This window comes from Rattus norvegicus, chromosome 16, assembly GCF_036323735.1.
Source record: "Rattus norvegicus strain BN/NHsdMcwi chromosome 16, GRCr8, whole genome shotgun sequence".
In the NCBI taxonomy this organism is placed as follows: domain Eukaryota; kingdom Metazoa; phylum Chordata; class Mammalia; order Rodentia; family Muridae; genus Rattus; species Rattus norvegicus.
Window position 1 is genome coordinate 21889051 of NC_086034.1, and position 72089 is coordinate 21961139.

Sequence of the window (72089 nt, forward strand, 5' to 3'; positions counted from 1 at the left end):
GCCCTGGTGTCTTATACAATTATTGATTGTACTAAAAATTATTTACTTGCCTTAAAATATTGTGCTTGTCTTCACTGTTAGAGAGCTGCCTTCCATGTGTGAAGCAAACTCACACTACCTCTAAAGTACATGCACAGCCTTATGTGTTCCTTAATACTTTCTAATGTTTGATGTATTTAGAAAGGGACAGAAATATTAAAAACACTTATGTTTTTGAATGAAAAGAATGTTAATGAGAAGAAATTCGTAAAAAAGCATCCATTTAGATGATGCAGCACATAAGATCATTTTCCATCCAAGCCTGATGACCCTCAATCTTGGTAGGAGGATCAAACCTACTCTAAGACATTGCAGTCTCACCTCTACATATATGCATCATCACTTACACACACACACACACACACACACACACACACACACACACATACACACATGCACATACACACACACACTCAGAGAGAGAGAGAGAGAGAGAGAGAGAGAAGTGGGGGGGGCAGTGCTTGCTCCCATGGTTTGCTGAACCTGTTTTCTTATACAATTGAGGCCCATCCACCCTGGAGTACCAACATCTAGGACCACCACCTACAATTACAGGGGACATTCTACATTAATCACAAGAAAATGACCCACAGACTTCCTTCAAGACAATGTGATGGAGAAGATACCTCTACTCTGATTCAGTCTTCCCAGATTATATGTAGATTTATGGAAAGTTCATTAAATTCAACCAGCACAACATCCTCCAAGGCTCAGGTACTGTTGTTGAAGAGGGAGTCAGAAATGATATAAGAACAAAATTTGGGGAGACGTGCTGTGAAACTAGGTCTTCTGGATGTGACAAAGTAATGACAGTCATGAATCCAATACAGGTGTTTTCCTGAAAACACCCTACACAAGAATGGGGCATCATGGGGCTGGGGATTTAGTTCAGTGATAGAGCGCTTGCCTAGCAAGCACAAGGCCCTGGGTTTGGTCCCCTGCTCTGAAAAAAAAAAAGAATGGGGCATCACCATCATCTCAGGTATTTGGAGTGGTTCATAAAGCCCCCATTAATGGCCACTTCTTGAGGGAGCAGGATAAAAGTTTTACAAAGGAAAGAAAGAAAGAAAGAAAGAAAGAAAGAAAGGGAGAGAGAGGGAGAGAGAGAGAGAGAGAGAGAGAGAGAGAGAGAGAGAGAGAGAGAGAGAGGAAGAAATTTAGGTTTCAACTGTCTTTTCTCTTTGGCAACTAATAACACATGACTTGGTAATATGAGTAGTTTTTCAGAGTAGGGTTAAAGAGAGATTGTAGGGCGCCCTCCTGTGGTGAACAACGGTACTGCGCATGCGCAGGTTTTGCACCTGGAGTCAGTTAGCCGGGACGGTACCATGCTAGTGAGGTGATTCATTCTCCGCCAATCCCTGAAGGACAATTAGCCACAGCCTGTTGTGTATATAAGGCGAGTGCTTTGCCGCTCGAGGTCCCCGTATCAGCAAAGAGGTGGTCCTGCAATAAAGGTTGTTGAGAAGAATCCGACCGTGTTGCGTCTTCCTTGCTGGCCGAGGCAGGCAAGACAATTGGTGGCCTGTGCGGTGACCCGAGGACAATCTCGTGGATTCAGAACTCTTCAGTTCAGGACGGTGACGTCAGTAAATTCCCGGATAAGGGACCATAAGGTTCTCTGGAGGTAAGCAGAGAAGATGAAAGCCTTGCTATAGAAACCGAAAGGTTTGTAAACTATGGCAATGTTGTTTCCAATGGATCCTTTGTGGATAGGGCTTGTACCTCTTTTTGTTTCCTTTTTTCTTTGTGTGGGATAGAGAAGCCACAGAGGGCAAGCTTAAGCCCTGACCAAAACCTCTTTGGCAAATGGTTCGTGCCTGCTTAGAGGATAAACGACGTGAGGAAGCCGTTAGAGCCATTAGGACAGGTCAGAGGGTCCTTGCAGAGCAACAAGAAAGTATGTCGGAGGGAGAAAAGTTCTCGAAAGAAAAAAAGAAAAGAAAAGGAGATAAAAGGAACAGAGAGAAGGTAGAGATAAAAAAAAAAGAGGATAATCAGAACCAGGAAACAAATAAGATATATTCTTCTTTAAAAGCCTTGACCTTAGAAATGTCAGATGATTCAGAGCTTAGTGAGGATGATGAGGCTGATCTCGAGGAAGAGTCTGCTCAGTGTGAGAGGGAGAGATATGATCCAGACTGGCCACACGCTAGTGCCACATGGCAACAAGGCGGACAATTAGACAAGAAAGCGGTTATACCAACAGCACCTCCGTATAACCCTCAATATAAAAGCATGGTGAAGCCTACAAAAGCTACTTCCTTTTGCCCAGAGGTGTGGAAAGAGATGGGATTAAGTTTTCCAGTGTTTCTGGATGCTAATGGGCATTGATATCATGAACGTGTTGACTTTAAGACTATAAAGAAATTGGCAGAATCGGTCAGAACCTATGGGGTGAGTGCAGCTTTTGTTGTGGCTCAAGTTGAGGCTATTGCTAGGTATTGCCTCACCTCTTGGGATTGGGGGAGTCTGGCTAAAGCCTGCCTCTCCTCAGGTCAATACTTAGATTGGAAATCTTATCTTTTTGAATATGCTAATACTCAGGCCACCATTAATCTAGCCTCAGGAGTAGACCCTCAGAGACATTGGGATGCTGACATTGCTATTGGGTCTAGGGAGATTCACTCTGCACCAGACTGGTTATCCAGAACAAGTATATAGTCAAATTAATGAAATAGCCATCAAGGCATGGAAAGCACTGCCTAATAGGGGTGCAGTCTTCGGGAACCTTACCAAGGTTCTGCAAGGACCCACAGAGCTGTTTTCAGACTTTGTAGCCTGCATGGTAGAGGCTGCTACCAAGATCTTCGGAGACCCTGATACAGCCATGCCTCTCATTAAGCAGCTAGTGTATGAGCAATGTACAAAAGAATGTAGGACTGCTATAAACCCATACTAACACAAAGGTTTAGAAATTTGGATGAAAGTCTGCAGGGAACTGGGAGGACCATTGACTAATGGTGGCCTAGCGGCAGCTGTGATACAGTTAGGAAAAACTGCCACCACGGATACCTGTTTCAAATGTGGCCATAAAGGGCATTATCGAAGACAGTGTCCTGAAAGGAATAAGGGGAGAATTAGTGATAGACCTAAGCAGCCTGGACTATGTCCACAGTGTAAGAAGGGAAGTCATTGAGCAAATGAGTGTAGATCTGTGAAGGACTTGGATGGCCGACCCCTAGCGACAGGATGTGGTGGTGCACGGCCAAAAAACAGACAACGGGGCCCACGTCCCCAGGGCCCTCAAATATATGGGGCACTGCAGGGCGACAGACAGGGACAGGACAATCAGAGGCCTTGGCCTTTCCTTCGCCACCCAAAGGACCGAGGAGAGCCACTAAAGGCTCCGCAGGACTGGACCTTCACTCCACCACCAGACTCGTACTAACCCCCCGAATGGGAGTGCAGCCTGTAGACACAGATTTTAGAGGACCCCTCCCTAAAGATACAGTTGGGCTATTGTTGGGATGCTCCTCCTCTGCCCTGAAGGGTTTACAGATTGTGCCCGGAGTAATTGACCCTGATTATTTAGGCACAGTAAAAGTCCTGGTAGCCTCCCCCTAGGGAATTACTGCAATTTCCCCTGGAGACAGAATCGCTCAAATGCTGCTTCCGCCTAGCTTGCATAAGTGCTTTCCTGCTGAAAATAGAATCAGAGGGGACAGGGGCTTAGGATCTACAGGCTCCCGATTTGCCTTTATCTCATTGGAACTGGGTGATCATCCAATGTTAACATTGACTGTAGAGAGACAATCATTCCTTGGCCTGTTGGACACTGGAGCAGATCATAGTATTATCTCTGCTCATGACTGGCCACCTAGGTGGCCTACGCAAACATCATCTCAGGCCCTACGTGGTCTAGGGTATGAAATGGCTCCTTTTATAAGCTCCAAAGAATTGACATGGGAGGATACAGAAGGGAGATCAGGAAAGATTACTCCCTGTGTTATAGACATTCCCGTGACACTGTGGGGCAGAGATGTTTTGATAAGTCTAGACATGAGACTGACTAATGCTTACTCCCTGCAAGTTAAGGATATAATGGCGAAAATGGGCTACATGCCTAGAAAAGGTCTGGGAAAAAATTACAAGGACGAGTTGACCCAGTACTGTCAAAACAAAAACAAAACAGGACGGGTCTGGGTTTTTCCTAGGGGCCATTGAGGGAGGAATACCCATTACGTGGAAAACAGAGGAGCCTGTATGTGTTCCTCAATGGCCTCTATCCTCTGAAAAATTAATTGCTGCTGCCGAATTAGTATTTGAACAATTGCAATTAGGACATATTAAACCATCCAGATCACCTTGGAATACACCCATATTTGTTATTAAGAAAAAGTCAGGAAAATGGCGATTATTGCAGGATTTAAGAGCTATCAATTCTCAGATGCAAACAACGGGTCCCATACAGAGAGGTTTGCCATTACTCTCCAGCATCCCTGCCGATTGGCCTATTATTATTATTGATATTAAAGATTGTTTTTTTCTATCCCTCTTGCTCCACAAGATAGCCTGCTATTTGCCTACTGAGTCTAGAAAAGGGCTGCTGATTCCACAGATAGGCAACAGCTTTAAAAACAGCTCCCACTCCATGTTTGGGGCCCATAATGAAGACTGAGCTACATATCTGCAGCATATGTGTGGGGGCCTAGGACTACTTCATGTATGATCTTAGGTAGGTAGTTCAGTCTCTGAGAGGTTCAGTTTACTTGATTCCTGGTATTCCTGTGTAGTTGCTATCCTCTTCTGGCCCTCAGTCATTCTGCCAAGTGTCCCATAAGAGCCTCTGAACACAATATTTGGCTGTAGGTTTCTAAATCTGCTTCAGTCAGTGCTTGGTGGAACCTATCAGAGGAAAGTTAAGCTATTCTCCTGTCTCCAAGCATAACAAATTATCGTTAATGGTGTCAGAGACTTGTACTTGCCTGTGAGATGGGTCTAAAGTTGGGCCTCTTGTTGGATGCCCATTCTCTCAGTCTCTGTTCCATCTTGTCCCTGCCTTTCTTGCAGGAAGATAAATTTGGGGTCACAAATTTGTGTCCTCTTGTGTGTTGGTGTCCTTATTCTTCTACTGGAGTTTCTACCTGACTATAGAAGGCAGCTTCTTCATCTTCCATATCCCCACTGCTATGAGTATCAGGTAATGTCACCACTGTTTGTCCTGAGAACTTTTCCACCCCAGGTGTCTGATACATCCTCAGGAGGACCTCATTCAGCAAACACACACATACACAGAGACACACACACACACAGGCACACACACACGCACACACACAGGCGCACACACAGAGACATACAAACAGATACACACAAGCATACACACAGAGACATATAAACAGATACACACACAAACACACCATGTCTGCTGTAGATTTCCATTTATTCTCTGGGCTCTGTGACCCTGTTTTATGTTTCACCTCATATGTGATACTGAATCCCTTCCCCATTCCTTTTTCTATACTTCTCTTACACAGTGCCCTCCCTCCATCTTTCTCCTATTACTCTTTTACTCCCCCTCCTTGTGAAAAGCATGCATTCTCTCTTGAGCCTTCCTTGTTGTGTAGCATCTCTGGGTCTATAGAATGCACTGAGAGTGTTTTGTATTTTATTGCTAATATCCACTTATAAATAAGTACATACACTGCATGTCTTTTTAGGTGTGGTTACCTAATTGAGGATGACATCAATTTCCATCCATTAGTTTTTCATACCTGAATAGTATTCTACTGTGTAGATATAACGCATTTTCTTTATCTATTGTTTGTTTGAGGAGCATCTGGGTTATCTCCAGTATCTGGCTATTATGAAGAAAGCTGCTATGAACATAGTTGAGCAAGTGTCTCTGTTGTGTACTAGGTTATCTTTTGGGAATGTACCCTAGGTATTTTTTTTTACTAATTATTTATTTATTTTTTTTTGGTTCTTTTTTTCGGAGCTGGGGACCGAACCCAGGGCCTTGCGCTTCCTAGGCAAGCGCTCTACCACTGAGCTAAATCCCCAGCCCCACTAATTATTTATTTTTTATCATTCCATATTTATTCACCTCTTGGTCCTCAACCTCCCAGTGTTCCATATTGCATACCTCCCTCCCCTTGCAATCACCCTCCCTTAACTTCTCCACAAGAACATTCCCATTCCATGCACTCCACCCAACCCGTAAAGTTCCTGGGAATTCTAGTCTTTGAGGATTAGGTGCATCCTCTCTGACTGAACACAGACCTGGGAGTCCTCTGCTGTATGTGTGTTGGAGGCCTCATCTCAGCTGCTGTATACTACCTGGTTGGTGATCCAGTGTCTAAGCAATCTCAGGGGGGCTAGGTAATTGAGACTGCTGGTCCTCCTCCAGGGTTACCCACCTCCTTCGCTTCCTCCAGCTTTTCTCCAATTCAACCAGAGGAGTCAGCAGCTTCTGTTCACTGGTTGGGTGCACATAACTGCATCTGACTCTTTCAGCTGCTTGTTGGGTCTTTTGAGGAGCAACCATGATACATCCCTTTTTGTGAAAGCTCCATAGCTTCAGTAATGGTTTCAGGTCTTGGTGCCTCCCCTTGAGCTGGATCTCACTTTGGGCCTTTTGCTTGACCTCCTTTTCCTCAGCTCCTCTCCATTTCCATTCCTGCATTTCCTTCAGACAGGAAGAAATATGGGTCAGAGCTTTGGCTGTGGGATAGCTACTCCATCCCTCACTTGATTCCCTGTCTTCCTGGGGAAAAGACAGGTGGACTCAAAAAGTTCAGTCTTTTCACAGTAGGGCCTTTCATCTAGGGTACCCCATTTGAGACCAGAGAGTCGTTCACTTCCCAGGTCTCTGGTATATTCTAGAGGGTCTTCTCAACCTCTGTCCTCCCAAGTTCATCTGTTTCAATGTTTTCTGCTGTACCTCAGGGCTTCAGATCATGATACCAGATCATGACCCTCCCAACCTCATTCCCTCCCAGTACCTCCCTCCCTCCCCCTTGTGATTGCTTTCTGTTCCCTCCCAAGTGGAACTGAGGCTTCCTCACTTGAGCCCTTAGTTTGTTGACCTTTTTGAGTCCTGTGGACTCTATGGGTATTCTGTACTTTTTTATTTTGGCTAATATCCACTTATTAGTGAGGACATATTGTGCATGTCCTTTTGGGTCTGAGTTACTTCACTCAGGATGACATTTTCTAGTTCCATCCACGTGCCCGAAAAATGCAGAATGTCCTCATTTTTAATAGCTGGTTAGTATTCCATTGTGTAAATGAACCACATTTTCTTTATCTATTCTTCTGTCTTGGAACATCTGCGTTGTTTCCAGGTTTCAGCCATCACAAGTGAAGCAATTATGCACATAGTGGAATATGTGTCCCTGTGGCAGGCTGGAGAATCTTGGGTATATTCCCAAGAGTAGTATTTCTGCATCTTTAGGTATGTCTATTTCCAATTTACTGAGCAACCTCCAAATTGATTTCCAGAGTGGTTGTACCAGTGTGCAATCCCACCAGGAATGGAGGAGAGTTCCTCTTTCACCACATCCTCACAAACATCTGTTGTTAATTGAGGTTTAGATCTTAGATATGCTGAGTGGTGTAAGGTGGAATCTCAGGGTCACTTTGATTTGCATTTCTCTGATCAATAATGAATTTGAACATTATTTAGGTGTTTCTCAGCCATTCGAGGTGGTACAAATTTTCCTTTTAGCACTGCTTTCATTGTGTGCCATAGGTTTGGGTATGATGTGTTCATATTTTCATTAAATTCCAGAAAGTGGTGGTTTTTTCATCCCAGACCAAATGATCATTAAGTAGAGAGTTGTTCAGTTTCCACATGTATGTGGGTTTTCTCTTGCCTTTGCTCTTATTAAAGACCAGCCTCAGGCTATTGTGGCCTGAAAGGGTGCATGGGATTATTTCAATCTTCTTGTATTGGTTAAGAACAGTTTTGTATCCAATTATATGTTCCATTTTGGAGAAGATACCATGAGGTACTGAAAAGAAGGTGTATTCTTTCTTTAGGGTGAAATGTTCTGGATATATCTGTTAAATACTTTTGGTTCATAACCTCTATTAGTTTCACTGTGTCTCTGCTTAGTTTCTCTACCAAAGACCTCTCCATTGATGAGACAGGGGTGTTGAAGTCTACCACGATTATTGTGTGGGTTTCAATGTGTCTTTTGAGCTTTACTAAAGGTTTGTTTTTTGTTTTGTTTTGTTTTGTTTTGTTTTGTTTTGTTTTGTTTTTGTAAACCCAGCAGGTTAACATTTATTTGAAACTGCTATGAGTGTTTTACATTTTCTTAGTAGTTCAACATAGTAAAGACAATGTGGAAAACAGAATACATGGTTTTGTTTGTTTGTTTGTTTGTTTGTTTTCATCTTTATTAAAATGGGTATTTTTTTATTTATATTTGGAATGTTATTCCCTTTCCCGGTTTCCATGCCAACATCACCATAACCCCTCCCCTTCCCATTCTATATGGATGTTCCCCTCCCAACCCTCCCCCAACTATACCCTTATTAGGCATATACCCAAAAGATGCTCCCACATATAACAATGACACATGCTGCACTATGTTCATAGCAGCCTTATATATAATAGCCAGAAACTGGAAAGAACCCAGATGCCCTTCAACAGAGGAATGGATACAGAAAATGTGGTACATCTACACAATGGAATATTACTCAGCTATCAAAAACAATGACTTTATGAAATTCGTAGGCAAATGGATGGAATTGGAAAATATCATCCTGAGTGAGGTAACCCAATCACAGAAAAACACACATGGTATGCACTCATTGAAAATTGGCTATTAGCCCTAATGTTTGAATTGCCCTAGATGCACAGAACACATGAAACTCAAGAGGGGTGACCAAAATGCGAATGCTTCACTCCTTCTTTAAAAGGGGAACAAGAATACCCTTGGCAGGGAATAGGGAGGCAAAGTTTAAAACAGAGGCAGAAGGAACACCCATTCAGAGCCTGCCCCACATGTGGCCCATACACATACAGCCAACCATTTAGATAAGATGGATGAAGGAAAGAAGTGCAGGCTGACAGGAACAGGATGTAGATCTTTCCTGAGAGACACAGCCAGAATACAGCAAATACATAGGCGAATGCCAGCAGCAAACCACTGAACTGAGAACAGGACCTCCATTGAAGGAATCAGAGAAAGGACTGGAAGAGCTTGAAGGGGCTCGAGACCCCATATGAGCAATAATGCCAACCAATCAGAGCTTCCAGGGAGTAAGCCACTACCCAAAGACTATACATTGACTGACCCTGGGCTCCAACCTCATAGGTAGCAATGAATATCCTAGTTAGATCACCAGTGGAAGGGGACTCCCTTGGTCCTGTCAAGACTGAACCCCCAGTGAACGTGATTCTTGGGGGGAGGGTAGTAAAGGGGGGAGGATGGGGAGGGGAACTCCCATATAGAAGAGGAGGGGGGACAGGTTATGGGTCCAGAAACCGGAAAGGGAATAACAATCAAAATGTAAATAAGAAATACTCAAGTTAGTAAAGATAAAAAGTAAAAATCAAAATTGAACAGTGGGAAAAAAACAATAAATTTATGAAAATCATAGGCAAATGGATGGAACTAGAAAATATCATCCTGAGTAAGGTTTTTATTTTTAATGGGAATGCCCTTGCATTCAGGTCATAGATATTCAGAATTCTTAATTTTCTCTTGGGGGATTTTCCCTTTAATGAAATATGAGTGTCTTTGTTCATCATACTTATAACTTTCAGTTGAAAGTCTATTTTATTGTATTTTAGGATGGCAACTCCAGGTTGTTTTTTGAACCCATTCCCTCGGTAGAACTGTTGCCATCCTTTTATTCTGAAATAGTGTCTGTCTACGTTAATGAGGTGTGCTTCTTATATGCAGCAAAATGCTTGATATTGTTTGTGTAGCCCATCACACAGCTTATGTCGTTTTATAGGTGAGTTGAGTTCATTAATATTGAGAGACATTAAAACCAGATGACTGTTGGTTCCTGTTATATTTGCTATTGTAAGTATTTTTTATGTGTTTGGGGTTTTCTCCTTTAGGCTTTGCTGTGAGATGTTTAATATGTTGTCTTTTCTTTGTTATAGGTATCTTCCTTATATTAAACTTTTCCTTACAGGATTCTCTGTTGTCCTGGATTAGTAGATAGATACTGTTTGAATTTAGTTTTCTCCTGGAATATTCTAGTTTCTCCACCTATATTGATTAAGAGTTTTGCTGGGTACAGTAGCCTGGGCTGGCATTTGTGTTCTCTTAGAGTCTGCATGACCTCTGACCAGGCTCTTCAGGCTTTCATAGTCTCTGTTGAGAAGTCTGGTGTAATTCTGACAGGTCTGCCTTTTTATGTTATGTGGCCCTTTTCCCTTGCAGCTTTTAATATTCTTTCTCTGTTCTTTGCATTTAGTGTGTTGAGGATTATGTGACAAGAAGAATTTATGTGAAGAGAGGGAGGTAAGACCGGTCGAATAAGTGTCGTCCCATCGCCGTGGGGAAGGTACAGTCTAAGGAGGCTTGTTTCATAGGAGAGATCAAGCACTCACTCAGGGAGAGAGGATTAAGAGTGAAGAAAAAGGATTTAATCAAGTTCTTTTTTTTTTTAATTAACTTGAGTATTTCTTGTATACATTTCCAGTGTTATTCCCTTTCCCGGTTTCCGGGCAAACATCCCCCTCCCACTCCCCTTCTTTATGGGCTATCCCCTCCCCATCCTCCTCCCCTTGTCGCCCTCCCGCCAACAATATAGTTCACTGGGGGTTCAGTCTTAGCAGGACCTAAGGCTTCCCCTTCCACTGGTGCTCTTACTAGGATATTTATTGCTACCTATGAGGTCAGAGTCCAGGGTCAGTCCATGTATAGTCTTTAGGTAGTGGCTTAGTCCCTGGAAGTTCTGGTTGCTTGGCATTGTTGTACATATGGGGTCTCGAGCCCCTTCAAGCTCTTCCAGTTCTTTTTCTGATTCCTTCAACGGGGGTCCTATTCTCAATTCAGTGGTTTGCTGCTGGCATGCGCCTCTGTGTTTGCTGTATTCTGGCTGTGTCTCTCACGAGAGATCTACATCTGACTCCTGTCGGCCTGCACTTCTTTACTTCATCCATCTTGTCTAACTAGATGGCTGTATATGTGTGGGCCACATGTGGGGCTGGCTCTGAATGGGTGTTCCTTTTGCCTCTGTTTTAAACTTTGCCTCTCTATTCCCTGCCAAGGACATTCTTGTTCCCCTTTTAAAGAAGGAGTGAAGCATTCACATTTTGATCATCCGTCTTGAGTTTCATTTGTTCTAGGCATCTAGGGTAATTCAAGCATTTGGTCTAATAGCCACTTATCAATGAGTGCATGCCATGTGTGTTTTTCTGTGATTGTGTTACCTCACTCAGGATGATATTTTCCAATTCCATCCATTTGCCTACGAATTTCATAAAGTCATTGTTTTTGATAGGTGAGTAATATTCCATTGTGTAGATGTACAATATTTTCTGTATCCATTCCTCTGTTGAAGGGCATCTGGGTTCTTTCCAGCTTCTGGCTATTATACATAAGGCTACGATGAACATAGTGGAGCACATGTCTTTTTTATATATTGGGGCATCTTGTGCGTATATGCCCAAGAGAGGTATAGCTGGATCCTCAGGCAGTTCAATGTCCAATTTTCTGAGGAACCTCCAAACTGATTTCCAGAATGGTTGTACCAGTCTGCAATCCCACCAACAATGGAGGAGTGTTCCCCCTCCACATCCTCGCCAGCATTTCCTGTCACCTGAGTTTTTGATATTAGCCATTCTGACTAGTGTGAGGTGAAATCTCAGGGTGGTTTTGATTTGCATTTCCCTTATGACTAAAGATGTTGAACATTTCTTTAGTTGTTTCTCAGCCATTCGGCATTCCTCAGCTGTGAATTCTTTGTTTAGCTCTGAACCCCATTTTTAATAGGGTTATTTGTCTCCCTGCGGTCTACCTTCTTGAGTTCTTTGTCTATTTTGGATATAAGGCCTCTATCTGTTGTAGGATTGGTAAAGATCTTTTCCCAATCTCTTGGTTGCCATTTTGCCCTAACCACAGTGTCCTTTGCCTTACAGAAGCTTTGCAGTTTTATGAGATCCCATTTGTCCATTCTTGATCTTAGAGCATAAGCCATTGGTGTTTTGTTCAGGAATTTTTTTCCAGTGCCCATGTGTTCCAGATGCTTCCCTAGTTTTTCTTCTATTAGTTTGAGTGTGTCTGGTTTGATGTGGAGGTCCTTGATCCACTTGGACTTAAACTCTGTACATGGTGATAAGCATGGATCGATCTGTATTCTCCTACATGTTGACCTCCAGTTGAACCACCACCATTTGCTTAAAATGCTATCTTTTTTCCATTGGATGGTTTTGGTTCCTTTGTCAAAAATCAAGTGCCCATAGGTGTGTGGGTTCATTTCTGGGTCTTCAATTCTGTTCCATTGGTCTATCTGTCTGTCTCTGTACCAATACCATGCAGTTTTTATCACTATTGCTCTGTAATACTGCTTGAGTTCAGGGATAGTGATTCCCCCTGATGTCCTTTTATTGTTGAGGATAGTTTTAGCTATCCTGGGTTTTTTGTTATTCCAGATGAATTTGTAAATTGTTCTGTCTAACTCTTTGAAGAATTGGATTGGTATTTTGATGGGGATTGCATTGAATCTGTAGACCGCTTTTGGTAAAATGGCCATTTTCACTATATTAATCCTGCCAATCCATGAGCATGGGAGATCTTTCCATCTTCTGAGGTCTTCTTCAATTTCTTTCTTCAGAGTCTTGAAGTTCTTATTGTACAAATCTTTTCCTTGCTTGGTTAAAGTCACACCGAGGTACTTTATATTATTTGGGTCTATTATGAAGGGTGTCATTTCCCTAATTTCTTTCTCGTCTTGTTTCTCTTTTGTGTAGAGGAAGGCTACTGATTTATTTGAGTTAATTTTATACCCAGCCACATTGCTGAAGTTGTTTATCAGCTTTAGTAGTTCTCTGGTGGAATTTTGGGATCACTTAAATATACTATCATATCATCTGCAAATAGTGATATTTTGACTTCTTCTTTTCCCATCTGTATCCACTTGACCTCCTTTTGTTGTCTGATTGCTCTGGCTAGAACTTCAAGAACTATATTGAATAAGTAGGGAGAGAGTGGCAGCCTTGTCTAGTCCCTGATTTTAGTGGGATTGCTTTAAATTTCTCTCCATTTAATTTAATGTTAACAACTGGTTTGCTGTATATGGCTTTTACTATTTTTAGGTATAGGCCTTGAATTCCTATTCTTTCCCAGACTTTTATCCTGAAGGGGTGTTGAATTTTGTCAAATGCTTTCTCAGCATCTAATGAAATGATCATGTTGTTTTGTTCTTTCAGTTTGTTTATATAATGGATCACATTGATGGTTTTCCGTATATTAAACCATCCCTGCATGCCTGGGATGAAGCCTACTTGATCATGGTGGATTATTGTTTTGATGTGCTCTTGGATTCCGTTTGCCAGAATTTTATTGAGTATTTTTGTGTCTATATTCATAAGGGAAATTGGTCTGAAGTTCTCTTTATTTGTTGGGTCTTTGTGTGGTTTAGGTGTAAGAGTAATTGTGGCTTCAAAGAAGGAATTTGGTAGTGCTCCATCTGTTTCAATTTTGTGGAATAGTTTGGATAATATTGGTACGAGGTCTTCTATGAAGGTCTGATAGAATTCTGGACTAAACCCATCTGGACCTGGTCTCTTTTTCGTTGGGAGACCTTTAATGACTGCTTCTAGTTTCTTAGGAGTTATGGGGTTGTTTAACTGCTTTATCTGTTCCTGATTTAACTTTGGTACCTGGTATATGTCTAGGAAATTGTCCATTTCCTGCAGATTTTCAAGTTTCGTTGAACATAGGCTTTTTTAGTAAGATCTGATGATTTTTTTGAATTTCCTCTGAATCTGTAGTTATGTCTCCCTTTTCATTTCTGATTTTGTTAATTTGGATACACTCTCTGTGTCCTCTCATTAGTCTGGCTAAGGGTTTATCTATCTTGTTGGTTTTCTGAAAGAACCAACTTCTGGTTCTGTTGATTCTTTCTATGGTCCTTTTTGTTTCTACCTGGTTGATTTCAGCTCTCAGTTTGATTATTTCCTGGCTTCTACTCCTCCTGGGTGTGTTTGCTTCTTTTTGTTCTAGACCTTTTAGGTGTGCTGTCAAGCTGCTGACATATGCTCTTTCCTGTTTCTTTCTGCAGGCACTCAGCGTTATGAGTTTTCCTCTTAGCACAGCTTTCATTGTGTCCCATAAGTTTGGGTATGTTGTACCTTCATTTTCAGTAAATTCTCAGAAGTCTTTAATTTCTTTCTTTATTTCTTCCTTTACCAGGTTATCATTGAGTAGAGCATTGTTCAATTTCCACGTATATGTGGGCATTCTTCCCTTATTGTTATTGAAGACCAGTGTTAGGCCATGGTGGTCCGATAGCACGCATGGGATTATTTCTATCTTTCTGTACCTATTGAGTCCCGTTTTTTGACCAATTGTATGGTCAATTTTGGAGAAAGTACCATGAGGAGCTGAGAAGAAGGTATATCCTTTTGCTTTAGGTTAGAATGTTCTATAAATATCTGTTAAGTCCATTTGGCTCATGACTTCTCTTAGTCTTTCTACGTCTCTGTTTAATTTCTGTTTCCATGATCTGTCCATTGATGACAGTGGGGTGTCCTACTATTATTGTGTGAGGTGCAATGTGTGTTTTGAGCTTTAGTAATGTTTCTTTTACGTATGTAGGTGCCCTGGTATTTGGGGCATAGATATTTAGGATTGAGAGTTCATCTTGGTGGATTTTTCCTTTGATGAATATGAAGTGTCCTTCCTTATCTTTTTTGATAAATTTTAGTTGAAAATTGATTTTATTTGATATTAGAATGGCTACTCCAGCTTGCTTCTTCTGACTATTTGCTTAGAAATTTGTTTTCCAGCCTTTCACTCTGAGGTAGTGTCTGTCTTTGTCTCTGAGGTGTGTTTCCTGTAGGCAGCAGAATGCAGGGTCCTCATTGCATATCCAGTTTATTAATCTATGTCTTTTTATTGGGGAGTTGAGGCCATTGATGTTGAGAGATATTAAGGAATAGTGATTATTGCTTCCTGTTATATTCATATTTGGATGTGAGGTTATGTTTGTGTGCTTTTCTTCTCTTTGTTTTGTTGCCAAGACAATTAGTTTCTTGCTTCTTCTAGGGTATAGCTTGACTCCTTATGTTGGGCTTTACCATTTATTATCCTTTGTAGTGCTGGATTTGTAGAAAGATATTGTGTAAATTTGGTTTTGTCATGGATTATCTTGGTTTCTCCATCTATGTTAATTGAGAGTTTTGCAAGATACAGTAACCTGAGCTGGCATTTGTGTTCTCTTAGGGTCTGTATGACATCTGTCCAGGATCTTCTGGCTTTCATAGTTTCTGGCGGAAAGTCTGGTGTAATTCTGATAGGTCTGCCTTTATATGTTACTTGACCTTTTTCCCTTACTGCTTTTAATATTCTTTCTTTATTTTGTGCATTTGGTGTTTTGACTATTATGTGACGGGAGGTGTTTCGTTTCTGGTCCAATCTATTTGGAGTTCTGTAGGCTTCTTGTGTGCCTATAGGTATCGCTTTCTTTAGGTTAGGGAAGTTTTTGTCTATGATTTTGTTGAAGATATTTACTGGTCCTTTGAGCTGGCAGTCTTCACTCTCTGCTACACCTATTATCCTTAGGTGTGATCTTCTCATTGAGTCCTGGATTTCCTATATGTTTTGTGACCAGTAGCTTTTTCCACTTTACATTATCTTTGACAGTTGAGTCAATGATTTCTATGGAATCATCTGCTCCTGAGATTCTCTCTTCCATCTCTTGTATTCTGTTGGTGAAGCTCGTATCTACAGCTCCTTGTCTCTTCTTTTGGTTTTCTATATCCAGGGTTGTTTCCATGTGTTCTTTCTTGATTGCTTCTATTTCCATTTTTAATTCCTTCAACTGTTTGTGTTTTCCTGGAATTCTTTCAGGGATTTTTGTGACTCCTCTCTATGGGCTTCTACTTGTTTATTTATGATTTCCTAGATTTCTTTCAGGGATTTTTGTGACTCCTCTCTATGGGCTTCTACTTGTTTATTTATGATTTCCTGGAATTCTTTCAGGGATTTTTGCGATTCCTGTCTGTAGGCTTCTACTTGTTCTCTAAGGGAGTTCTTCACGTCTTTCTTGAAGTCCTTCAGCATCCTGATCAAATATGATTTTGAAACTAGATCTTGCTTTTCTGGTGTGTTTGGATATTCCATGTTTATTTTGGTGGGAGAATTGGGCTCCGATGATGCCATGTAGTCTTGGTTTCTGTTGCTTGGGTTCCTGCGCTTGCCTCTCGCCATCAGATTATCTCTAGTGTTACTTTGTTCTGCTATTTCTGACAGTGGCTGGACTGTCCTATAAGCCTGTGTGTCAGGAGTGCTGTAGACCTGTTTTCCTGTTTTCTTTCAGCCAGTTATGGGGACAGAGTGTTCTGCTTTCAGGCGTGTAGTTTTTCCTATCTACAGGCCTTCAACTGTTCCTGTGGGCCTGTGTCTGGAGTTCACCAGGCAGGTCACTTGCAGCAGAAAAGTTGGTCTTACCTGTGGTCCCGAGGCTCAAGTTTGCTCGTGGGGTGCTGCCTACGAGCTCTCCGCGGTGGCAGCAACCAGGAAGATCTGCGCCGCCGTTTCCGGGAGCCTCAGTGCACCAGGGCTCCAGATGGCCTTTGGTGTTTTCCTCTGGCGTCAGAGATGTGTGCAGAGTGCAGTCTCTTCTGATTTCCCAGGCGTGTCTGCCTCTCTGAAGGTTTAGCTCTCCCTCCCACGGGATTTGGGTGCAGAGAACTGTTTATCCGGTCTGTCCTAAATTCTTTTGTTTTATTGATGAAAAATGTCCCTGGTTAATTTTAAACAGTGTGTGGCTGAGGGTGACAAGTGTGCAGGCCTGCTAACAAGCAAGCTGCAGGCTGTGCGTGGGCAACAGCACAGCTCAGGCCAAGTCAGCATAAGAAGAGTTTCAAGGTGAGGAAGCCAGCGCAGAAACAGGGATGTATTGGGGTAAGATGGGCTAGAAAAGGCCTCGATGATTTGGACTAGCTTGAGTAAAACTTGTAATAAAAAAGGGACAAGGTAATGGTAAATTGTTTTTATGTATGCGTTCTTTTAGAGTTATGTTTTAGTCTTTGGACCTGATTAGAGATAGTTTACACCCTAGACATGAGAGAGAATGGGTTTGGGAAAAAGAGTCCTCCCAGACTCTCCATGGATGCTTTGGAGAAAGAGAAAAACTTACAGAGCTCTCCTAGTAACAGAAGAAAGGCAGGAGATGTCCTGCCTCTCTGCTGGCTCCTATTGGAGAAATGCTTCTTTCTGGTTCTGGGTTCCATAGGTAGGATATCTGAGTCCCTTCGGTGGGACACCATCTAGTTTTTCCCCTCTATGTCTATTGTCTGGTGCACCAAGCTGTCCATGTCTGTCAGTTTATGTCTGTGGTTTTTGTTTCTTGTTGTTTAAATGTTTTATGTTTCATGTTCAAAAGAAAAAATGGTAAAAACTTTATCTGCCAGTCATTCACACCTTGATTTGGTTTTAACTCGTTTCAAAAAAAGGGAACAAATGAATAAAAAACAGTTTCAATGGTTGTACCAGTCTGCAATCCCACCAACAATGGAGGATATACTGCTTGAGTTCAGGGATAGTGATTCGCGTTGGGTGTTTCTTATGAATGATGGTCAGGGTGTAGTCATTTCTTATGAATGACTGACAGACTGTAGGCTTGTCCTTTAGAGAAGTGACAGAGTTGGTATGTGTTTCTTGGGGTTGATTCACAGGCTGTTGACATTACCTATGAATGATTTACAGGCTCTGAGACTGGGCACAGAAACAAAAGGTTAAGAATGGGACGATTTTGAGAGATAGTAGAATGTGTATTGTACTCAGTACACATCTAAGTTACATGTGGGGAGTAAATGGACTGACAGAATGAAAAACTACAGTAGGACAAGTCAGTGTATTTAAAGAAAATATTCAATAAAGAGGAAGATCTTGGAATTCTAATTCAGAATTTATTATTTATATGAAACTGTAACTTAAAGACTAAAGGCCTTTAGATCTACAAAATTATCAAGAAGCATGTGGATTATGGAATATCTACTACTGTGCTATGGTTCTCCTTCATAACCTAGTACAGCCTAACAATAGGAAATAAGGATTAGAGCCTGAGGTGTTTGGTAAAACACGTTTCCTGAAAACCTCACTGCAGATGTGGAAATAAGGGGATCCCCAAAACTTGCTTTCATGCAAGGATGAAGATCAGTGTGCTCCAAGACACTAGGATTTGAGTGAATGAACATGTCCCCAGAACTGAGGGACCAGGGGTGGAACCCATACAGAGGGATGATGGCCTGAGTTCAGTCCCTAGAACCCACAATGTGGCGGAACAGAACTGTAGAGTGGCATTGTCCTTTGACCCACACAATTACACATGTGAGTGGGGTACAGGAAATAGAGAGGAAGACAATATCAGTCTCTATCCTTCACATGTGGATCAATGCACACACAAGATGTACACAAGGTTTATACTGGGGTTCAGGGTTATAGATCCAATTCAAAATGTCTTTGTTTGACCCATCTGCAAGCACAAGTCATATTGGTGTAAATATCTCTTGGTGAAAATTTTTGCACTATACTAGAAAATTTATTGAAGTTTCATGATAAAAATTTATCTTATGGTGAAATTTACCATGTTGTATAATATTAACATACATATACATATACATACACACACACACACACATACATACACACATATGGCCTAGAGAGATGGAGACGCAGTTAAGAGTTCTAGTTTTGTTTGTAGAGCACTCAGTTTTAATTGCTAGCACATCGCTGGCCACTCAAAACCAACCATCTGTAAATCCAGTTCCAGGGGAACCAGCACTGGGTTCTATCACACATACTGCATAGAAAACGCACAGCAGTAAAAACTCCTACATATAAATCTAATCAATTTAATGATAGACAAAGAAAATAAAATGTATTAACTTCTTGACCTAAAACATGTGCCCAATAACGGGCTCTAAAGGAGACCATGGAAAAGAATTGATAAACTAACTCAATGTTTCTGTTTTCTGTACAGAAGGCCTATGAGCTGCTGTCTTCAGGTACGCAGCTCTCATATGCCTAGGAGCCTAAAGTAGGTATGCAATCCAGTGGGGCTCAGTGAAAAGGAAGCTAAGCATGACCTCTCCCCTCTCAGTAAGGAGCCTATAAAATAAAGGATGCCCAGTGCTACACTCCACAGAGCCAAGAAGACTGAACAAAAGAAGGGCACAAGAAAGGATAATTGAGAATATGGAAGGGTCATGGAAGGCATATGGATGAAGGGAAGCAGTTGGGAAAGGAGAAAGGAAGGAATAGGGTCACTGAGGGTCCAGTGTGGGGAGGGGGAGGGAACTATGATAATGAATGGAAATCTGCAACAGATAGGGGTGGTGAGTGAGGAGGCGACCTCAGAGAGAGACAGAGACTGAGGTAGGGGAGGCAACAAGAATCACTGGAGCTTGTGACTCACTGCACTGGGGATACAGAGCATGGGGATCCTGGCTCTTCTCGCTATGCAGGAAGCCCAGTGGAGCAACTGGAACATCGACCCAACCACAAAACTTTAAATCCAAATTTTTTCCTGTCTACAGGAAATGAAGGAATAGGGCTGGAGGGGAGACTGAGGGAACAGCCAACCAATAACCCACCCAACTTGAAACTGATCCCTTGAACAAGCGACAGTCCCTGACTCTGAATGATACCCTGTTATGCTAGCAGACAGAGTCTAGCACAGGCTGTCTGGAGAGGTTGCACCCAGCAGCTGACTTAGATGTACACACCCACAGCTAAAATTGGATGGATCTTGAAGACTCTTATGGAAGAAAAAGTAGAAGGATTGCAGTCCCTCAGAGGATAAGAACGCAACAGGAAGACTAACAAAATCGATTGACCTGGACTCTTAGGGCTCTTAGAGACTGATCCACCAACCAAAGAATATACAGAGGCTGGTCCTAAGCCTCCACACACATAGGTAGCACATATGGAGCTCGATCTTCGTGTGAGTCCCAAAAAAAACTGCAGCAGGGACTATCCTTAAAGCTGTTGCCCCTATGCGGGATATGTCCTTCTATCTAGACGGCCTTGTCTGGACTCAGTGGGAGAGGAAGGGCATAGTCTCACAGAGACTTCATGTTCCAGGGTGGGAAGATAACCAAGTGGCCCCTACCCTCTCAGAGGAGAAGGAGGCGGGGCGCAAGGGAAGGATTGTGGGAGAGGCTGACAGGGAGGGGGCAGTGAGCAGGATGTAAAGTAAACAAGTAAAAAATAAAATTGAAAATAATTGAACATTTTTTCTAGGAAGCATCACATGGCACAACTGAGTCTCCAGTGAAACAATAAATTTTTACTTCAGTCTACTATCACATTATACCTTTAACTCTACAATTTATATATATGATCAATTCTCCCACACAGACTGCTGTGGCATTCCAATCGATCCTGGAGGAATATCAAGGGTCTAGGGATCAGGAGCCGCAGCCACTAGAAGAAAAACAAGAATTATCAACAGCATCATCAGGCACATCACTGGTGATATTGTCATGCCCAGCATCAACAACATCAGTATCATTATCATCGGGATCAATGTAGTGAGAAACAGTGAGAAGGTGGATGCTTCTCTTGTTATTTTTAATCTCTGAAGTTGCTTCTTTTGGAATGTTGCGGTCAAAGGCTATGCTAACCTCAGAAGTCAGAGTTCAGAATGACAGCATTAAATAGACAATAACATTTAACAGGAAGTTACCCCTGCTTAGTCATTCAGGAAACACAAGGTCTTCACTGGGAGTGACCATAATCTCCTCATTCTAGACTAGAAAACAACCAATCAGAAAACAGTTTTACATGTCACTTGTATTTGTCCAAACTGGATTTATCATGTTACTAAAAATATATAAATTGAAAAAAAGTTTCAGGTTCTAGGTTATTCATGAATAGCCCTATAGAAGCATGAAATTTATTAACAAAACAGACCTAGGTTTCAAGGGAAAAAAATTCATCTATTTTAAGCTACTATTTTTGTCTAACTAATCTGATCCAACTTTTTTGTCAGTGGGAGCTCCTTGGCCATTTTCTTCATGCCATGCATGTTGAATTTGGATTTTCATCCATGTTATGACAGAGAAAAGTGAGGATACAAGCCATAAAAAAGGCAAAAAGGGGATGTGTGCTATCGCTGGTGCCGGAAGATATCCACCCACCCTGAGAGGGTTCATGCTGTGGTTTATTGGTTCAGCTGACGCAGAAGCATCAAAATTATCAACAGGTGCCTGAGTAGCAGGCAGACCTTCTTCTATGTCAGGAATAAAAGAAGATTCCTCATCTGAAGAAGCAGTATAAAATATTTCTTCTTCACTAAGGGATATCAAAAGAGTCAGGTTAGTCATTTGAATGGAGTCAAGGGAATCACAAGTGCAGGAACCAGGAGTGGGCTCTGGGTCAGCATGGGGTTTGTACCTTGTACTCTCCTTGTAAAGAGGTAAATCAACTACATAATCCAATCCAATGTGACTAGCTGGTCCTGAGTCACCTGACACAGTACTGTCATCAGCATTTGTATGGGACAGCTCGGGCTCATCTGCAGTCAGACCTTCAGCGGAATTGGTGGACTTAGTCAGCGCAAGCTCAGCTGCAGTCAGACTGGCAGCGGCAGTGGTGGACTTAGTCGGCACAGGCTCAACTGCAGTCAGACTGTCAGCGGCATTGGTGGACTTAGTCGGCACAGGCTCAACTGCAGTCAGACTGTCAGCGGCAGTGGTGGACTTAGTCGGCGCAGGCTCAGCTGCAGTCAGACTGGCAGCATCCTTGGTGGACTTAGTCAGTGCATGCTCAGCTGCAGTCAGACTGGCAGCCTCCGTGGGGGACTTAGTCTGCGCAGGCTCAACTGCAGTCAGACTGTCAGTGGCAATGGTGGACTTGGCGCAGGCTCAACTGCAGTCAGACTGTCAGCGGCAATGGTGGACTTAGTTGGCTCAGGCTCAACTGCAGTCAGACTGGCAGCCTCCTTGGTGGACTTATTCTGCGCAGGCTCAGCAGCATCCAGGCTGTCAGCAGTAGAAGTGGAAGGTCCAACATCAGCAGCAGCCTCAGAAGGCACGGAATGGAAATTTTCCATTTTAGTTTTTTCATCCTATAAGGAAAATTATCATTGTTATTTTTGATTTAAAATTCACTGATTTTATTCATTTCATCACCCTTCTGATAAAGTCAGGACCTTGATTTATAGTCCCCAAACTATTTCTGTATTCCGTCGATATTTAGCACTACATTCAATGATATTCAGTAACGTCTGCTTCCTTTCAGGATGAGTAAACGGCCCAGAGTCTTTAAAAATCTTTAATGTGGACATGCTTAGGTTTAAACTTACCACTATTCTGCTCTTTGGGATCTAAACTCATGGTACCTTTTAAGATGGAAATATATAAAAAGAAGTGACAAAATGTGTTTCTTGGCCTCTGATGTTTTGCTCTGCTTCTCCTCGAAATAACGATTTTGTAATATTCTCTCTCCTTCACATTCTATGGTTCATCCCAAAAGTTCCACCAGAGAACTACTACACCTGATAAAAAACTTCAGCAAAGTGGCTGGGTATAAAATTAACTCAAATAAATCAGTAGCCTTCCTCTACACAAAAGAGAAACAAGCCGAGAAAGAAATTAGGGAAACGACACCCTTCATAATAGTCCCAAAGAATATAAAGTACCTCAGTGTGACTTTAACCAAGCAAGTAAAAGATCTGTACAATAAGAACTTCAAGTCTCTGAAGAAAGAAATTGAAGAAGACCTCAGAAGATGGAAAGATCTCCCATGCTCATGGATTGGCAGGATTAATATAGTAAAAATGGCCATTTTACCAAAAGTGATCTACAGATTCAATGCAATCCCCATCAAAATATCAATCCAATTCTTCACAGAGTTAGAACAATTTGCAAATTCCTCTGGAATAACAAAAAACCCAGGATAGCTAAAACTATCCTCAACAATAAAAGGACTTCAGGGGGAATCACTATCTCTGAACTCAAGCAGTATTGCAGAGTAATAGTGATAAAAACTGCATGGTATTGGTACAGAGACAGACAGATAGACCAACGGACTAGAATTGAAGACCCAGAAATGAACCCACACACCTATGGGCACTTGATTTTTGACAAAGGAGCCAAAACCATCCAATAGAAAAAAACATAGCATTTTCAGCAAATGGTGCAGTTCAACAGAAGGTCAACATGTAGAAGAATGCAGATCGATCCATGCTTATCACCTTGTACAAAGCTTAAGTCCAAGTGGATCAAGGACCTCCACATCAAACCAGATACACTCAAACAATAGAAGAAAAAGTGGGGAAGCATCTGGAACACATGGGCACTGGAGAAAATTTCCTGAACAAAACACCAATGGCTTATGCTCTAAGATCAAGAATGGACAAACAGGATCTCATAAAACTGGAAAGCTTCTGTAAGGCAAAGGACACTGTTGTTAGGACAAAACGGCAACCAACAGATTGGGAAAAGATCTTTACCAATCCTACAACAGATAGAGGGCTTATATCCAAAATAGACAAAGAACTCAAGAATTTAGACCGCAGGGAGACAAATAACCCTACTAAAAAATGGGGTTCAGAGCGAAACAAAGAATTCACAGCTGGGGAATGCTGAATGGCTGGGAAAAAACCTAAAGAAATGTTCAACATTTTTAGTCATAAGGGAAATGCAAATCAAAACAACCCTGTGATTTCATCTCACACCGGTGAGAATGGCTAAGATCAGAAACTCAGGTGACAGCAAATGCTGGCGAGGATGTGGTGAGATTGCAGACTGGTACAACCATTCTGGAAATCAGTCTGGAGTCTCCTCAGAAAATTGGACATTGAACTACCCGAGGACCCAGCTATACCTCTCTTGGGCATATACCCAAAAGATGCCCCAACTTATAAAAAAGACACGTGCTCCACTATGTTCATAGCAGCCTTATTTATAAGAGCCAGAAGCTGGAAAGAACCCAGATGCCCTTCAACAGAGGAATGGATACAGAAAATGTGGTACATCTACACAATGGAATATTACTCAGCTATCAAAAACAATGACTTTATGAAATTCATAGGCAAATGGTTGGAACTGGAAAATATCATCCTGAGTGAGGTAACCCAATCACAGAAAAACACACATGGCATGCACTCATTGATAAGTAGCTATTAGCCCAAATGCTTGAATTACCCTAGATGCCTAGAACAAATGAAACTCAAGATGGATGATCAAAATGTGAATGCTTCACTCCTTCTTTAAAAGGGGAACAAGAATATCCTTGGCAGGGAATAGAGAGGCAAAGTTTAAAACAGATGCAGAAGGAACACCCATTCAGAGCCTGCCCCACAAGTGGCCCACACATATACAGCAGTCCAGTTAGACAAGATGGATGAAGTAAAGAAGTACAGGCCGACAGGGGCCGAATGTAGATCTCTCCTGAGAGACACAGCCAGAATACAGCAAATACATAGGCGAATGCCAGCATGAAACCACTGAACTGAGAACGGGACCGCCGTTGAAGGAATCAGAGAATGGACTGGAAGAGCATGAAGGGGCTTGAGACCCCATATGAACAACAAGGCCAAGCAACCAGAGCTTCCAGGGACTAAGCCACTACCCAAAGACTATACATGGACTGACCCTGGGCTCCGACCTCACAGGTAGCAATGAATATCCTAGTAAGAGCACCAGTGGAAGGGGAAGCCCTTAGTCCTACTAAGACTGAACTCCCAGTGAACAAGATTGTTAGGGGGAGGGAGGTAATGGGAGGAGGATGGGGAGGGGAACAGGGGGGAGGGGCTAGGGGGACGTTGGCCTGGAAATCGGGAAAGGGAAATACAATCGAAATGTAAATAAGAAATACTCAAGTTAATAAAGAAAAAAAATAAAAATAAAAATAAAAAGTACCTGAGTTCCATGTCTTTGCTAAGTTCTTCCTAGAATAAAAATTACTCAGGTTCATCACCTGTAGTAGTTAATTGGAAACCAAATTGATCTAGGCATAAACAAAGAGCATTTGAGTTTGGTTTCTATAAATTTACAGTTTCTAATGATTCCATTATGTGTAATAATTATATCTGAACTTCCTCTTTCCTAATGATGAAATTAGAGGTCTAGAGGAAGGTAGTTAGCTACGTGTTGACAGTATGCAGTGGAGTAAGGAGTAAGTAGTGTGTGTAAGATCAGCAGACACACCCTTCTGCTTGCTTTGTAACTTCTGAAAGGGGATTTAAACAGGAAAGATGGCTGTTACTTTTGAATTTGTTTCTGTACTTTCTGTGACAAAATATCTGATGGGGAAAACCAGTCACTTATTTCAAGGAAGGAACAGGGAGGCCTGACTTTTGGCAGTACATTATTGGTTCTCACAGGCTGGTAGACCGGGAAGCAGATAACACAGTACTGGTACCACAAGTAGTCACAGCCATTAAAATCTACCACTGAAAACCTTCTGCTAGCGAGGCCAGACCCCAAAAGTTAAACAATCTCCCAAACAGTGGCCAAGTGTTCAAACACATGAACTCCCATCTCTTTGTCTGATCCTCCCATGCACTGCTTAGCATTTGTGTTAATGTTAAATAACCCCGCCCCACACACACACATGCAGAGTTTATCTACTGTTTGTCTGTTAATGCTAACCAAAGTGTAAATCATGCTACAAATGTGATAAACCTACTTGGAAGCCTGACTGATAACTTGAATTTGATACCTGAGACTGGAAACAGAGGAAGGGAAAGATTCATTCATACAAGTTATCTTTTGATACCCACAATTCAACTTACATTCTCCTACTCCCCAAATAAATTAAGAACAGGACGTCCTTGAACTGACAGAGACCACCCTGCCTGCTTTATGAGTTCGTGAATTAACTGTGTACTCCAACATACCCAGCCACATGTTGTGGGCACCCTGCCTATAAGTACTTTGGAGTCAGTGGGTAAAACCAGAATGCTGAGGTCCTGTCCAGGAAGTTAAGAAATATCAGAAGACTGACTTCTTATTTCCCCTGATGATAATTTTAATCTTTTTGCCTATCAAACATATTAAATCTGTGTGCTGGAAAAGGGGCTGAGGAGTTTAAAACATTCATTGCTCCTCCAGGACACCTGGCTTTGCTTTGTAAAACACATAATATTGGCTGACAAATTTCTGGAACAACAAGAACAAAGGATGAAATGACCTCTTCTGATTTTTGTGGGAAGCACACGCACATGGTATACAGACAGAATACACGCAAAACATTCACACACATAAAGTCAGTCAATCCAAAGTAAATGAAACACAACTATGGTGGTCGCTTTCATGTTGACTGTACCTATTTCCAGGAGCATGTACTATTTGGTTTCTGTATTTTTATGAGTTCTCCTCAGTGAGTTAAAAACATGCTCATTTTCTGTTTTTTCTTCTGTTTCCATAGTCTAATTTACTATTATTACATTTTATGACAGTGATTCTCAACCTGTCTGTCATACCCTATTGGAGGAGGGCATAGAACAGTCTCACACAGGTTGGCAAAGACCTTCTGAAAATACCAATACGACATTACAGTTGATGATATTATCAATCTGACACTGATGCAGTAGCAACAAAACAGTTGTATGGTTGGGAATCACCACAGCATGAGGAACTGTATTAAAGGTCACAGCGTTAGGAAGGTTGAGAAGCACTGCCTAATGCAGTGACTGGCAAGGAGTGAGGATATGGAGAGTGTGAAGGGAATGCTCAAGGCTGATCTTTCTCTACTCGTTCACTATTTGCACTAGGAAGGCATAGGCACAAACACCCATCACTCCCCTTCACAAAAGGAAATAGGTTACTTCTCAAATTAGGGGAATTACCATTATGGATTTTTTTGCTTTCCATACATCAGGTACTGGCTCTCCTCGAGAACACACATAAACTCCAGATTTTCTAAAAATGTTTTGGATCTTCTTAGGTATTATATGGAATTTTCTTCCCGATTCTCCCTGCAATGCAGAGAAGAGAGTTTACTTTTTATTTGGTCTTGAAATTAACTCTATTCTTTTAGGATGCATGCTTTCAAATCAACAATGTTCTTTAGGAATTACAGGATATTGGCACATGAAAATCAAAATTATTAAATATAAAATATCTTCTTATATGCCTATTTACAACTTAATAGGATACCATCAAGAAGTTAAAATATTTATGCTAGCCTAGATTAAGAGAAAATCATTAACTGACAAACTTGACCTTGTTCTTGTTGAGACTAAGCTTAATTCATTATCAGTCAATTATTCTGCTTCTAGTTTAAGATGATTATTCATATTAATGAGGCCCCTTCTAACAGTCTTACTCTTCCATTGTGGGGAATCACAAAATGCACAGTTTTCATTTACAAATAAATGGCAATTTAATTGCTAGCACTGTCCATACCATAGAACCGGTGAAACTGCTTTATAGAAACACATTGGTCCACTGAGTCACATTCAAAAATCATTAAATTGCCACTCTTCATTCACACAGCCCCTCACTATAGGGCTATAGGTTATATAGCAACAGGTTTCTTAACCTTGAGCAGCTCACAGTGATAAAGCAGCCTCAGACTGGATATCAAAATATCTAAGTAAAGCACTACAATATTTTAACTGTTTGAATGTGGCACAAAGAATATAAGTTTATATTATTTTAAAATCCATAAAGAAGAACTTAAATGGAAATATACAGTAATTGACTCCCTGCATCTAAAAATGCTGGATAATTGGGAAAAACACTTGTTGTTTTTCTAGATGAAGAGCTTTCAACATACCCTCATAGAATCAAATAGAAAATGCTCTATTCTCAGAAGACAAACTTGATGAACATATTACAAACTGCTACATAGCCACAATTTCTCCTTAGTGTAAATACACATGAAATAGAGAAACCAAGGAGATGCTCTCATACAGGATCCTAAAATAGCAGTGTCCAAAGGTAGATAAAAATTGCATGCATTTTCCTGAGGGTAAAGTCACTTAGGAGATTCATGGATTATAGAAATGTCTGGACTTACTAAGAAGTACTTATTATATATAAGTATACAGTAGCTATCATCAGACACACCAGGAGAGATCATCATATCTCATTATAGATAGTCGTCAGTCAACATGTGGTTGCAGGGAATTGGATTCATCAAGACCTCTGGAAGAGCAATCAGTGCTCTTTTTTTTTTTTTTGTTTTTTTTTTTTGGTTTTTTTTTGGTTCTTTCAGTCAGTGCTCTTAACCACTGAGCCATCTCTCCGGCCCAGGAAAACCGATATGGGAGAGGGTGAGGGAAAAGGGATGGGGGCTCATGGACCGGAATCCAGGAAGGGGAAAAACATTGGAAAAGTAAGTAAAGAAATATATCTAATAAAAATTTTTTTAAAAAGAAATATTATGGTCTAGTAACAGTCACATTTTAAAATCAGTCGAACATGTACTCATTTCTGCAAACAATACTTGTCAAACATCAGACATCTTCTATTGTACGAGGACTGCGCTCAGTCTTCCACTCACTATGTCTTTTGAGTCCATTCTCTTATTGGCCACCACTACCCACAAGGACTTACTGCTCACTTGCAGTTTGTAGAAATCTCCACATCTACAATGTGGACTCCCTTGAACAATCTTTCCATATAAAACTGGGATAGTTACACTATTGCTGAATTATAACAAAATTCATAAGAAAATTAATTTCACAAAGAAGCATTTTACCTTCACAGAGGAGGTAGAGCTGACATTATCCACATTCACACACCTAGGAACAACAAAGGAGGGCTTGTCAGGGAGCCTTGAGAATAACAGCATGCAACATTCTTCCAACCTTGGTTATGTGGCTCAATCCCTTCTTCATGAATAAGAAACCCAGGCAAACTATCCAGTAAACTTCAGGGGATTCTCTCTCACCACCTCCTGCCTCACCATAAGTGCCCCAGGATTCAGATGCACATGAGATCCTCAAGACCTCATGTGGATTCTGAGAATCCAAACTTCCTTTCTCACAGACTCATGGCAAGCACTTTATCCACTGAATCATCTCCCTTCCTAAGGATGTTTGTCCATAACTCATGCTGTGTGGGAGATAATTGTTCAGCTTGTGATTATAGAAGAAATAAAGAAGCTGAAATCGGAGTACACAGAGGCAAAGAGAATGTCAGGTTCTGAACATTATACTTTTTACAGATTAATTTATTGTAAAATGCACACATTCTTACCATGGTGATGTTCCTGTAAGTCTCTTACCAGCTTCTAAAGAGGGAAGCAAAATTTGTCACAAAACAACTATAGGAAACATGACAATAAGTACAAAGGCTAACATTTGTGACCCTATATCCTTTGGCACCAATTATGAAAAGCCTTTAAAGTGAATAATTATTGGTAAATAATAAATATATGCAAAAACCTTTCTTCCCATTTCCTAGTATATTTTAAAGACAAAGAGAAAATTTCATCAAAAGTTACTACTTATAAAAATTGTTGTGCAAATTACCTATGATCCTGATCACTATCAGACACAGAAATTATCATCTTAGCCTGAACTGTTGTCCCATAGTGAAGGGTTAAAGGACAGCGTCATGTTGCCACTGCTGCTTTTTGCCTCTGGACTAGGGATGTTTGCAGCACTCTAGGTGAGCATGCTCATCTCACACAGTAGTGAAAGGGGCTGCTACAAAGGTCGACTTGAACTTCCTTCACTGTAGGGGAACATTCATTACTACCACCCGGAAGCACAGTCTCTGGTGACTGTCGTTGCAGCATAGTCAAATATAGGAGACCCAAAGACCTTTACAAAGTATTTCCAACTGCAAGTGTGACAAAGCTCTTGAGAGATCAGTGTGTTACTGTAGTCGAGATCATCTGAAGAAGATGTTAAGGGCCCTCAGATCTAGCATTGACCCCTAGCTCATTTCCAGCAAAAAGAAGTTCAACATCAACTTCCATTGCCGGCCATGGCAAGAGCAACTGGAAAGACTTCCTTAGTAGTTATGCAACATGAATTATTACTCCAGAGAGAAGCATGAAAGAAACTTGCAGATAGAGCAGCAATCACACATAAAACATTTTAAAAATATATTTCCATATATAAACCGTAGCGTGTCTCAAGTTTCACTCTCTGGATAAAGCCTGTCCTCGAAACACGCTTCAGAGAATGAACAACCCTAGTTCATTTCCTTTACAGTATGTAAAACTCCACTGCACACCCCTTGGCATTGCCCATGACCAGAGCAAGTTTTTGTCCTATCAACAAATGGGCTGAGAAAATGTCTCTATGGTGGACCGTATGCTCAGCATGTGTGGGGCCTCTTTCAGTCCTCGACAACACAAACAAAACTCCAGTGCTGAAATACATTTTAAAAAAAGACACCCACATTATGATAATTCTGTTTCCCTCAGGGTTATGTGAAGAGGGTCATTTAGGTTCCTCTACACTATTCTCTGGCTGGCTCTCTCCAAAGTAGGTATGAGAGATGCTGTGGTGTAGGTTGCTGAAAGGATAAATTCTGTGGTGCTTCTCCCACTGTTGGAATCTAATCTTATTCAGACTCAATCAAGGGATCATTCAGTGCTGTGTACTGGAGAATGATGTGGTTTTTCAACCTTCCATCTACTGTGCCAATGTTTTTTTTTTTTTACTGGAAATTATGTCTTGCAGCATATAAATCAAGTATCACTATATCTTTTGCTAATTAATAGAACTACAGGGAAAAGGTGCTGTCAGAGTAGCCCATATGGAGGCTGCTTTCATTGAATGCTAAGAATATCAGTTTTCCCAGGAGCGGCAGGACACCTGCCTGAGACAACGCCGGAACCTGAAAGAAACAGACCGGATAAACAGTTCTCTGCACCCAAATCCCGTGGGAGGGAGAGCTAAACCTTCAGAGAGGCAGACAAGCCTGGGAAACCAGAAGAGACTGCTGCCTGCACGCACATCTCGGACGCCAGAGGAAAAAGCCAAAGACCATCTGGAACCCTGGTGCACTGAAGTTCCCGGAAGGGGCGGCACAGGTCTTCCTGTTTGCTGCCGCTGCAGAGAGCCCCTGGGCAGCACCCCACGAGCGAACTTGAGCCTCAGGACCACAGGTAAGACCAAATATTCTGCTGCAAGAAAGCTGCCTGGTGAACTCAAGACACAGGCCCAAAGGAACAGCTGAAGACCTGTAGAGAGGAAAAACTACACGCCCGAAAGCAGAACACTCTGTCCCCATAACTGACTGAAAGAGAGGAAAACAGGTCTACAGCACTCCTGACACACAGGCTTATAGGACAGTCTAGCCACTGTCAGAAATAGCAGAACAAAGGAACACTAGAGATAATCTGATGGCGAGAGGCAAGCGCAGGAACCCAAGCAACAGAAACCAAGACTACATGCCATCATCAGAGCCCAATTCTCCCACCAAAACAAACATGGAATATCCAAACACACCAGAAAAGCAAGATCTAGTTTCAAAATCATATTTGATCATGATGCTGGAGGACTTCAAGAAAGACATGAACACACTTAGGGAAACACAGGAAAACATTAATAAACAAGTAGAAGCCTACAGAGAGGAATCGCAAAAATCCCTGAAAGAATTCCAGGAAAACACAATCAAACAGTTGAAGGAATTAAAAATGGAAATAGAAGCAATCAAGAAAGAACACATGGAAACAACCCTGGATATAGAAAACCAAAAGAAGAGACAAGGAGCTGTAGATACAAGCTTTACCAACAGAATACAAGAGATGGAAGAGAGAGTCTCAGGAGCAGAAGATTCCATAGAAATCATTGACTCAACTGTCAAAGATAATGTAAAGCGGAAAAAGCTACTGGTCCAAAACATACAGGAAATCCAGGACTCAATGAGAAGATCAAACCTAAGGATAATAGGTATAGAAGAGAGTGAAGACTCCCAGCTCAAAGGACCAGTAAATATCTTCAACAAAATCATAGAAGAAAACTTCCCTAACCTAAAAAAACAGATACCCATAGACATACAAGAAGCCTACAGAACTCCAAATAGATTGGACCAGAAAAGAAACACCTCCTGTCACATAATTGTCAAAACACCAAACGCACAAAATAAAGAAAGAATATTAAAAGCAGTAAGGGAAAAAGGTCAAGTAACATATAAAGGGAGACCTATCAGAATCACACCAGACTTCTCGCCAGAAACTATGAAGGCCAGAAGATCCTGGACTGATGTCATACAGACCCTAAGAGAACACAAATGCCAGCCCAGGTTACTGAATCCAGCAAAACTCTCAATTAACATTGATGGAGAAACCAAGATATTCCATGACAAAACCAAATTTACACAATATCTTTCTGCAAATCCAGCACTACAAAGGATAATAAATGGTAAAGCCCAACATAAGGAGGCAAGCTATACCCTAGAAGAAGCAAGAAACTAATCGTCTTGGCAACAAAACAAAGAGAATGAAAGCACACAAACATAACCTCACATCCAAATATGAATATAAAGGGAAACAATAATCACTATTCCTTAATATCTCTCAATATCAATGGCCTCAACTCCCCAATAAAAAGACATAGATTAACAAACTGGATACGCAACGAGGACCCTGCATTCTGCTGCCTACAGGAAACACACCTCAGAGACAAAGACAGACACTACCTCAGAGTGAAAGGCTGGAAAACAACTTTCCAAGCAAATGGTCAGAAGAAGCAAGCTGGAGTAGCCATTCTAATATCAAATAAAATCAATTTCCAACTAAAAGTCATCAAAAAAGATAAGGAAGGACACTTCATATTCATCAAAGGAAAAATCCACCAAGATGAACTCTCAATCCTAAATATCTATGCCCCAAATACAAGGGCACCTACATATGTAAAAGAAACCTTACTAAAGCTCAAAACACACATTGCACCTCACACAATAATAGTGGGAGATTTCAACACCCCACTCTCATCAATGGACAGATCATGGAAATAGAAATTAAACAGTGATGTCGACAGACTAAGAGAAGTATGAGCCAAATGGCCTTAACGGATATTTATAGAACATTCTATCCTAAAGCAAAAGGATATACCTTCTTCTCAGCTCCTCATGGTACTTTCTCCAAAATTGACCATATAATTGGTCAAAAAACGGGCCTCAACAGATACAGAAAGATAGAAATAATCCCGTGCGTGCTATCGGACCACCACGGCCTAAAACTGGTCTTCAATAACAATAAGGGAAGAATGCCCACATATACGTGGAAATTGAACAATGCTCTACTCAATGATAACCTGGTCAAGGAAGAAATAAAGAAAGAAATTAAAAACTTTTTAGAATTTAATGAAAATGAAGATACAATATACTCAAACTTATGGGACACAATGAAAGCTGTGCTAAGAGGAAAACACATAGCGCTGAGTGCCTGCAGAAAGAAACAGGAAAGAGCATATGTCAGCAGCTTGACAGCACACCTAAAAGCTCTAGAACAAAAAGAAGAAAATACACCCAGGAGGAGCAGAAGGCAGGAAATAATCAAACTCAGAGCTGAAATCAACCAAGTAGAAACAAAAAGGACCATAGAAAGAATCAACAGAACCAAAAGTTGGTTCTTTGAGAAAATCAACAAGATAGATAAACCCTTAGCCAGACTAATGAGAGGACACAGAGAGTGCGTCCAAATTAACAAAATCAGAAATGAAAAGGGAGACATAACTACAGATTCAGAGGAAATTCAAAAAATCATCAGATCTTACTATAAAAACCTATATTCAACAAAATTTGAAAATCTTCAGGAAATGGACAATTTCCTAGACAGATACCAGGTACCGAAGTTAAATCAGGAACAGATAAACCAGTTAAACAACCCCATAACTCCTAAGGAAATAGAAGCAGTCATTAAAGGTCTCCCAACCAAAAAGAGTCCAGGTCCAGACGGGTTTAGTGCAGAATTCTATCAAACCTTCATAGAAGACCTCATACCAATATTATCCAAACTATTCCACAAAATTGAAACAGATGGAGCCCTACCGAATTCCTTCTACGAAGCCACAATTACTCTTATACCTAAACCACACAAAGACACAACAAAGAAAGAGAACTTCAGACCAATTTCCCTTATGAATATCGACGCAAAAATACTCAATAAAATTCTGGCAAACCGAATTCAAGAGCACATCAAAACAATCATCCACCATGATCAAGTAGGCTTCATCCCAGGCATGCAGGGATGGTTTAGTATACGGAAAACCATCAACGTGATCCATTATATAAACAAACTGAAAGAACAGAACCACATGATCATTTCATTAGATGCTGAGAAAGCATTTGACAAAATTCAACACCACTTCATGATAAAAGTCCTGGAAAGAATAGGAATTCAAGGCCCATACCTAAACATAGTAAAAGCCATATACAGCAAACCAGTTGCTAACATTAAACTAAATGGAGAGAAACTTGAAGCAATCCCACTAAAATCAGGGACTAGACAAGGCTGCCCACTCTCTCCCTACTTATTCAATATAGTTCTTGAAGTTCTAGCCAGAGCAATCAGACAACAAAAGGAGATCAAAGGGATACAGATTGGAATAGAAGAAGTCAAAATATCACTATTTGCAGATGATATGATAGTACATTTAAGTGATCCCAAAAGTTCCACCAGAGAACTACTAAAGCTAATAAACAACTTCAGTAAAGTGGCTGGGTATAAAATTAACTCAAATAAATCAGTAGCCTTCCTCTACACAAAAGAGAAACAACCGAGAAAGAAATTAGGGAAACAACACCCTTCATAATAGACCCAAATAATATAAGGTACCTCGGTGTGACTTTAACCTAGCAAGTAAAAGATCTGTACAATAAGAACTTCAAGACTCTGAAGAAAGAAATTGAAGAAGACCTAAGAAGATGGAAAGATCTCCCATGCTCATGGATTGGCAGGATTAATATAGTAAAAATGGTCATCTTACCAAAAGCGATCTACAGATTCAATGCAATCCCCATCAAAATAACAATCCAATTCTTCAAAGAGTTAGACAGAACAATTTGCAAATTCATCTGGAATAACCAAAAACCCAGGATAGCTAAAACAATCCTCAACAATAAAAGGACTTCAGGGGGAATCACTATCCCTGAACTCAAGCAGTATTACAGAGCAATAGTGATAAAAACTGCATGGTATTGGTACAGAGACAGACAGATAGAACAATGGAACAGAACTGAAGACCCAGAAATGAACCCACACACCTATGGGCACTTGATTTTTGACAAAGGAGCCAAAACCATCCAATGGAAAAAAGATAGCATTTTCAGCAAATGGTGCTGGTTCAACTGGAGGTCAACATGTAGAAGAATGCAGATTGATCCATGCTTATCACCCTGTAAAAAGTTTAAGTCCAAGTGGATCAAGGAACTCCACATAAAACCTGATACACTCAAACTAATAGATGAAAAACTAGGGAAGCATCTGGAACACATGGGCACTGGAAAAAATTTCCTGAACAAAACACCAATGGCTTATGCTCTAAGATCAAGAATCGACATGGGATCTCATAAAACTGCAAAGCTTCTGTAAGGCAAAGGACACTGTGGTTCGACAAATCGGCAACCAACAGATTGGGAAAAGATCTTTACCAATCCTACAACAGATAGAGGCCTTATATCCAAAATAAACAAAGAACTCAAGAAGTTAGACCGCAGGGAGACAAATAACCCTATTAAAAATGGGGTTCAGAGCTAAACAAAGAATTCACAGCTGAGGAATGCCGAATGGCTGAGAAACACCTAAAGAAATGCTCAACATCTTTAGTCATAAGGGAAATGCAAATCAAAACAACCCTGAGATTTCACCTCACACCAGTGAGAATGGCTAAGATCAAAAAGTCAGGTGACAGCAGATGCTGGCAAGGATGCAGAGAAAGAGGAACACTCCTCCATTGTTGGTGGGATTGCAGACTGGTAAAACCAATCTGGAAATCAGTCTGGAGGATCCTCAGAAAATTGGACATTGAACTGCCTGAGGATCCAGCTATACCTCTCTTGGGCATATACCCAAAAGATGCCCCAACATATAAAAAAGACACGTGCTCCACTACATTCATAGCAGCCTTATTTATAATACCCAGAAGCTGGAAAGAACCCAGATGCCCTTCAACAGAGGAATGGATACAGAAAATGTGGTACATCTACACAATGGAATATTACTCAGCTATCAAAAACAATGCCTTTGTGAAATTCATAGGCAAATGGTTGGAACTGGAAAATATCATCCTGAGTGAGCTAACCCAATCACAGAAAAACACATATGGTATGCACTCATTGATAAGTGGATATTAGCCCAAATGCTTGAATTACCCTAGATGCATAGAACACATGAAACTCAAGATGGATGATCAAAATGTGAATACTTCACTCCTTCTTTGAAAGGGGAACAAGAATGCCCTTGGCAGGGAATAGAGAGGCAAAGATTAAAACAGAGACTGAAGTAACACCCATTAAGAGCCTGCCCCACATGTGGCCCATACATATACAGCCACCCAATTAGACAAGATGGATGAAGCAAAGAAGTGCAGACCGACAGGTGCCGGATGTAGATCTCTCCTGAGAGACACAGCCAGAATACAGGAAATACAGAGGTGAATGCCAGCAGCAAACCACTGAACTGAGAACAGGACCCCCGTTGAAGGAACCAGAGAAAGGACTGAAAGAGATTGAAGGGGATGAGATGCCATATGAACAACAATGCCAAGCAACCAGAGCTTCCAGGGACTAAGCCACTACCTAAAGACTATACATGGACTGACCCTGGACTCCGACCTCATAGGTAGCAATGAATGGCCTAGTAAGAGCACCAGTGGAAGGGGAAGCCCTGGGTCCTGCGAAGACTGAAACCCCAGTGAACGTGATTGTTGGGGGGAGGGCGGCAATAGGGGAGGAATGGGAGGGGAACATCCATAAAGAAGGGGAGTGGGAGGGGCCACGGAGATTTTGGCCCGGAAACTGGGAAAGGGAATAACACTTGAAATGTAAATAAGAAATACATAAGTTAATAAAAAAAAGAAAGTGATGTATACTTTCAAAATGGCATATTATCCCACTATTAAAAACAAAGGCAGAATGAATTTTGCAGGTAAATCAATGGAACTTGAGGATATCCTCCGGAGTCCAAACAGGACATGTGTGTTATGTACTCACTTATAGATGGTTATTGGCCAAAAATACAGACACCATGCTATTATCCACAGACTCAGAAAAGCTACACAAGAAGGAATGCACAAGTGAGGATGCCTGAATCTCACTTAAAGGAGTGCATAAAGCAGTCCTAAGAGGAAGACGGAAGGAGTGAACTGAATAGAGAAGAGATACGGAGGGCTATGGGATGGGTTTGGAATCAGGTGTGGGTAAGGAAGAGGAGAGATGGATGGATGGTCCTGAAAGTGAATGGAAATCTGCAACTGACAAGGGTGAAGTTTTTGTTTTTTTTTTTAATGAAAAAAGACAATGTGGGATACTATTCACCTACTAAAGACAAAGACATAATGACCTTTGCAGGTTAATGAATAGAACTTGAGAATATCTTCCTGAGTGACATAACCCAGACCCAAAAGACATGGATGGCGTATACTCACTTCTAAGTGGATATTAGCAATAAAGTACAGGATATCACTACTATACTCAGGACCAAAAGAAGATGAAGAAGAAAGGACCAAGAGAGGATTTTGAATCTAACTTAGAACATACCGGAAAATAATCAGAGGAGGCAGAGGAAGGAAAGAACTAGGTGGGAGTGGGTAAATTTGAGACAACTGAGTGTTTCAGGATCCGGTCTGGGGAGATACAGGGGAGATGGCTTGACAGCCATGAAAATGAATGGATAGCTGCAGCTGGCAGGGGTGGAGATGTCAAAAAAATTCACTTGGTCATCACATTAGATGCTGATAAAGCCGTTGATAAAATCAAGCACCCCTTCATGTTAAAAGTCTTAGAGACCTCAGTGATCAAATTTGCATACCTGAACCAGCCAATAAACACTAACAACTTATATGCAGAGAAACTTAAAACCAGAGAGTAAGCAAAGCTGCCCACATACAAAAGAGACCTCACAAAATCTACCAAAGAACTCCAACACCAAAGGTGATAAACCCTTACAGAAAAGTGTCTGAACAAGATTAACTCAAAAAACCAGCAGCCCTTCCTCATGCAACAGTTAAAAGGGATAAGAAAAATTTAGTCAAGCAAAACCCTTTACAGTAACCACAGATAACATTAAATAGCCCAGTACAACTCTAATCAAGCTACTTAAAGACCTGCCTGTCAAAAACTTTATGTCTCTGAAAAAGGAATTAACAGGACATCTGAAGATGGAAAGGTCTCCTATACTACAGATGGATAGGATTAACAAGGTGAAAATGGCCATCTTACAAAAAGCATCTTCACAGTCAATGCATTTCTCTTCAAAATTGCAAGACCATTTACAGATCTTGAAAGAGCAATTTTTTAAAAAACAAAAAACCCATGATAGCTGACAGATAGATAGATGATAGATAGATGATAGATACATAGATAGATAGATAGATAGATAGATAGATAGATAGATAGATAGATGATAGATAGATAGATATCTTGAATAATTAAATAATTTTTGGAGGTATCATCATCCCTGATATCAAGACATATCACAGAGCAATCATAACAAAAGCTGTATAGAATTAGTATAGAAACAAAAAGTTGACCGATGGAATCAAATCAAAGAAAAAACACACATACCTACCAACACATGATTTTGACGAAGGCAAAACCACACAATGGGGAAAATAGGAAAGTTTCTTCAACAAATGGTGCAGGTGTAACTGTATGTCTGCATGAAGAAGAATGCAAATAGATCTGTATTTCTCAACCTGCACAAAACTCAAGTTCATGTGGATGAAAGACCTTGACATTGAAGCAGAAACTTCAATATACTGAGGACAGTACAGTAGACAATTTCCTGAACAGCACACCACTGTCCCAGCCTCTGAGATCAACGATTGATAAATGGGGACTCACAAAACTTAAAAACCTTTGTAAAGCAAAGGACACCATCAAAAGGACAAAAGAGAAGCCTACATTTTGGGAAAAGATCGTCATCAGTCTTACACTTCCAGAGAAATAATGGTTAAAATATATAAAATGCCCAAAAAGTTAGACAGCAATAAACCAATCTGAATATGGTGTACAGTGGTAAACGGAGCATTCCCAGCCGAGGATGCTCAGGAGGCCGAGAGACATCAAATGCTCATCTTCTGTCATCACTGAATGCAGATCAGACGGACGCTGAGTCCATCCTACACCAGTCAGAGCAGCCAGAATCAAAACCTCAAGTGACAGCCATGCTGACAAGGATATTGAGCAAAGGGAACATTCCTCCATTGTTGGTGGGAGAAACATTAAAATCCCTTTTCTTTTTTTTTTTTTCTTTTTTTCAGAGCTGGGGACCGAACCCAGGGCCTTGCGCTTGCTAGGCAAGTGCTCTACCACTGAGCTAAATCCCCAACCCCTAAAATCCCTTTTGAAAAGCAATTTGGCGGGTTTTTTTTTCCAAAAATTTTGAAATAGTTTTTACCTTAAGACACAACTATGTCAATCATGGGCATATACCCCAAACTCGCTCCACCATACCACCCAAGCACACTTGCTTAACTATGTTCATAAAACTTCTCCTTGTAATAGCCATGGACAGGAGACAACTGAAAAACTGATTAAGGAAATGTGGTATATTTGCACAATGAAATAATACTCGGCTATGAAAACCATGGAATTTGAGAAAATTGCAGGCAAATGGATGGGATTGGCAAACATCATATTGGATGAGGTAACTGAAACCGAGAAGGACAGGCATGGTATGTACTCACTTAAAGGTGAGGACCTTAGCAGCCATAAATTACAGAATAACCAGGCCACAGTGCACAGACCTAAAGAAGCTAAGTAATGAGGGCCCAAGGGAAGATGCGTGAATCTCACTCAGGAGGGAAAATGAAATAGATATCAGGATTCGATTGAGGGAGGGAAATTTGTGGGAGATGGGGAAGGGAACTAAGGTGCAGAGCAGGTGTGGTGTGGGAGCTGGGACAGAAGATACCAGTGGAGAGGCATCTCTGTGGTGAAACAAAGACCAGGAACCATGGGGGCTCTTAGCAGTCTATCTATGGAGCTGAGACTTGCAGAGCCTACTAGCAGCAGGTGATATGCAGCTTTCAGTGGTCATCTTCTGTACACAGGGGAGACTTCCAGGAGAAGGAGGAGAACACCAAAGCACTCAGAAAAACATCAACCCAAAATTTATCCTACCACCAAGATATGCAGGTTAAAATGGAACGGACATTAAGGAGATACCAAACCAATAACTGGACCAACTTGAGACCCACCCTGTGGGAGAGAGCCAGTCTTTGACTCCATTAATGATATTTTGCTATGCTTGCAGACAGAAGCCTTGGATAATTCTTCTGAGAGTCTTCATCAAGCCCTGGATAGAAACAGATGTACACACCCACAGCCAAATAAATATCAGGTGGAGGTTGGGGCGTCTTGTGAAAGAGTTGGGTGAAGGATATTGAATTCAAAGGAGGACAGTGCCATTGAAGGTTCAGAAACACAACAAGAAAACCTACAGATTAACCAACAGGGGCCCATGAGGGCTCACAGGGACTGAACCACCTATCAAAGAGCACATCAGGGCTGCACATAGACCCCATATTCAGAGGTAGCAGACGTGCAGCTTCACGTGCTCTTCATGTGGACTCCTGGTTTACTGAAGTGAGGGCAGGTTCTCATTCTGTTGCCTGCATTTGGATTCCTTTCTGCTAGCTGGGCTGCCTTGTGTGGTCACAGTAGGAGAGGAGCTAAAATGTCCGCACTATTTTATCTAGGGTGAATAAGACCAGCTACAATATAGTAAATTTATATATGATATAAAAATCTTACCTTCCAAAAATCTTACATGCTTCACTTCTTTTTTATGTGCTGGTCTTCTTGCACTGTGGCATAGATTTATAAGTTATGGTTATTGTACTATTCATAAGAAAAACATTTAGCGAGCATTTGAAGCCCTTTATATTTCAGTCCCCTGTATCTTAGTTTAGATGTTCACAAACAATGTTTTTTGAAACCGGATCTCACTATGTAGCCATGCTGGTCTGAAACCCACGCCATAGACCATGTTGTACTTAACTCACAAAGGTCTGTGTGTCTCCTCCCTCTCACAGTCTGGGATGTAATTCATGGAACTACAGGTCTAGTCAAACAATTTTGAATTTATTTTTCAGCAATTCACTATGACTGTTGACTGGTATCCTTGCGACTTTCTCAAGAGAAAACATGAGGCATGGTTAGCTTTTAAATAGAACACAAACTAAAAGGCTCAAGCATGCATACACACAATCAGTCAATCAATCTCTCTCTCTCTCTCTCTCTCTCTCTCTCTCTCTCTCTGACTCTCTGTCTCTCTCTGTCTCTCTCTCTGTCTCTCTCTGTCTCTCTCTCTCTGTGTCTCTCTCTCTCTGTCTCTGTCTCTCTCTGTCTCTGTCTCTCTCTGTCTCTCTCTCTCTCTCTCTCTCTCTCTCTCTCTCTCTCTCTCTCTCTCCTCCCTCCCTCTTAAAAACTCTAAAGAGAATATTTGCCTTGCTCAGGGATGTATGGCAGTAGACTCTTAGGGAACACTAGGAGGAAAGATTCCAGGTCTGCAAGGAGATAAGAACCCCAGAGGACAAACAACAAAGTGAAATAACCTGGACACCTGGGGCTCTCAGAGACTGAACCACCAACCACAGAACATACACGGGCTGGACTCACACCTTCCCACTCATATGTAGCAGAAGAGCAGCTAGGTTTTCATATGGGTCCCAGTCAACTGGGATGGGGCCTATCAAAAAGCTGTTGCTTATACATGGGATACCTCCTTCTAGCTGAGTTGCATTGTCTGACCTTGGAGAGAGAGGAAGTGTCTACCCTTGCAGAGACTTGAAGTGCCAGGGTGTGGGGATACATAGGGGATCCATGACTGCTCGGAGGTGAAGGGGAAGGGGAACCGGAAAGGACTGTGGAATAGGGAGACTGAGACAGGGTCAGTGAGTTTGATGTAAAATGAATAAGAAAAAATAAAATTAAATATTTCAAAGAGCATTAAGTTTTGAAAGGAGAGTGAGCTCTCTCTAGAAAGGCTCACCTTAAAGCACAGATCTGTTGTCTGGAAATAATGGCTCAACATAAACATTAGGTAAACATGTGTACTAAACAGGGATTTTCAGCATAATAATTTTATTTCATATGGAAGGGAATATAGCTTTGTAAGATCAATTTTTTTAGAGCTAAACATTCACAAAATCTAGGAGAAGATTTATAATTCTAAAATACCAGAATATGTGGAAGGAAATGAACTATTTATATATCCACATTAAAAGCTCCATCTGAAATGTGACACAAAAATGTCTTGGACTGCAATATCACCAACATTGCTAGTTAATTACAGGATGAAAGTTTACCGAACACCTCCTAGCAAAAGGTAGTTTTCTACTGCATTGGACATTTCAAACAGATCATTAGGAAACACTATTTATTACCTGTGATTATGTAACATATAATTCTAAAGATATGGCTTATACTGTCACTTTTAAGGTCAGAAATTATAAAATTTCAGACTCAGGGACTGGGGGTGTTTATTCATGGTAGAACATTTGCCAATGACACACATGACCTTTAATTCAGTGGCAAACTGTGTCAAAATAAAAAATACTGAAGTGGACCAACAGCTGATCTAGCTTATTCTTTGTCTTGGTTCATGACTCACGAACTGAACTACTGAGCTATGTAGTACTCCTGGTACTGCTGTTCTTTTGTTGTGTTGGAACAGTCTCTTTTCTAGCTCATATTTCGTGTGTAATAAGCTTTCTAAATATTTCTCTCAGAGTTTTTCAAATCATTTAATATCATATTAATATTCCTGACTTAAGCAATTCTCACCATCAAGAACAACACTAAGATTGTAGAAGAGAAGAAACTGTACCTGTTTGACACTTGCACGGCCTGTGCATCTGCACTCATTGATTCTAAGAAGTTTATCATTTCAGTCTGATTTTCATATGTTGCAAGTTGCAGTGGTGTCAAGCCATACTGTAAAGAAAACAATATTACATTTTATAAAACAACTTGTTTCTCAACTGAAAGTTCATCACAGATTTTGTGAACATAAACACACACTGTACTGAGTCACAAGGCATCATTTTTCCTACAACACCTGCTGTGCTTTCCACACACAGCTCTCTTCTTCCCTTTGACACATCTTTTGTCTACACAACACTGCATATGAACACCAATCCCTTCCAGAATTTTCCCCAAACACTCAATGGTTCCAATCTTCTTAGCTCCAAAAACTAGGACCTCCATGGACACAACCCCAAAATATAAAGTTTGGTATGCCCCTGTTGAAGGAGTGTGCTCAAGAGGTATCTGGAGCAGAGTTTCTCAATCTGCACTCCAAATATATTTCTTTTCTAAACTAAGAATTATCTCCCAAGGGCAATAGCATCTTCTATGAATACCAAAACTTTTGAAAATCATAAAAATGTTTTGTATATTTTCTCAATGATCAGATTTTCTAATTTGCCTGACACCTCTCTCCTTTCCCAGTCTGCCCTCATCCCTGAGCCAAACACACATCAATACCTTCTTAGCAGCAACCCAGTTCTATATATTCTACATTCATTAAACTTGAAATGTATTTCTTTTCCTTGTTGGTGTAGATGTGATGTGATGTGATGTGTGTGTGTGTGTGTGTATGTGTGTGTATGTGTCTGTGTGTGTCTGTGTGTGTGTGTGTGTGTGTGTGTAATCCTAAAGCCTATAATCTTGAATTTCAAACTTAAAGTCAACGCTGAGACAAAATATGCTATTCTGTGGGTTTTTTGGCACTAATTATAAATACACACACACACACACACACACACACACACACACACACATATATATATATTTAAAGAGAAAAAGCGTTCCTCTGAACACATTCAGTGAGAATGCTTGAGGTTCTGCATGTAGAAAATAGGTCTGAGTGTCCCAGCTAGAAGTAGCTAGAAGTGCATTGGGAATGAAGTTGAATGACCTTTACCTCTGTTTTGGCTTCAATATCTACGTTGTACTCCAGGAGCATCTTTACAATTGCTATGCTGCCCCTGGAAATGGCATGGTGAAAGGCTGTATTCCCACTGTAATCCATCAAATTTGGATTAGCATTGTGCCTGAGCAATACACAAACACAATGTGTGTTGTCCCGCTGCGCAGCCTGTGGAAATTGTACAAAGAAATACATCTTCACTTCAAGGAAGCCAAGGGAGACATTTCTACAATGGCACTGAATAGTTTCTCTGAAATCAGACAGAGTTTTAGTTATTCATATTTTCCCTCCATTTTGACACAAGGTCTTCTTAAATACTCCAGGCTTGACTCATTTAATGATCTCCCCACCACATCTTTTTCCAAGTGGTAGAATTAAGGGGTTCTACCAACCCACCTAGATGTCCTAAGCACTCAGGTCTGTGCTGGTTGGCTGTCACAATGCAGAGATTGCTTGTTTGCTTAGATTTTGTTCTTTTTGCCAATGTGATACATGCTTAATACACCTGGAAAGATCCTCACTTGAGGAATTGGACTGGCCTCTGGGGCACTGTGTGGAACTATTTTTTTTTTATTTAGACAGAAGTAGGAAAGCCCAAGGTCTTGTGGTAGGGGCATGCCTGAGTTCAAAGTTGTATAAAAAAAAGCTGACCAAACCTGGGTAAAAGCCATGGAAAGCTGCATTCTCCCCTGATCTCTAGTTTAGTTCTTCCCCCCAGTTCCTGATTTGATTTCCTGACCAGGTTTCCCATGAGGATCAACTGGGATGAATAAATGTAAGCTAAATAACTTTTTCCTCTCCTGAGTAAGTTTTGGTCTGTGTTTTCTCACAACAACAGAAACCAAACAAGGACACCTCTAATCCATTTCATACCAAAACAGATGGCCAATAGCTACCTTAATCAACGGTGTGCAGCCTTCATCATCCTGGATGTTAATGTTGGACTTATTTTCTAATAACAGTGTCACTACATCTGGATGGTTGTGGGCACTCGCATAATGCAGCGATGTCCTGCAAATTGAAAACACATTTAGCAACATCTCTGAATTCCCAGTAAGACTATCATCACCTGTAAGTACTACATAATATGAAGGTGATTTCTATCTGATGGAAGAAAGTAACTACAATGTTCTTATTTATTGAGGTCTACTCGAATGTTCATTTACTGTGCTAGGGATATGGTACATGACTCTTCCTATTTAAGGCAGGTGTTCTATCCTGACCTTCTTCGCTGCTCAAAGCAGCCTGTCTGAATCCTAGAAAAGTTCCCAAATTGATCTCAGCTTGAATTTAACTCATACTCTAATATCTGGAACTTACTAGTTACTCCTCGGTATTTTCAGGAGCTCCATGACTCCATGTCCCCATCCAAGGGATGAACATTAAACATATCTTAATAGGGGCTACTCTGATGTTTCAGTTCGAATGGGGAAGAAATCTGCTACAACACTACAAGCATTTCCAGCTCCTGAGAGCTCAGCATTTCCTGATCATGGTAATGATTTCTCTTCCTAGTGATAACAAACAGAACTATTCTGTGAGAGAAAAACAGGATTTTATCAGCAGTACACATAAAAAAATTCATATAAAAGAAGTTTACATTTCTTAATCCTCCTATCTTATCCATTGTGGTTACCTTCATTTTCATTCACATTTTACCCTCTCTAAGAATGGAAGGTCATTTATCCTTTTTATTATTTTACAACTATAATTAGCAATACTTTTAGCACTTTACAAAATTAAAGGTAATTATCATGCAACCCATTGTGGCCTACATTAAACAAAATATGTCACAATCAACAGGTAAGTGGCAATTTTACCGGTCACTTGCATCTATGTACATTTTTAACAGTGAACAAAATATAAGCCCTCAGTCCTCAATACTTTCTTTTATTTTTATTTTCACATTTCATTTTTTATGCCCATATGTAACACTTCTATACTCGGTATAGAAACCAGGACCTCATGCTTTGCCGTATATTGATCAATGTGCCCATGGACTCACACCAAAATCAGGTAAATATTGCTACAAGGTAATAACCTATGGTGGCATAGCTGCCTTGCTTGAGATTCATAGAGTTTCAGTAAAATGAAAGGAGGGTTCCAAAGAGTAATGTTCATTTCATGTTATATTTAAATTTATAGAATGTAAGGAAGCTTGACTGGGCAGAGAAATGAAGTTTTACAAATGGGAAGATCTTGAGAGATATTAGAACGTGTATTCTACACAGGGGATATCTAAGTTACATGTGGGGAATAAATGGACTGACAGAATGAAAAATTACCATTGGACAATTCAGTGTTTTTAAAGAAAATATTCAATGAACAGAAGAATATTTTAAAACTAAACTTCATTCTTGTATTCTTTATATGAAGCTCCACCTTAAAGACTAATTAACATCTTAGAATAACAAAATGATCAAGAAGCATGTGAACTAGGGAAAATATGCTGGTGTGTCATCGATTCCCCTTCAACCATAAAGACAGGATATAAGAATGAGGTGCTAACCTTTAAAAGTCTTGGAAAAATCAGGAATTCAAAGCTTACTATAAACATAGGAAAAGCAATATACAGCAAACCAATAGCCTACATCAAACTAAATTGAGAGAAAGTTGAAGGAATACCACTAAAATCAGGGAGTAGTCAAGGATGCCCCCTTAAACAAATTCAGCAAAGTGGCTGGATACAAAATTAACTCAAACAAATCAGTAGCCTTTCTCTATTCAAAGGATGAATAGGCTAAGAAAGGAATTAGGGAAACAACACCTTCAGAATAATCACAAATAAAATAAAATAACCCAGTGTGACTCTAACCAAGCAAGTGAAAATCCTGTTCGATAAGAACTTCAAGTCTCTGAAGAAAGAATAGAAGATCTCATAAGATGGAAAGATCTCCCATTCTCACAGATTGGCAGGATTAACATTATAAAATTGGGCATCTGTCCAAAAGCAATCTACTGATTCGACGCAATCTCCATCAAAATTCTAACTCCATTCCCCATGGAGGTAGAAAGAGCGATTTGGAAATTCACTTGCATTAACAAAAAAACAGGATCCTGAGAACTATACTCAACAAGAAAAAAAATTCTGGGGGAATCACCCTCCCTAACCTTAAGCTGTATTACAGAGCAATAGTGATAAAAATGTTATGATACTGGTACAGCGATAGGCAAGTAGATCAATGGAATAGAATAGGAGACCCAGAAATGAACCCATACACCTACCTATGGTCACTTGATTTTTAACAAAAGAACTAAAACCATCTAGTGGGAAAAAGATAGCTTTTTCAACAACTGGTGCTGAATCAACTGGCACTCAGCATGTAGACTGCAAATCATTCCTTTCTTATCACCCTGTACACAGTTAAAATCCAAGCAAATCAAGGATCTCCACATAAAACCAGATATTCTCAACTTAAAAGAAGAAAACATGGGGAAGAGCCTAGACTACATGAGCCTGGAATACTTGGGAAAATTTCCTGAACAGAACAGCAATAGTTTATTCTCCAAGATCAAGAATCAACAAATGGGACCTCATCAAATTGCAAAGCTTCTGTAAGGCAAAGAGTACTGTCATTAGAAAAAAATGGCTACTAACAGATTGGAAAAGATTTTTATGATTCCTACATCTGATAGAAGGCTTACATCCAATATACACATAGAATTCAAGTAGTTAGACTCCGGAGAATCAAATTACTCTATTACAAAATGGGGAGCAGAGCTAAACAAAGAATTCTCAATTGAGGAATATCAAATGGCCAAAAAGAACCTAAAGGACTGGTCAACATCTTTAGTCATCAGAGAAAATGCAAATCAGTATCACCCTGTGATTCAATGCCACACCAGTCAGAATGGCTAAGATCAAAACTCAGGCAACAGAGGTAGGCGAGGATTTGGAGAAGGAGGAACACTCCTCCTTTGTAGGTGGGAGAGCAAGCTGGGACAACTCTGGAAATCTGTTTGGAGGACCCAGCTTTACACACTCCTGTGCATATACACAAAAAGGGCTCCAACATAAAACAAAGAAACATATTCCATTACATTCACAACAGCCTTATTTACAATAGCCAGGAGCTGGAGAGAACCCAGATGTCCGTTCATCTAAAGAGTTCACATGGAAAGACCCCTGGCTTCAACTGCATATGTAGCAGAGGATGGCCTTGTTGGGCACCAATAAGAGGAGAAGCCCGTGGTCCTGCCAAGGCTCTAGCCCCAGTGGAACGGAATGCTAAGGCGGGGAATCCGGAAGGAGTGGGCAAACGGGTGGGGGTGAACCCTCATATAAGAGGAGGAGGGACGATGAGCAAGGGGGTTCATGGTAAGAACCCACACACACACAGAGAAAAAGGAATGAGGGGCTGGGGTAGTTGTTAAAACTCAATTGGTAAAGCATTTGTCCTGAAAACCTGACTGCTGATCTTGGGATAAGGGGATCCGCAAAGCTCACTTGCCTACAAGTGTGAGGATCAGTGTGCACAAAGACAGTAAATAAAGCACACCATGGACTTGCTTGAGTGGAGTCTCCAGAACAGAGGGACGATGGGCTGGAACCCACAGGGAGGCCTGCTTGCCTGAGCTCAGGCCTTAGAACCCCATGGTGGTACAACATAACTAGCAGTCGACATTGTCTCTGACCACCACACCCTAAGCTCCACACGTGTGGGGCACAGGAAGTGAGATGAGGACAATCTCTGTCCTTCACATGTGTATCGATGTAAAAACAACAGTACAGAAGGTGATTACATGGGAGCATGGTCACAGTTCCAGTTCTAAATGTCTTTGATCCATTATTATTTTATACTATATTATTATATTGTATCATATACATTATATTATATTATACATTATTATATTGCATCATATTATGTATTAAGAAAGTCGTCATAGAAACAGGGGGAGTGGGAAGTGGGATGGAAGAGGCAGGACAGGACATAACATTGAAATGTAAATGTATGAACTATCTAATAAAAATGAAAAAACAGAAAACAACAACAACAAAGAAGAAAGAAAATCTAGATAGGGGTCTTGGCAATAACAGCTCTAGTTTTGTTTAGTAGAGAACTCAGTTTGATTGCTAAGACACACAGGGCAGCTCACAACTGTCTATAGCTGCAGTTCCAGGGGATCCTGCACCAGGTTCTATCACAATGGTACACAGAAAATACACAGAGGCAAAACAACGGTATTTATGTGTGTGAGTGTGTGTGTGTCTTTTTGTATGTTTACAAAATGTAAGGGTTAACATAAGAATAAAATTATGTAGTTTCATTAAGGCCTAGGAGCTGCTGTTCCACAGTGTGGAGGTCTCATACGACTAAGAGCATTTAGCAGGTATAAAACCCAGGGGTCCCCAGTGAAAATGAGCCTATGTATGACCACTCTCTACCCTCAGATTGTAGCCCTGGAAGTTGATTTGTCTTCCTCCTTAGCCCTGAGTGTCCCTAACAGTTCCTACCCTCCTCCTTTTACTCCCCTCATCAATTTGAAGCCCCATTACCTGCCCCTCCAATCAGATTCATCCACATGATGATGACACTCATGGATCATACTTTCAATTTTCTCCACGTCCCCAACACAGGCCGCTCTTTGTAATCGACCCACGGGATCATACCCGATCAGATAGAGGGGAAATTTCGTCGTTTTCTTTTGACGCAGGCATCCAAAACCAGGACAGGAGCGCCACAGACGGGTGTACCAGCGTCCCCTTCTGGGGAACTTCAATGCCAGAGCATCATATTCAAAATCTTCCTCCATTATGGAGCTCTAGGGCCGCCCAGGACCTTCTTACCCTCTCTTCCCTCCCATTTAGCTACTCTCCACCTCCCAAATTATACGATAAGAGTTTGCTAAAATCACCAATTCTTGCCAAAGAAGTGTAGGCAAGACCTGCTCGTTCAGGGTTAACTGAACTATACTTCATCACCTAGCAACACAGCTGCACTGGCACCACCATAGTGACATGCTCTGAGCTCACAATGGAGCTGGCTTACGGACTGTACCCTATCCTTATGCTCCATGTGTGCCCACCTCAGACTCCACTGTTAGGAGCCCAGCCCCCTCAGTGCTTGTTCAAAGCTCTGTCAATGTTGACGCTGAAGTAGATCCATTTGCATGGCCTTCAAAGGGAATACTGAGGGCAGTAAGGGAAGCCATTGCAATCTGTAACCCTAAGACTGGCCTGATGGACCTAAAAAAATCATCCTGATTTAGCAAACCCAGACCCAAAACAACAAACATTTCATGTGTCTGCTGTTAAGGATGTTAGGTTTTAAGTATCTGATATGAGAACTACAATCTGGATAACCACACAGGATTCCTGACTATCTACTAGGGAACTAGGGGGCAGAAGAATATCGCCCCAGGAAGAGGAAGGAGTGTATAGTGTTGGGAAGAGATAAAAGCTAGAATAGGAGGGGTTAATGAGAGGGAACTGGGAGAAATGGGTAGAGGCAAAGGGTACACACTTCTACCTCCCTCGCATTTTTCAAGCCCCATTACCCTCCTTTCATATTCATCAACATGATGTTGACTGGAGTTGATCACTCTCTCCAGTGTATCCTGGTCACCTGCTGGCTGCATGTTGGAATGGGCATACAGATTCATACTTGATAAGGAAGAGGGTCAGTTTCTTTTTCTTAACCAGGCACCCACAGCCCTGGCACACAAGCCTAGGTAAAGTAGGAAATAAAGGGAGGGACAACAAACACTAAAGTCCCTTTGAAAAAATTAAATGGAAATCTGCTACTCTATTAGCTTCCTATATGTATGGAATACATATGGAGCCAAAAACTAACATGACACGAGGCTCCACTTAGACATCTTGTGCCACCAAGTTACAAATCCAGCAACAGGAATGGGTGACAACCTGTTGAGTCATTAACCAAAGGATCCTATAGAAAACCTTGACCATCACAAGCCAGTGCCAAGACTATTGGTTGCTCTATACAATCTGATGTTCAGGACTGACTTCTGAAGATAACATTTCTGTCATCACAGGGGGGGATAGGTTGAGCCGGGGTCTAACTAGACTCTTCACACTACTAACCAGAGTTCATAATACTGGAAGGTAACCTGTCTGCTACTGGAGGGCAAAGGTAATCCTCAATATCAGTCAGCTTCAAACCCTGAAACCTACAGTAACACCTACAAAGAAGCTCAAAGGCATCTTCAAATCTAATTATAGGTGATCTAGAACCCTCATATCTTCACAGGCCCAGACATACATATAGTGCACACACAGACACGTAGGCAAAACATTCATACATGTGAAAGAAGCATAATCTTTCAATAATAACATGTTTACAGGTATGTAATACACTTATGCAGCAAATTCATCTTTTTCAAGTATATAATCTAGGAGTGCATTCTTACTATGTCATTAAATTATGCATCACTTATACTATTGGTTTTAAAAATATTTTAAGTTTGAGAAAACTCTGTGGCCATTAGAAGGTACTCTTTATTCCTCCAGATCCTACCCCCTATCAACTTGTTAGGCACCAGCTCAGCCTATCCCTCTTTAATGACAGAAGTGTTACTTTAAGTATAGGAACTTAAGATCAGGATGTGTAGAGCACACCATACCCCATGATGTGCCTGGGTTTCATGGATGCTTTGAGTTAATGAGTAAACTGGCTGCAATCCAATCTAACATTTGGTCTCATTCGGTTGGTTTTTGGTGTAGATGTTGTCGTCGTTGTTGTTGTTGTCATTGTTGTTGTTGCTGCTGCTGCTGTTGCTTCTGACATTGTTTGATAGATTGATTGGTTTTTTGGTGTCTAGTTTTTTGAGGTTTTTGTTTGTTTAATTGATTCCTTGTGTGAGTGATTGGTTGATTTTCAAGAAAGTTTGTCTCTGCCCACCCCCTTTCTCTCTCTCTCTCTCTCTCTCTCTCTCTCTCTCTCTCTCTCTCTCTCTCTGTGTGTGTGTGTTTGAGTGTGTGTAGTTCTGGCTGTCCTGAATCTACCTCTGTAGACTAGGCTGGCCCCAAACTCGTGAAAATCTACATGCCTCTGCTTCCTGAGTGCTGGGATAAATTTCTATGCCCCCACCAACCAGGTCATTTTGCATATTTAACAAAAATGAAGTCATCTAATATAGAAATATCCCCTTTCTTGGTCATTAAATAATAGCTTCTTTTATCATAAGATAGTGTCAATGCCTCTGTCCATCTCTAGAGACTAGTCCATTGTATCAATATGATAAACTCTGTTTACCCATTCATCATGCTGGACCATTTGGGGTTCTCTCTTTTGTCTTTTACACTTAGCAGGGCAATTATACATCAATCACAAAAAAAAATGAGCTTCAGACTTGCCCTCAGGACAATGTGATGGAGAAGATACCTCTACTGTGATTCACTTTTCCCAGATTATATCCACATTTTGTAGAGTTGCTTAAAATCAACCAGCATCCTAGCCTCCAAGGCTCCAGTGCTGCTGTTGAGCAGAGTCAGAGAGGATGGAAGAGTGAATTTTGGGGGCATTCCTGTAAAACTAGGTCTTATGGATGGAACAAATGCTAGCAGTCATGAGTCCAATACAGGGGCCTTTGCTGAAAACACCCCACACAGAATGGGGCATCCTAATTCCATCAGGTACTAGAAGGAGCTCCTGAAGTTTTAAAGGGTACCAGTTGAAGACTGGTTTTCACTTGAAAAATACACTAAAAAGCTACTGATGTAATAAAGAGTATAGAAAATTGTGGCTTTCACTTAGAACATTTTCATGGGAAACCCTTTCTTTTTTTTAATTAACTTGAGTATTTCTTATATACATTTCGAATGTTATTCCCTTTCCTGGTTTCCAGGAAAACATCCCCCTAATCCCTGCCCCTCCCCTTCTTTATGGGTGTTCCCCTCCCCATCCTCCCCCCATTGCCGCCCTCCCCCCAACAATCTAGTTCACTGGGGGTTCAGTCTTAGCAGGATCCAGGGCTTCCCCTTCCACTAGTGCTCTTACTAGGATATTCTTAATGGGAAACTCTTAATTAAAAGGCAAACAGTTTAGGTCAACACTCATAGGATGAGTCACTAGGACTAGCAGCAGAGTCTTTGACAAGAGGGAGTCCTACTTAGCAATCTCATGATAAACCCTCACAAATCAGAGGCCCACTGCTCTCCTTGGACTGTTTTACTAACAGTGCTGTGCTGGCTTTCTTTTACACCTTTACAGCGTATGCAGACCAGACTCCATAAATTGTCATGTCTGCAAACGTCATCTGCTGTTCGTGACGTCACTTTATCTCTGAAAAAAACTGAGCTTCACTAAGGATCACCTTGGACATGGATACATCTACTGTCATGGTATTGGCCTGCTGCCTGCCCGATGGCAAAGAAGGACAAATGAGTCACCTCCAGGACACTGCAGTCACAGAGACATGGATTCTCCTTGATCAAGGTTCCAATCTCCTGGATTGTGTCATCTGGTAAGTGCGTGAGAAGTATTTGTTCTTTTCACACATAAAATCCTGTTCACCAAAATCAGTGAGTGCACAGTGCACCCTTCAGGTGCAGACCTGACCTATTAGACTGAGAATAAATTTTAACAAACATCCATGCTCAGTGGAATCCAAACATCACATCTGTCTTCCCAAGTGGAGGATATTTATAATCATTAAATTGCAGATATTACTAAAATACCTAAATACTGAAGGGAAACCCAGGGTGGCTGGAGCCATTGTGCCGTCCTTAGATGATGCTCCTACAGGTCCTCTGAATGCACGAAAGGGAAAGTACTGACCTCTACCTTCATCCACTCAGCAATTCCTTGTTTGAATCCTATTGACTTCTTAGTATTACTTCTCAGATTCCATGTTGTTTTTTCTTCTCTTTTACTAGGGACTTGGTATTATGTCTGTAAGTCACTCACTACAGTAATCTATCACCCCAATCTCTTAGAATCTCTACGTTTATTTGCTATAGAGATAATGAAGTCTTGAGGGAGAGACGTAAAGGAGTCATCCCATTTAAAATGGAGTTACCACCTTCTCTGTACACTTTCCAGGTTGGGGTCTCTGTGTTAGTGTCTATAGCCTACAAGAAGATGATGCTTTTCTAACGAGGGTTCCAAACACAGATCTATAGCTATGACAGTCATTTCATTGATACGGATAAGAGTACTGAGTTTTCCTCTTGGCTTAGGACATATCTACTCTTAGGGTTTTGGCTGCTTTAGCAGTTTCAGGCCTGGCTTCCATCACATAGAGTGTGTCTGAAATAGAATCAGGAAAGAGAATTATTTCCATAATATGTGTTCCACTACTGTACCAGAACATCTTACGAGCCAGTAACTGGTTTACTTTGCAGTATTTGTAGCTTTGGGATAACCATGTTTGCATTTCTGTTCTGAAATCATGCAGACTACTTTATGTATCATGAATGCTACTTGGTAGGTGTGAAGCTTAATAGATAAGGTTTTTCTTGTGTTTATAGAGTAAATATACTTATTTTTTATAGGAATCTATTAAGATTTTTACGAATGGTAGAGGCATCATTTTCAGCTAAATGATGATGATCATTGATTTATGCCATGTTTTAAATTTCAGGAGGTATGATTTATGAATGGATGTTTTTATTCTCTATGCTATAGGAGTAATGTTCAGGAAGTACCATTCTGCACAGCGAAGTCAAACATATTTCCTATTTTCTCATCTGCCACATCTGTGGTATGAAGTCTTATGTTTTGTTCCATGATGCATGTGGCATTGACTTTTGTGCTTGTTCTGTGTAATGGACCAAGTTTCTGTCTTCTCCATGAAGCTGTCTCTATTCATCAGTATAATTTGTTAACATGCTGTCAATTCCCCATATACCATGGATTTATTTTTAATTTTTATTTTTTAATTAATTAGTTAATTAATATATACTTTCCTTCAATCTCTTCTCTAAATTTTGGCTTCATATTTCCTGCTATAAATATTTTTGTTTCCCCTTCTAAGAAATACTGACACATAGACATTTTGGTTGTCCTTCTTCTTGAGCTTTATGTGATCTGTGGATTGCACCTTGGCTCATTTGAGCTTTGGGGCTACTATTCACTTATCAGTGAGTGCACACCATCTGTGTTATTTTCTGGGGTCACCTCACTCAAGATGATATTTTCTAGTTCCATCCTTTTCCCTATGAATTTCATGAAGTCATTGTTTTTTAATAGCGGAGTAGTACTGCGTTTGTGTAATTGTACCACATTCTCTGTATCCATTCTTTTGTTGATGGACTTCTGGGGTCTTCCCAGATTCTAGCTATTAAAAATAAGGCTGCCATGGACTTACTGGAGCATGTTTGTCTGTTATATGTTGGAGCATCTATTGGCTCTATGCCCAGAAATGGGTATACCTGGGTCCTCAGGTAGTACTATGTCCAATTTTCTGAGGAAACCCCCAGCTGATTACCAGAGCAGTTGTACCAGCTCGCTATCCAAGTAACAGTGGAGGAGTGTTCTGCTTTCTCCACATTCTTGTCAGAATCTGTGGTCACCTGAGTTTTGTTCCTAGCCACTCTGAGGGGTGTGAAGTAGAATCTCAGCATTGTTTTGATTTGCATTCCCCTAATGACTAAGATTGTTGAAGAACATTTCTACAGGTACTTTTCAGTTATTCGATATTCCTCAGCTGAGATTTCTCTGTTTAGTTCTATATCCATTTCTCTAATAGGATTATTTGGCTCTCTGGAGTTTAAGTTCTTGAGTTCTTAGTATATATTGGATATTAGACCTCTATTGAATGTAGGATAGGTGAAGACCTTTTCCCAATCTCTTGGTTGCCGTTTTGTCCTAAAGAGAGTATCCTTTGCCTTGGAGAAGCTTTGCAATATTATGAGGTCCCATTTGAAAGTCCTTGAGCAGAAGCCATTGGTGTTTCTTTTCAGGAAAATTTCCGCAGAGTCCCTACGTTCGAGGCTTTTCTCCACAGTTTCCCCTATGGCTTTGAGTGTTTTCTTTTTATGTGGATGTCCTTGATCCACTTGCCCTTGAGCTTTGCACTAGGGAAGAAGATCAATTTGCATTCTTCTGGGTGCGAACTTCCAGTTAATCCAGCAACAATTATTGAAAAAGCTATCTTTTTTCTACTGTATGGTTATATTTCCTGTCAAACATCAAGGGACCATAGGAGTATTTGTTCATTTCTGTGTCCTCAATTCTATTACATTGATCTACCTGCTTGTCTCTGTTTTAATACCATACAGTTTTTAAAACTATTGCTCTGTAATACAGCTTGAGGTCAAGGACGGTGATTCTATCTTTTATTGTTATTATTTCTTTATGTTGAGGATAGTTTTCTCTATCCTTTTTTTTTTTTTTTTGTTATTCCAAGTGAATTTCCAAATTCATCTTTCTGACTCTATGAAGGATTGAATTGGAATTTTGATAGATTGTATTGAATCAGTAGATTGCTATCAGCAAGATAGCCATTTTTTATTTATTTACTTTTACACTTCAGATTTCATTCCCCTCCCAATCCACCCCCTGACAGTCCCACATCTCAATATTGCATACCTCCTCCCCCTACCCCGTGTCTCCTCCACAAGGATATACCCAGCCCAGCAACTCCACCATATGTATAAGCTTCCTGGAGCCTCTAGTCTCTTGAAGGGTAGACATCTGCTTTACCTGAACCCAGACAGGGGTGTTCAATGACTCATGGCTGTCTGTGTACAAATTTATGGACAGATGCTTAATTATGTTTCCCAACCTATGAGCCTTTGAATACTGTTGCAGATTTCATTATTGCTTTACCTCTATGGTGTATTAACTCCAAATCTGTGCCGGTGAGGGCTCAAGCTGCGCTAATGTTGATGACTGTGTGACCTACATGGCTCCTTTATATTGACCTATTAAATTAATGATGGATTTCTAAATGTCATTAAAGAATCGTGTTGGTATTCTTAGGGGGTTGCACAGATTATCTAGATAAATTTTTGTGTTATGGCCACTGTCTTACGTAGGACTTTAGTTGTGTGAACAGACACCATGGCCAATGAAACTCTTAAAAGGAAACCATTTCATTAGGGCTGGTTTACAGCCTCAGAGGTTCAGACCTGTTATCATCACAGCAGGATCACTGCAGCCACCAATCAGACATGGTGAAGGAGGATCTGAGAGCTGTAGATCTTCATCTGGATAGTCCTGCAGAATACTGCCTTCTAGGCAGCTAGGATGAGTGTGTTAAACCCCTTACACACAGTCGCACACCTACTCCAACAGGGCCACACCTACTCCAACAGGACCACGCTTCTAATAGTGCCACCCCTGAGCCAAGGAAATATAAACCATCACATCCAACTCCATCATATTAATCCTTCTGACCTAGGAGCGTGGGGCCTTTCCATGTTACTGTATCTTCTTCTGTTAATTGACATTAAGTTTAGAGTTTTTACTGTACAAGTCATTCAATTCCTTGGTTATATTTAATCTATAATATCTGTGAGAATCTGTTAGTTTGCTTATTTGCAGAGTGTGCTGGGTATTTGAATTTAGGAAACTAACTTGGTTTTATGCATTGCTTTTCCTCTAATACAATGCTGAACAATTGAATAGCTGCAGGGGAATTTTGGTGGAGGCTTTAGAGTCTTTTGTGTATATCAACCACCCAGGCCTAAATAAAGTGACATTGGCTTCATTCTTTCAAGGGTGTACATCTATCTCATTCACTTGTGCTGTTATTCTAGCTAAGACTTCAATGATTTTATTGAACAGGGGAAGATCAAATATACTTTTCACATTTCTGATTTCTGATTTAGTGTGAATGCTTGGCATAAATATTTTAGAATGATATTTGCTGTGTACCATTCTTATCTTGTCTTTATTATATTGAACTGTATCCTGGGTCTGATGGTTTGTATGTGTGAAGCCGAGGAAGTAGCAGTATTAGAAGTTGTGACCCTGTTGGAATAGGCATGTCACTGTGGGTGTGGGCTTTAAGACCCTGATCTTAGCTGCATGGCTGTCAGTCTTAAACTAACAGCCTTCACGTAAACATGTAGACTACTCAGCTATCAAAAAACAATGACTTTATGAAATTCAAAGGCAAGTGGATGGAACTGGAAAATATCCTGAGTGAGGTAACCCAATCACAGAAAAACACACATGGTATGTATGCACTCATTGATAAGTAGATATTAGCCCAAATGCTCGAATTACCCTAGATGCATAGAACACATGAAATTCAAGAGGGATGACCAAAATGTGATTGCTTCACTCCTTCGTTAAAAGGGGAACAAGAGTACCCTTGGGAGGGAATAGGGATGCAAAGTTTAGAACAGAGGCTGAAGGAACACCCATTCAGAGCCTGCCTCACATGTGGCCCGTAAATATACAGCCACCAAACTAGATAAGATGGATGAAGCAAAGAAGTGCAGGCTGACAGGAACCAGATATAGATCTTTCCTGAGAGACACAGCCAGAATAAGGCAAAAACATTGGCGAACGCGAACAGCAAACCACTGAACTGAGAACAGGACCCCCGTTGAAGGAATCAGAGAAAGGACTGAAAGAGATTGAAGGGGATGAGACGCCATATGAACAACAATGCCAACCAACCAGAGCTTCCAGGGACTAAGCCACTACCCAAAGACTATACATGGACTGATTCTGGGCTCCAACTGCATAGGTAGCAATGAATAGCCTAGTAAGAGCACCAGTGGAAGGGGAAGCCCTAGGTCCTGCCATGACTGAACCCTCAGTGAACGTGATTATTGGGGGGAGGGCAGTAACAGGGGAAGATGGGGAGGGTAACACTCATATAGTAGGGGAAGGGGAGTGGTTGGGGGATTTGGCCTAGAAACTGGCAAAGGAAATAACAGTTGAAATTTAAATAAGAAATACCCAAGTTAATAAAGATGGAGGAAAAAATACTGAATAAAAGAAAGGAATGTAAACCTTTGAGGCAAGTTGTAAACCTGTCACTAGAATTCATTAATTAAATATTAATTCTATGTGCATATTGTTTAAACATCTGTGTTTCTTTCAATGGCAAACTGTGATCATATTCAAAATGAGGCATTTCCTTTCATTTTTCTGACGTTTCCTTTTGCTATTGTCAATATAATTGAAATAAGGTGAGATAGGACTCTTGAATGGACATACACTTCCTGCCTTGTTTTCCTATTATACAATCTTCTGCTTTATCAGGAGCTCTGAAGAATTAGCTAACGTATGCAGAAAAACAGTAGACTAAACCCTTCTGAAAATGTGCTGTCAACAGAAACAAAATCCTGCGCTTCCTTCACTACATGATTTTTATAAAGCTATTAGAATAAATTGACGAAGTTCATCATCACAAACATCTCCCCATTTGATTTCAAGCAGGCATGGTAACAGAATCGGCTCTGCATGGCAAACCTGAGACCTGAATGATGTAGGAGAGGAGCCTGAGGCAGAGATGAATCTTTGCTCTCGGCATGATTTATTGTGTGCTGTCTCCCAGGTTTATCATGTCCCTATTTATGATATCAGTGTGTGAGGGTTGCGGATTTTGGAAATTTTTCTGTTTAATCTTAATTGTATACTGTTGAATAATTGAAATGTGGGAGCTGTATTGGATTTGGGCCTGGTTGCTTTGTCACTGTGTGGCACAAGAAGTTTACATTCACAGAATGTTGTCAGCCTGAACAAGACCCTTCTGGGTCTCCAACAAGGTTTGACCCCTGCTGAGCCCTGCCCTTGCATGTGGAAGCCTTTTGTCCCCAACTGAGAACAGTCTGGCCGGGTACTTCTCACCTGAGTCAGAATTAGGCTGGCCTTCCTGGTTATTTCCCTAATTTATATAGGCCACATAGTTGGTCCTTTGTTACCGAAGTCTCAGCCAGGGTTCCCCACTGTGCTTGACAGATACCTGCTAAGTGGTGTTCTTTGGATATATAGTTTGGTCAATAAAGAAACCAGGAGCTCTCTTCCTCTTCTGGCTTGACACGAATAACCTGTGTGTGTGTGCTTCTTTCATCCCGCAGGCTTTCGCCCGATTCTAGGTACCCTGTTGGTGCTGGCCCCGACATTGAAAGACTGTGTGAATTTTCTCTTGATAACTGACAGACTGTTGGAGATTCCTATGCATGATTTACTGGTTGTGTTCATTTCCTTTGTATGTATGACAGGCACTTAGCTTTTCCTATGGATGACTCTCACGCAATGTATGTGATCTGTGGATGACTAACAGACTGTGTGTGTTTCTAATAGATGACTGAGAGGCTGTTGACTTTACTGTGGCTGTTTGAAAGGATATTGAAATTTCTTATAAATGGTTCTAAGGCTATGGGCAATTCCTATGGGTTATTGATAGGATGTAGATTTTTCCCCCAGATGACTACCAAGTTGGGGGTGTGCCATGTAGCTGACAAACAGGCAACTCTTTCCTACAGATGATTGACAGGTTGTTGGTTTTTCCTATGAATGCCTTACAGGTTGTGGGTACTTTCTATGGATGATTTCATGTAGCAGTCATTTACCATGGAGGACTGACTGAAAGTCTGTGCATATTTGTTATGCATACTGAACAATGGTAGATACATACTATGTATGGTTGACAGGCTTTGGCTATTTCTTATCAATGATGGACAGGGTGTAGGTATTTCCTATGAATGACAGATAGAGTGTAGGCTTGTCCTTTGGACAAGTGACAAAGTTGGTATATGTTTCCTGGGGCTGAGTGATAGGCTGTTGACACTACCTATGAATAATCCACAGGCTTTGAGATATGTTGTGAAAGACTGACAGGCTGTGGGTCTCTCCATTGAATGACTGGCTATGGGAGTTTCTAATGTATGACTGACCGGCTCTGAGAGGTTTGTATATAAGTTAGCCGCCATGTCCTGTGGTTGATTAACAGACTATGGCCATTTGTTATGTCTGATTGACAGACTGTGATAATTTCTTCTGGATGACTGACAGGTTTTGTGAGTTGCTGGTAGATGATTGACAGGGTGAGGGGATTTCCAGTGGATGACTGACAGGACATGGGCAATTCTTATGGATGGTTGCCAGGCTGTGGGCTTTTACTTTGGATGATGTAGGTGTTGGGGACAGATTTTTGATAAGCTGTATGACTTGTGGGTGACTGACATGTTGTGCTTCTTAAGATAGATGATTGATACATCATAGGCATGACCTACAGATGCAGATCTACAGACCACTTGTTTCACTGTAAATTTTATAAACAAATGAAAATTGAAATCCCCAGTCACCAATACTTTGACTTTTTCAATCCAAATTTCATTTTTTATGCCCACGATTAAGCTTTCTATATTTGCTACCATTATGATCACAACATATTGCTTAGGTAATAAATAAAGTATCCATGTTAACCCGGGAGCAAAAACGTAGCAAAGCAGGACCTTCCATTTTGTTTTAAAATGGTCAATGTGTCCCTGGACTTACACTAAATTTGGTAAATATAAGTAGAAGGAGATAAACTATGGCATCCAATCTCCTATATATGAGATTCAAAAAGGTTTCAGCAAAATGAAATGAGAGTTCCAAAAAGCAAGGTTCATTTCATGCTATATTTACATTTATATGATGTAAGGAAGCTTGACTGGGCAGAGAAACATAAAGGTTTAAGAATGGGAAGACCTTGAGATATATTTTTTTTTCGGAGCTGGGGACCGAACCCAGGACCTTGTGCTTGCTAGGCAAGGGCTCTACCACTGAGCCAAATCCCCAACCCGACCTTGAGATATATTAAAATGTGTATTATACACAATAGACATTTAATTACATGTGAGGAATAAATGGACTGACAGAATGAAAAACTATAGTTGGACAAATCAGAGTTTGAAGAAAATATTCAATAAGCATAAGAATATTTTCAAACTATAATTCATTCTTGTATTATTTATATGAAGCTCTACCTTAACAACTAATAAACACCTTAAAATAACAAAATGATTAGGAAGCATGTGGACTTCGGAAAAATATGCTGGTGTGCCATCAATTCCCCTTCAAGCAAAAAAATATGAAATACGAATGAGGGCCTAGCCCATCACACTGCTCCCTGATCTCAAATCCCACGGAGAAGAGAGCTAAACACCAAGAAGTATGGAACATCCTGAGACCAGAGGACAGACAGACACATCTGTCCACTTTCAACACCACATTCTCATCAATGGACAGATAAGAGAAACAGAAATTAAACAGCGACATAGAGAAACTAACAGAAGTTATATACTAAATGGATTTAACAAATATTTATAGAACATTAAATAATAAAACAAAAGGATTTATATTCTTCTCAGTACCTCATAGTACCTCCTCGAAAATTGACCATATGATTTGTCAAAAAAATAGGCATCAATAGATACAGGAAGATAGAAATAATTCTATTTGTCCTATCAGATCACCATGGACAAAGGCTGGTCTTCAATAAAAACAATAATGACAGAATGCCCTCAGATACATTGAAGTTTAACAACACACTACTCAATGAAAACTTGGTCAAGGAAGAATTAATGATAGAAATTAAAGATTTCTTAGCACTTCCTTCGGATGCAAGTTACTAGATGACTGCTTCTCGGCCTCGCCAGGAAACTAGTCAGTTCCTCTGGGATCAAGTAGAATTTTATAAGAACATAATGGATGGAGAGGAGAAAACCTATGGTGGCTGTGAAGGCCCTGATGCCATGTATGTGAAATTAATATCTTCTGATGGTCATGAATTTATTGTAAAAAGAGAACATGCATTAACATCAGGAACAATAAAGGCCATGTTGAGTGGTCCAGGTCAGTTTGCGGAGAATGAAACCAATGAGGTCAACTTTAGAGAGATCCCTTCACATGTGCTATCGAAAGTGTGCATGTATTTTACCTACAAGGTCCGCTATACTAACAGCTCCACTGAAATTCCTGAATTCCCAATTGCACCTGAAATTGCACTGGAACTGCTGATGGCCGTGAACTTCTTAGATTGTTAAATAAGATAAATTAAAATAAACTGTTAATTTTTTTTCAGTATTTAATACCTGTAGTTCAGTTAGTAATTTTTTCACATATAGCATGTTGCCTGTATGAAATTGAACTCTAAAGTTAATTGCTGAGCACATTTCTTCTGTCATTTGCATAGCAGAGTTGAAATTTGTTTGCTACATCAACAAATTAAGGAAGTTTCACAAGCCAAAAAATAAATAAATAATGCCAGTTTTAAAAAAAAAGATTTCGTAGAATTTAATGAAAATGAAGATACAACACACCCAAACATTTAGGACACAGTGAGAGCAGTACTAAAAGGAAAAATAGCTCTGAGTGCCCCCAAAAGAAACAGGAGAGAGCATACTCAGCAGCTTGACAGCACATCTAAAATGTCTACAGCCAAAAGAAGTAAATACACACAAGAGGAATAGAAGGGAAGAAATAATAAAACTAAGAGCTAAAATCATCCAAGTTTTAAAAAAAAAGGAGTACACAAAGAATCAACAAAAGCAGGAGCTGGTTCTTCGACAAAATCAACAAGATAGATAAACCCTTAGCAAGAATACCCAGAGTGTATCCAAATTAACAAAATCAGAAGGGAAAAGGGAGACATAACAAAAAATCTGAGGAAATTAAAAATATCAACGGATCCCACTACAAAGGCATATATTCAACAAAACTGGAAAATCTGGAGGAAATAGACAATTTTCTAGACAAATACAAGGTACTAAAGTTAAATCAAAAACAGATAAACATCTAAACAACACCATAATTCCTAAAGAAGTAGAAGCAGTTATTAAGAGTCTCCCAACCAAAGAGAACCCAGGACTCCATGAATTTACTGCAGAATTCTATCAGGCCTTCATAGAAGACCTCATATCAACACTATCCAGATTAGTTCCCAAAATAGAAATAAGCAGAGCACTACCAAATTCCTTCTTTGAAACCACAGTTACTCTTATAACTAAACCACACAAAAATCCAACAAAGAAAGAGAACTTGAGACCATTTACCCTTATGATTATTGATGTAAAAATACTCAATAAAAATCTTGCAAAGTGAATACAAGAACACATCAAAATAATCACCCATCATGATCAGTTAGGCTTCAGCCCAGGGATGAAAGGATGGTCCAATATACTAAACGATAACCTGGGCAAGGAAGAAATAAAGAAAGAAATTAAAGATTTCTTAGAATTTAATGAAAATGAAGGTACGACATACCCACACGTATGGGACACAATTAAAGCTGTGCTAAGAGGAAAACTCATAGTTCTTAGTACCTGCAGAAAGAAACAGGAGAGATCATATATCAGCAGCTTGACAGCACACCTAAAAGCTCTAGAACAAAAAGAAGCAAATACACCCTGGAGGAGTAGAAGGCAGGAAATAATCAAACTCAGAGCTGAAATCAACCAAGTAGAAAAAAAGAGGACCATAGAAAGAATCAACAGAACCAAAAGTTGGTTCTTTGAGAAAATCAACGGGACAGATAAACCCTTAGCCAGACTAACGAGAAGACACAGAGAGTGTGTCCAAATTAACAAAATCAGAAATAAAAAGGGAGACATAACTACAGATTCAGAGGAAATTCAAAAAATCATCAGATCTTATTATAAAAGCCTATATTCAACAAAACTTGAAAATCTGCAGATAATGGAAAATTTCCTAGACAGATACCAGGTACCGAAGTTAAATCAGGAACAGATAAACCAGTTAAATAACCCCATAACTCCTAAGGAAATAGAAGCAGTCATTAAAGGTCTCCCAACCAAAAAGAGCCCAGGTCCAGACAGGTTTAGTGCAGAATTCTATCAGACCTTCATAGAAGACCTCATACCAATATTAGCCAAACTATTCCACAAAATTGAAACAGATGGAGCACTACCAAAGTCCTTCTATGAAGCCACAATTACTCTTATACCTAAACCACACAAAGACCCAACAAAGAAAGAGAAATTCAGACCAATTTCCCTTATGAATATAGACGCAAAAATACTCAATTAAATTCTGGAAAACCGAATCTAAGAGCACATCAAAACAATCATCCACCATGATCAGGTAGGCTTCATTCCAGGCATGCAGGGATGGTTTAATATATGGAAAACCATCAATGTGATCCATTATATAAACAAACTGAAAGAACAAAACCACATGATCATTTCATTAGATGTTGAGAAAGCATTTGACAAAATTCAACACCCCTTCATGATAAAAGTCCTGGAAAGAATAGGAATTCAAGGCCCATACCTAAACATAGTAAAAGCCATATACAGCAAACCAGTTGCTAACATTAAACTAAATGGAGACAAACTTAAAGCAATCCCACTAAAATCAGGGACTAGACAAGGCTGCCCACTCTCTCCCTACTTATTCAATACAGTTCTTGAATTTCTAGCCAGAGCAATTAGACAACAAAAGGAGGCAAAAGGGATACAGATTGGAAAAGAAGAAGTCAAAATATCACTATTTGCAGATGATATGGTAGTACATTTAAGTGATCGCAAAAGTTCCACAAGAGAACTACTAAAGCTGATAAACAACTTCGGCAAAGTGGCTGGGTATAAAATTAACTCAAATAACTCAGTAGCCTTCCTCTACACAAAAGAGAAACAAGCCAAGAAAGAAATTCGGGAAATGACACGCTTTATAATAGACCCAAATAATATAAAGTACCTCGGTGTGACTTTAACCAAGCAGGTAAAAGATTTGTACAATAAGAACTTCAAGACTCTGAAGAAAGAAATTGAAGAACACCTCAGAAGATGGAAACATCTCCCATGCTCATGGATTGGCAGGATTAATATAGTAAAAATGGACATTTTACCAAAAGCGATCTACAGATTCAATGCAATCCCCATCAAAATACCAATCCAATTCTTCAAAGAGTTAGAACAATCTGCAAATTCATCTGGAATAACAAAAAACCCAGGATAGCTAAATCTATCCTAAACAATAAAAGGATATCAGGGGGAATCACTATCCCTGAACTCAAGCAGTATTACAGAGCAATAGTGATAAAAACTGCATGGTATTGGTACAGAGACAGACAGATAGACCAATGGAAGACAATTGAAGACCCAGAAATGAACCCACACACCTATGGGCACTTGATTTTTGACAAAGGAGCCAAAATCGTCCAATGGAAAAAAGATAGCATTTTCAGCAAATGGTGGTGGTTCAACTGGAGGTCAACATGTAGAAGAATGCAGATCGATCCATGCTTATCACCCTGTACAAAGCTTAAGTCCAAGTGGATCAAGAACCTCCACATCAAACCAGATATACTCAAACTAATAGAAGAAAAACTAGGGGAGCATCTGGAATACATGGGCACTGGAAAAATTTCCTGAACAAAACACCAATGGCTTATGCTCTAAGATCAAGAATCGACAAATGGGATCATAAAACTGCAAAGCTTCTGTAAGGGAAAGGACACTGTGGTTAGGATAAATCGGCAACCAACAGATTGGGAAAAGATCTTTACCAATCCTACAACAGATAGAGGCCTTATATCCAAAATAAACAAAGAACTCAAGAAGTTAGACCGCAGGGAGACAAATAACCCTATTAAAAAATGGGGTTCAGAGCTAAACAAAGAATTCACAGCTGAGGAATGCCGAATAGCTGAGAAACACCAAAAGAAATGTTCAACATCTTTAGTCATAAGGGAAATGCAAATCAAAACAACCCTGAGATTTCACCTCACACCAGTGAGAATGGCTAAGATCAAAGATCAAAAACTCAGGTTACAGCAGATTCTGGAGAGGATGTGGAGAAAGAGGAACACTCCTCCATTGTTGGTGGAGTTGCAGACTGGTACAACCATTCTGGATATCAGTCTGGAGGTTACTCAGAAAATTGGACATTGAACTGCCTGAGGATCCAGCTATACCTCTTGGGCATATACCCATAAGATACCCCAACATATAAAAAAGACATGTGCTCCACTATGTTCATAGCAGCCTTATTTATAACAGCCAGAAGCTGGAAAGAACCCAGATGCCCTTCAACAGAAGAATGGATACAGAAAATGTGGTACATCTACACAATGGAATATTACTCAGCTATCAAAAACAATGACTTTATGAAATTCGTAGGCAAATGGTTGGAACTGGAAAATATCATCCTGAGTGAGGTAACCCAATCACAGAAAAACACACATGGTATGCACTCATTGACAAGTGGCTATTAGCCCAAATGCTTGAATTACCCTAGATGCCTAGAACAAAGGAAACTCAAGACGGATGATTAAAACGTGAATGCTTCACTCCTTCTTTAAATGTGGAATGAGAATACCCTTGGCACGGAAGGGAGAGGCAAAGATTAAAACAGAGACTGAAGGAACACCCATTCAGAGCCTGGACCACATGTGGCCCATACATATACAGCCACCCAATTAGACAAGATGGATGAAGCAATGAAGGGCAGGCTGACAGGAGCCGGATGTAGATCTCTCCTGAGAGACACAGCCAGAGTACAGCAAATACATAGGCGAATGCCAGCAGCAAACCACTGCACTGAGAATAGGACCCCATTGAAGGAATCAGAGAAAGAACTGGAAGAGCTCGAAGGGGCTCAAAACCCCTTATGAACAACACTGCCAAGCAACCAGATCTTCCAGGGTCTAAGCTACTACCTAAAGACTATACATGGACTGACCCTGGACTCTGACCTCATAGGAAGCAATGAATATCCTAGTAAGAGCACCAGTGTAAGGGGAAGCCCTGGGTCCTGCTAAGACTGAACCCCCAGTGAAGGTGATTGTTGGGAGGAGGGCAGCAATGGGGGGAGGATGGGGAGGGGAACACCCATATCGAAGGGGAGGGGGAGGGATTAGGGGGATGTTTGCCCTGAAACCAGGAAAGGAAATAACACTCGAGATGTAAATAAGAAATACTCAAATTAATGAAAAAAATTTGACTTCAACAAGATTCTAACCCCTGGACCATTTCTAAAATTCAAAGATTGTTTTCTCTACTATAAAGTATATGTGTATTTAATGGTTTTATCTTATAATTATTATATAACTTCTATCCATTATATGATAATGAACTCATCTTTTTCAGTAGCACATACATTTTATACTTTATTATGTAAAAGGTATGGCTCAGGTACAATATTTCATTGCATAAATGTTATATTTTGTAATAAAGAGAAAACAACAACAAAAAAAAAGTCCTGGAAAGATCAGGAAATCAAAACCCATAACTAAACATAGTAAAAACAATATACAGTGAACCAGTAACTAACATCATACTAAATGGAGAGGAACTTGATGAAATCCCACTAAAATCAGGGACTAGATAAGGCTGCCTGCACTGTAACTACTTATTCAATACAGCCCTGGAATTCCGAGCCAGAGCAGTCAGACAACAAAAGGAGGTCAAGGGATACAAATTTTTGGGTACAAAATGACTCAAAAAAAATTAGTAGCCTTCCTCCACTCAAAGGAAAAACAGGCTGAGTAAAATTAGGGAAATGACACCCTTCACAATAGTCGCAATAATATAAAATACCTCAGTGTGACTTTAACGAAATAAGTGAAAGATCTGTATAACAAGAACTTCAAGTCTCTGAAAAGACATTGAAGAAGATATCAGAAGATGGAACGGCCTCACATTCTCATGGATTAGCAGGATTAATATAGTAAAAGTGGCCATTTTGCCAAAAGCAATCTACAGATTCACTGCAATCCCCATCAAAAATCCAACTCAATTCTTCAGACATAGAAAGAGCAATTTACTAATTCATTTGGAATAAAAAAAACCCAGGATAGCAAAACCTATACTCAATGATAAAAGAACTTCTGGGGAAATCATCATTCCTGACCTCAAGCAGTATTACAGAGCAATAGTGGAAAAAAAAAAGCTGTATGGTTTAGTAACATAGACAGCTAGACAGATCAGTGAAATATAATTGAAGACCCAGACCTGAACCCACCCACCTTTGGTCAATTGATCTTTGACAAAGAACAAAAACCATCCATTTGTAAAAAGATAGCATTTTCAATAAATGGTGCTCATTCAATAGGTTAGCATGTAAAAGATACAAATCAAACAATTCTTATCTCCCTGTACAAAGCTTAAGTCCAAGTGGATCAAGAACATCAATATTAAAACATATACAGTGGAACTAATAGAAGAAAAACTGGAGAATAGACTCACACACATGGGCACTGGGGAAATTTTCCTAAACAAAACAACAATGGCTTATGTGCTAAGGTCAAAAATTGACAAATGGAACCTCATAAAACTGCAAAGCTTCTGTAATGCAATGGATACTTTTCAATAGAACAGAACAGCAACCAACAGATTTGGAAAAGATCTTTACCAATATTACATCTGATGCAGGGCTAATATCAAAAATATACAAAAAAAAAAAAAACCCCAAGAACTTAGAGTCCAGAGAGCCAAATAACCCTATTAAAATTTGGGTTCAGAGCTAAACAAAGAATTCTCAGCTGAGGAATATCAAATGGCTGAGAAGCACCTATAGAAATGTTTAGCATTCTTAGTCATCAGGGATGTACAAATCAAAAAACCCTGAGATTCCACTCACACCAGTAAGAATGGATACGATAAAAAAACTCAGGTGACAGCAGATGCTGGCCAGGATGTGGATAAAGAGGAAAACTCTTCCATTGTTGGTAGGATTGCTGACTGGTACAACCACTCTGGAAATCAGCCAGGAGGTTCCTGAGAAATTTCCACTACCTGAGGACCCAGCCACACCTCTCCTGGGCATATACCCAATAGATGCCCCAACAAACAACCAGGAAACACGCTCCACTATGTTCATAGCAGCCTTATTTATAATAGCCAGAAGCTGGAAAGAACCCAGATGCCCTTCAACAGGGGAGTGGATTCAGAAAATAAGGTACATCTACACAATGGAGTACTACTCAGCAATCAAAAACAATGACTTCATGAAATTCATAGGCAAATGGAATGAACTAGAAAATATCATCCTGAGTGAAGTAACCCAATCACAGAAAAACACACATGGTATGCACTCATTCATAAGTGGATATTAGCCGAAAACCTCGAATTACTCTAGATGCAATCCACAGACCACATGAAGCTCATGACAAAGGATGAATAAAATACAGATGCTTCCACTCCTTCTGAAATGGGATAACAAAAATATCCATAGGAGGGAAATAGAGGCAAAGTTTAGAGCAGAGCCTGAAGGAACAGCCATTCAGAGCCTGCCCCACATGTGGCCCATACATATACAGCCACCAAAACTACATTTGACTGATGAAGCTAAGAAATGTGTGATGACACGGACCGGATATAGATGTCTCCTGAGAGACACACAGAGCATGTCAAATGCAGAGGTGAACACTAACAGCAAACTACTGAACTTAGAACAGGACTCCCTTTTGGGGAATTAGAGAAAGGATTGAAAGAGCTGAAGGTGCTTGCAACCCGATAAGAACAACAATGTCAGAGATGCCCAGGGACTAAACCACTACCCAAAGAGTATACATGGACCCAGGGCTCCAACTGCATATGTATCAGAGAATAGACTTGTTGAACACTAGTGGAAGGGGAAACCCTTGGTCCTACCCTGGGTGACCCACAGTGCAGGGGAATATAGGGGTAGGTTGTAAAGGGTGTGGGTTTGGGGGGAGAATACCCTTATAGGGAAGGGGGAGGGGACGGGGGCATATGGAGAGGAAACTAGGAAAGGGAATAAAGCAGCAGCAGCAGCAGCCTGAGGAGGAGGAGGAGGAGGAGGAAACAGACTGGAGGAGCTGAAGGGGTTTCAACACCACAGGAAGAACAACACTATCAACCAACCAGAATCGCAGAGTTCCCAGAGACTAAAACACCAACCAAAGAGTAGCTTGATACTCATGTATTGCTTTTCTAGGTATCACATTATCTATTTACTGACTAACTGATTTATGGGATTTTGCTGTTCATGGTTTGTTTTAGATACAGGCACTGTAGAATAGGATAGAAGCCTCCAAAAGGGCTTTTATCTGTCCCTCTTGAGACACTAATCCTGTCTAGCTCCAGATGGCTCCAGGCATTTAGAGAACATTAATTAGCTCAGTAATGCCACTGTGTGCTCACAGAAAGGGATTGATTCAAAATTGCCAACATTATCTCTGGAGCTAGTTAAGTTTGCCACAGTCAAAACAAATCTAAATAAACTTGTATCTAATAAAGGTATAATATATTTAAAGTAAAAAAAAAAAGAATGAAGGCTAGCCTTCATTTTAAAAGTCTTGGAAAGATCAGGAATTCAAGTCCCAAATCTAAACATAGTAAAAACAATATACAGCATACCAGTAGCCAACATCAAACTAAATGGAGATGAACTTGAAGAAATACCACTAAAATCAGTAGCCTTCCTCTATTCAAAGGATAAACAGGCTCAAAAAGAAATTAGGGAAATAATGCACTTCACAATAGTAACAGATGTTAAAAAACTACCTCGGTGTTACTCTAACCAAGCAAGTGAATGATCACTTTGACAAGACCTTCAAGTTTCTGAAGAAAGAATTTGAAAAAGATCTCATAAGATGGGAAGATCTCCCATGCTCATGGATTGACGGGAATAAAAATGTAAAATGGCCATCTGACCAAAGGGAATTTACAAATTCAATGTAATCCCCATGAAAATTTCAACTCTATTCTTCATAGAGTTAGAAAGAGCAATTTGCAAATTCGTTTGAAATGACAAGAAATCCAGGATAGTGAAAACTATCTTCAACTATAAAAGAATTTCTGGGAGAATCACCATCCCAGGCCTCAAGCTGTATTATATAGCAATAGTGATAAAACCTGTATGGTTTGGTACAGATTCAGACAGGCAGATCAATGGAATAGAAGTGGAGACCCAGAAATGAGCCCACACACCTTTGGGCCCTTGATGTTTGACAAAGGACCTAAAACCATCCACTGGAAAAAATATAGCATTTTGAACAAATGTTGCTGGATCAACCAGCAGTCAGCATGGACAATGCAAATCA

General features: G+C 40.4%; 2 protein-coding genes across 2 annotated transcripts; one reads left to right on the top strand and one right to left on the bottom strand.

The window, feature by feature from the left end:
* Positions 1-15432: 15432 nt before the first annotated feature.
* Positions 15433-49958, bottom strand: LOC134482564 (uncharacterized). Its single transcript, XM_063275995.1, has 5 exons — positions 49702-49958; positions 45078-45215; positions 44199-44328; positions 22119-22209; positions 15433-22050 (listed from the first exon to the last, which is right to left on the bottom strand). The coding sequence occupies exons 1-5, from the start codon at positions 49956-49958 to the stop codon at positions 21152-21154; spliced, it is 1515 nt and encodes a 504-aa protein (XP_063132065.1). The 3' UTR covers positions 15433-21151.
* Positions 49959-62731: 12773 nt separating this feature from the next.
* LOC134482485 (elongin-C-like) lies at positions 62732-63132 on the top strand. The gene has a single exon (XM_063275954.1). It carries the CDS (start codon positions 62767-62769, stop codon positions 63103-63105), a length of 339 nt encoding a protein of 112 aa, XP_063132024.1. The 5' UTR covers positions 62732-62766; the 3' UTR covers positions 63106-63132.
* The last annotated feature ends 8957 nt before the right edge of the window (positions 63133-72089 follow it).

Bases quoted from the DNA above. Each gene is read 5' to 3' on its own strand.
- LOC134482564 (XM_063275995.1), bottom strand. From the start codon at position 49,958: ATGGAGGAAGATTTTGAATATGATGCTCTGGCATTGAAGTTCCCCAGA. The intron at 45,216-49,701 runs GTAATGGGGCTT...TTCAATTTGCAG, and splicing joins GAATCTGATTGGAGGGGCAG to GACATCGCTGCATTATGCGA. The intron at 44,329-45,077 runs GTATGAAATGGA...TGTATTGCTCAG, and splicing joins GCTATTGGCCATCTGTTTTG to GCACAATGCTAATCCAAATT.
- LOC134482485 (XM_063275954.1), top strand. From the start codon at position 62,767: ATGGATGGAGAGGAGAAAACCTATGGTGGCTGTGAAGGCCCTGATGCC.